The sequence below is a fragment of the Mus caroli genome, unplaced genomic scaffold (genome assembly GCF_978045245.1).
Source record: "Mus caroli unplaced genomic scaffold, Mus_caroli_1 scaffold_19, whole genome shotgun sequence".
In the NCBI taxonomy this organism is placed as follows: domain Eukaryota; kingdom Metazoa; phylum Chordata; class Mammalia; order Rodentia; family Muridae; genus Mus; species Mus caroli.
In genome coordinates, this window is record NW_028227274.1 from 56,663,545 (window position 1) to 56,735,633 (window position 72,089).

Consider the following 72,089-nt stretch of genomic DNA (forward strand, 5'->3'; position numbering starts at 1 on the left):
TAAAGAAAATCTAAAAAAGATGAAGCTAAAGTGCTAAGCCAGTTAGAATCCTAGAAGCCTAGAATACTTAGTAGGCAATTGGTTTAAAATCCAACAAATGCACAGATTTTATGCACACTGTGTTCCCTTGGATTTTTCTGTTTGTCCCAGCTCCTGAGACTATTTGTTCTTTAAAGCTTAAAAATCCAGTAGCACAAGGTTTGTGGGGAGGGCATCATGTGATCAATGTGACAGGGTTGGGGTGACTTCCTGAAAAGAAAAATGCTAGAGAGGCAGGATGCTCCCATCAATTTTTAATAAGCTTCAGTTTGGATTGAAAAAAATCTTGCCTATTTTATTCCTCCTTCTAAGGGAGATTCATGCATCCTCACTTAGACCTTCCTTCTTCGGGTCGGTGGAGTGTAGTGTGGGTATTCTTTTTTTGTTTGGTTGGGGTTTTTTTGTTTGTTTGTTTTTGTTTTTTGGTTAATATCCACTTATAAGTGAGTACATACCATGCATGACTTTGGGGGACTGGGTTACCTCACTCAGGATGATATTTTCAAGATCCATCTATTTGCCTGCAAAATTCATGATGTTTTTGTTTTTAATAGCTGAATATTACTCCATTGTGTAAATGTGCCACATTTTCTATATCCATTTCAGGTGTTTCCAGTTTCTGGCTATTACAAATAAAGCTTCTAAAAATAGTCCTGAGAGGAAGATGGAAGGAGGGAACTTGGTGAGAGACAGAATGGGGAGGAGAATGGGGGGGGGGGTCAGGATCAGGTGTGGGGAGGAACAGAAGAGATGCCCATATGCCCTCTATGAATGGAAATCTACAACTGAAAATGGTGAGGATGGGGCATCTTGATGACTTGCCACAGCCCTAAGATAGGGGAAGTACCCAGGAATTGATGGGGGTGACTTTAGCTGAGATTCACAACATTGGGAATCTGGAACCTGAAGAGGCCACTTCCTGTAGCCAGGCAGGAACCTTGGTTGAATGATAGGGACACTGACCTACCCACAAAACTTTTGACCCAAAATTTATCCTGTTTACAAGAAATGCAGGGATGGGGTGTGGGGGGTGAGAACTGAGAGAATGGCCAACCTGTAATAGGTCCAACTTGAGACCCATCTCAAGGGCAAGTCCCAATCCCTGATACTATTAATGATACTTACTCTGTTTGCTTGCAGACAGGAGTCTAGCATGGCTGTCCTCTGAAAGTCTCCACCCAACAGCTGACTCAGATAGATGCAAACACCCCCAGCAAAACAATGGTTGGAGATTGGGGACTCTTTCAGAAGGATGAGAGGGAAGGGGGAAAATTACAGCCCCAAATGGGATAGGAACTCTACAGGAAGACCAACAGAGTCAAGTAAACCTGGACCCTTAAGGGCTCTCAGAGACTTAACCACAACCAAAGATCATACACAGACTGGACCTAGACCTTCCTGCACATATGTAGCAGATGTGTTACAGTTTGGTCTTCATGTGGGTCCTGAACAACTAGAGTGGGGGCTATCCCAAAAGCTACTGCCTGTCTGTGGGATATGTTCGTCTAGCTGGGCTGCCCTGTCTGGCCTCAGTGAGAGAGGATGCACCAGACCCCAGAGTTGATGTACCAGGGTAGGGGCTACCCAGGGGATCTGCAGCTGCTCAGAGGAGAAGAGGAGGGAAAATGGGGGGAAGGAGGTAGGTACGGAGTGACTGGGAGGCGGGCAGTGAGCAAGATGTAAAGTGAATAAAAAACATCTTGTATATAAAGGTAGATGTTGGCATCAAAGACATAGTAACACCCAAACTTTATTTTGCAAAGTTTAAATCTAGAAAAGAAATGATCAGAAATCATTTAAACTCTTCATGGCTAAATTTTAACGTTTATAGGTGTGCAATTTCAAGATCTTAAGATAAATTTGGTAGACAATAGGGTTTTCCAGTTTAGGAAAGAGTTTATAAGTTGAATTTCATTTTTTCTTCCCATTCCAGGAGTCTATTTATTGAAAAATGAACCAGACTCCACGCTAGACAGAAACATCCTGATGCAATACATAGAAATGCTGAAACTCAAAACATAATAAATTATAAGCACTTTCTGTCTTCAATTGTTCAAGATTTAATGCATGTGATGGAATTAGCTATAAAGAGCATCCACAGAGACCAGGTAGGCACTAAACCGCCAATACTTACAAGTACCAGGATGAACATGTAACCTGCTTTTGGCTAATGATACATTAGGAATAGTTGGCAGAGAGGCTTGTGAAAATGATATTCTCCGTTCAATAAGAAATGCTCCTTTTGCATTTCCTTGCCTCCAAACATGGAGCACAATCATGTGATGCATGGAGCTTTAGTGGATGCTGTGGGGCTCAGAGAAAGAATCAGATGTAGTGGAAAACTACTGACCTGGGGTTACGACAGTGCTGAGTTGCTGTCCCCCTGCACGCTGAGGTCACCTATCTGCACTGGGCTTCTAATGAGAAGCAAAAGAGAAGATTTCTATCACCAGAAATTCTTTTTCTTACAAAGAAATGCATGGATAATTGATTAAAAAACAAACAACAGATTGTTAATAATATATGTTTACTTGGAGGATAGTTAAGATATAACTATATTACAATATTTTGTAGCACTAGATAGTATTCAAAATTCCTCAAACCAGACACTTAAAATATTTGAAAGAAAAATGAATTGACTTTACATATGAACTCCTTAGCTCAATGAGTGTTAGGTTCATACTGGCTAATAGGCATGGTGCTGCAGGGGATACTTGGATACAATCAATATCCAGTTCCATCCTGCCCTATGTACACATAACTAAACTCAGGAAAAAGTTGAGGAGTGGCAAGTGCTAAGAGAACATAAATATAATACTTTTCTATGAAAAGAATCTACTCCAAACAAGCCTGGAGGCTGAGAAGGGGCCTAGCATAAGAAAATATTGGGAGATGCCTTACTGGAAGAGGCTCTGGAATAGGGCATTTCTTCAGAAATCCACTGTGGCTTAGCACTACAAGTGAAGGAAAAGATGAGGAAGAGGAGGGAAAAGTGCAGCTGGACCTTAACACAATAAGAAGCAAAGGAATAAAGGCAGGACTTGACATAGAGACGTGGGGGAATGTTTTCAACAGCTCTTTCTGCTGTGTTGAGTGTGGATTAAAAGCCAGGGGTTCAAAGAGAAAACCACTTAGCAATAATCCAGAGAAGACAGATAAGTCTTGAGGACCGCAAGGGGTTAGAGAAAAACAATACCCACGGGATTGGTGGGAAAAATGTTAGGGATGTGAGAGTCATAAAGCAAGGTTGACTCAGCACCTTCTAGTTATATTATGTGTTATGGACGGCACTACTTGCTAATGTACAGGAAGACTTTGATGATAAACAGTCACAGCTCTACTCTGAACTTGGTGCATCTGGGGAGTTCTAGAGAGATCCAAGATAAGGGGAATGAGGAGGATGGTCTTTACGAGTCAGCAGTTCCAAAGGAGGTAATGTGGTTGTGGTAGCCAGTGAGTTATAGAGCTGGGTCGTGTCTTGGATTGCTAGTGATTGAAGAAAGAAAAGACTCATGGGTGCTGCCAATGTAGACATTTAAGGCAGACAATGGAAGTCCAGTGACGTAAAGAAGACAAGAAGATGGGTGAAAACAGTTGGGTGGAGACTCAGAAGGCTGCAGTGCCCTGGGAGCCAGGGTATGCCTGGTTGCAAAGTATGTAAGAACAACCATCAATGTGCTGAATCCCCGTGAGAACCCTAGGAAGCTGGGCACAGCGCTGGTGATCAACATGGGCATGACCGTGAGATTGGTAACTAAGCTGGCCACCAGTTACTGACATAGGTGGTGCGAGTGAACCATGCGTGCTAGCTGTGCCAGAGTCAGTTAAGCTGCAACTAGAAGAAGAAACTGAGTCACCTTTTTAAAGTTTTTCTTTGAGGAGCACAGAAATATGTAGAAAAAGAAGACAAGATGCATGACAACTCCTCTCATCTGGTACAAAGACTTCGCTTGAAAAGAGGATGCCTGGTGAGGAAAATCCAGTAAAGAATGAGACATTATGGGCAAAGGGTGAGTTGTAGAACAACGGCTGGAGAGGAGGGGGTGCTGCGGGTGTTTGTGGTGGTGGTGGTAGTGATGATGATGTTGATGGTGATGGGAATGCTGGTGGTGGTAGAGGTGTGTGGTAGTTGATGGTGATAGGGGCGGTAGTGATGGTGGTGATGATGGTAATAGTGGTGGTAGGGACCTTGGTGGTAGTAGTGGTGGGTGGTGGTGGGCATTTGTGATATTGGTGGAGGTGGTGGGGGTCTTGGGGGTGTTTGTGGTATTAGTGGTGGTGCTGGTGCTGCTGGTGATAAAGGTGTGTGGTGGTGGTTGGGGTGGGGGTGGTGGATCCATAGTTCAGATGGATTCTCTGATAGCACCAAGATTGTTCCTGTCAACTTCTCAGGAAGGGAGCCATGGATACTGAGTGCTGGGCTAACTTCAAAGGTTCTGCCAATCCCCTGTCAAAGAGTTCCAATCACAAATGGCATTTGCCGCAGGTGGCACACCCACCTACACTTGAGCAACAGTACAGTGACGAAGAATTGCACACAAGTAACAGGCTGAAGTAGCAAAAGGAAGGCAGAATAATGATTGAGTAGAGGTGTAGCCAAGCTTCCTGAAGGTGGGCAATTTCAAGATCTTAAGACAAATTTTGTAGACAATAGGATTTTCCAGTTTAGGAAAGAGTTTATAAGTTGGATTTCATTTTTTTCCTTCCCATTCCAGGAGTCTATTTATTGAAAAATGAACCAGACTCCACGCTAGACAGAAACATCCTGATGCAATACATAGAAATGACGAAATTCAAAACGTAATAAATTATAAACACTTTCTGTCCTCAAAGGATGATCGTGGAGAAGTGAATGTACTAAAATAGAAATGTGTCTCTGAAAGCAAATTCTTTGAAAAGAAAATATGACAGCTAGGAATAGCAGAGCAGGTCAGAATTACAGCTGCCTTAGACTCAGTGACAGATGAGTATACTACACAGAGACAAAAGAACAGGAGACATTTAAAAAGAGTGTATGGGAATGTGTCACAGAAAGATATGAACACTTAATCAACTCCTTTATTTTCTGATCTTAAACCAGTCACCTGCTTGTATCTTTATGCACATAAATTACTTTTCTTCCACTGTGATAAAATAGCCCTGAGAGATTACTCACTTGCAGACCTCCTCTGGGGACTAGCTAGCTCCTCCCCCAGTGCTGTACCCAATGAACACAAACACAGAGGTTCTAAGTTGCATTTATAGACACCATCTTATTCTAGCTTCACTGAACAGTGCCTGTGTGCCTGCCCCTTCTCATTCCTTCTCTGCCCTTAGACAGGGTTCCAGGATCCAAAAGGAGCAGGAGTCTGCACATATTGTTTGATCTTTTAACTGGTTTAATGACTGTGAAATAGAACACTGTGTGCATTTTATTTGTGCCTTCCTGACTTCTCAATGCACACACTTGTGTGCTTCTTGGACATTTATCTTTCTTCTGTCAAGTAATCTTTCATCCTCTTTCAACAGTATCCATTGTCTCTTACTGCTGGATTGCAGGAGTTAGCCATACATATACTCTGATTTTCTCTGGGTATGGCATGCTTTTTGCTGAGGGAGGTTTGTTCCGTTGCAATGTACTGTAATACTAAATTCTGTGCCTGAAGGTCTAGGTTTATGAGTGAATTCTCACAAATTTCAAGCTTTTGTTGTGCAAACCTTGTTCCTTAATTTAAAACTATTGGTTAAATAAAAATGCCTTACAGACAGTTACTGCAGGAATTAGAGGTAAGTGGGTTTTTGAGTTACCTGATTGGGGTGGAGAAGGAAGAGGAGACCGAGAGACCACAAGGCAAGGGAAGATAGCACTGAGGGGACTGAGACAGGCTAACCCCATGACAGGCTTCAAACTTGCAGGGCAGGAGTCTAGGCCTAAATTTCTGTTTCCCAGAACTGGACAAGTCCGGGCTAGTCAGTTACTGGGAAAAGCACAGGTGTGGGCAGCCAATCAGAAGCTGCGATGCCACCTGGTCTGAGACAAGAGCAGTGCATCAGCAACAGTTTCCAGGCTCCCCAGACCAGCAAAGGCCTAGCCAATCCCAAAGATCCCCACACCCCTAGAAATCAAGCCAGCCAATCACGATAAAGGTCATTTGCCCCTCCCAAGAATTCCCCTAAAGTGCTTTAAATTGGGCCTGCAAGCTCACGTGAGTGTCTCCATCTTGGTAAGTGGTAGACTCCAGCATGCTGAACTTCTGCAAAATAAAACACTCTTTGCTTTTGCATATTATTTGAGCACAGGGTATCATTCTTCAGCGAATCACCGACCCTTACAGCAGCACCATGAGAGGAGAGGTACCATTAACATAGGGGCAGGAGAAACAACAAGTGTTTGGGGTACACAGCTGGGGAGGTAGTAGCTAAGCAAGTACTTAGAAAATTAGATTAGGGGTTACCCCCTTGTAATTGTCAAAGCCAAATAAAATAACCATTGTGCAAGTCTCTTTTATTTATAAGCTAGTTGGCGATAAGCTTAACTAGGTTGTAACACACTTTCTGTAGTAGTTTCTCTTTGAGGAGCATGACTATGAAGTACAAAAGATTGTTGTGCTTTGTGCGCATTCCCAGGTGTTCATTCCCATGCCTCTATCACAGGTCTCTTTGGTTCTCCATCTGCTCTTGTGCCTCCCACCAGGTCTGATTCATTGGCCAAGCGATTCATCAGTGGCTCTGAATGTGTATTTCATAATCTCAGTACAGGAAGCCTTGCATATTGGGAGGAATACCTGTCGGTTCCTATTTCTTACAGAAAGATGCTGAGCCAATAAATTTGTAAACAATGTCACATGTTTCCCATCAACTGATAATAATGCACCCCTTTGGGACCTTAGGGAGGGATACTGATGAGACAGTAGTGGGTGACATGAGTGTCTAGAATACCTACTCATAGGCTACGTATGTTGTCTAATTTTCTCTGTGCTTGGTGTCAAGCATACCATTTCTAATTTTTTTTTTATCGACATCTTCAGGCCTGTTCAACTTCATGTCTTCTTAGTGTATCTGATGATGAAATCATCTCAGGATGGCCATTTGGCGGCCTATGAACACACTATACACACTCTCTGAAGACTGATGTGTTAAGCCTGCCGTAGATTTAATGCTGTCTTTTAGCATCACTGACTCCCAGATGGTCCATCTGATCTAGCAATACCACTCTTGGTTAAATACTGAAGAGATTAAAATCACACAGAGAGATCTGTACATCTATGACTATTGCTACACTATTCACAATAGCCTGAGCTATGGAACCAACCTGGATTTCTACCAAAAGATAAGTTAATAAAGAAGACTACACACACACAAACACACATACACACACACACACAATGGGATTTTATTTAGCTATTAAAAATTAAGTAGTGACATCTGTAAGAAAAAACATGGAACGTTCCATCATTATGTTAAGAGAAACGCACCATGCTCTGAAAGGCAATGAAGTATTTTCTCTTATTTGTGAAATCTAGAGTTAAGTATATATATACAAGTGTGTGTGTGTGTGTCTGTGTCTGTGTGTGTGTCTCTGTGTGTGTCTGTGTGTGTCTCTGTGTGTGTGTGTCTGTGTATGTGTCTGTGTGTGTGTGTGTGTGTCTCTGTGTGTGTGTGTCTGTGTATGTGTGTGTGTCTCTGTGTGTGTATGTGTGTGTGTGTGTGTGTGTGTGTAGCGATGAGAATACCAAAGAGACTATGGAGGAGATTCTAGTCTAAAGGATGGGGAGAACAATAGAGAAGAATGACAGATGGAATGTGAAAGAGTCGAGCTTGGAAACTGTCACTTAATTCCTTTATTCTTATAATTAACTTGCTCCACATTTTTTTTCAAATACTTAATATAGCTGCCATGACACTCATTTCCACTAACATGATCCTGGTCACCACTGGTAAAAGTCTGAGTGATGCTAGGGCTGCTGGTGTGCCATAGGAATTAGGAATTGGTAGCGGCGTTTATTATCAGCCTGTCGGTGGCTCACCTCATTCCAAACCTCCACTGCATGAACAACTGGCATGCAGAACTCTTACCAGGAAGCACTGCTTGACATTCAGACTACTTCTCTCTTGTGAATTCCAGGGGCAGGTGGAAAATTATTCCACACGGCCTCACCAATGACCCAAACTGCCCTTACACATGTTAACCCCTGCTCTCTACTTTAGATAATTTCTACTAGTTTTATACCATGTCATTGATTATTTTTCTGCAGCCTGTGACCTTATGTTCAGACTACTCAGGGGCATTTCATTCCTGACATGGGATGTTGAGCTTTAAAAATCTAGGTTTTTGTTGCTTTTATCATTCCTGTTTCTTTCTTGTAGATATTCCTTCCAATCTCCTACCTTTATTTGTAACTTCTTTAAAGTTCTGCTCTCGTAAATTCATCACCTGCATTCCTGTGTACTAGAAGATACTGACCAGTGCTGCATGCAAAGAAATGAAATGTGGTAACAGACTTAAACAAAGCCATACGAGTAAAATGATATCACCGCTTATGATGAATTAGCAACAGGAAAGAGATGAGGCTGGTGGATTGAGCTGGGCCAGGGGTGCTGACATGGATACAAAGTCTTGGGATTTGGAGCACAATGTCTCATTGATAGTTTAGGGAGAGGAGAAACAGGAGAACATTAAATTATAACTTACATACTCTGTGAAGAAAATGGAATCGCTATTTGATTGGCTGTAACAGGGGAGGCAAATGTTTTTGAAGAGTTAAAAATCAAGAGTTCTGCCTGTCATGTTCAATGTGAGCTATCCACTCAGTTCCCAACGCATGATATTTAAAAATACTTTCCCATTGAGTTGGCGATCAAGACTGGGGACATGCATGATACAGTTTGAAGTCAAGGTGTATGGATGATAAAGGAAGGGGTCTTAAGAATACATGTGAGCCTTTGTGCAGGTATACAGTTAGAGCAGTAGTTCTCAACCTGTGGGTCATGACCCCTTCAGGGTTGCCTATCAGATATTTACATTATGATTCACAACAGTAGCAAAATTACAGCTATAAGGCTGTAATGAAATAATTTTTTTTTAAAAAAAATTGTGGTTGGGGTCAGCCACAACATGAGTATCTGCTTTAAAGGGTCGAAGCACTAGGAAGATTGAGAACTACTGGGTTAGAGTTTGGTGCAATAAAGGGCACAATCAAAAAGTACTGAAACCTAAGAGTGTGGTACCTAAGAAATGGAGTGGAGATTATGGCTCCAAAGAAAAGAGTAATCAGTGTCAGTGTTGCTGATTAACAGGAAAAGCAAGAATCAATCATTCAACCTGTTAATCCACTGAGGGATTCCTTTCTGAAGCATATTAACATATTAATCAACACTGTATAATCAAATTTCTTGAGTGGCTCAGAATTTGAATTCTGAAAGTGCTTAGCTTCTAATTAGCTGTGTTCCTGAGAACCCTATTTAAGATCAGTGTGAGCATTTATCCGTAATAGTGATTTTTATCAGTTAGGATAATTGTATGCTATGTGTCACTTGATGTCCACTTGGGAGTCCCTATCCACTGGCTCCTTCCAATATCATCTATTTAAACGGATCCAATTTCTACTCTAACGATAGATTGTTGAGAAGGGTTCATCGGTGAAATGGACATTCGTGTTCTTTTTCTACTATAGTGAGGAACTGCTTGCCACAACTACACCTGACGGAATGAGAATGTACCAAGCAGACACTGTGTTATTTATGTTATTTGATACGCTATTGATACAGAAACAGGATGGCTATGGTAGGCTGCCAAAAGCCAGAGTCAACACATAGATATAAAAATTGCTTTCCCTTAAAAAATTATATATTTTATAAATGCATTTTATGCAATTTTTAAAATAAATGTACTTAAAGTTTCCTGAACAAACTGAACCATCAGTTCCAAATAGCAGTTGTAGCTGAAAAAAACTTGTCTAACAAAACCAAAAACATTATTGTATAAGAATATCTAATTTCGGGCTGGTGAGATGGCTCAGTGGGTAAGAGCACCGGACTGCTCTTCCGAAGGTCCGAAGTTCAAATCCCAGCAACCACATGGTGGCTTACAACCATCTGTAATGAGATCTGACACCCTCTTCTGGTGTGTCTGAAGACAGCTACAGTGTACTTACATATAATAAAAATAAATAAATCTTAAAAAAAAAGAATATCTAATTTCATGCTTATATCCATGAGCCCGTCATCTCTGGGATCTGACGTCAAAGATCTTGCTCTAATTCTTGTGAATTGCTACATCTTATAGTCGTTTCATTGCGAAGGTGATGCTCTGTACTTACTTTAACGAGGGGTGTGGGGAGGGGGAGAACCTTAAGTTTCAGTAAGTTTCGATTTTGCTCTTCAATTCCCAGTGCAAGCCTTCTCAGAAAACTAGCGCGAGATCAAGAAGGACCAGGTCTCGATCGCGGGTCGGAAGAAGGTGATTTGCAGCTTGGTCTGGTCCTCCGCGGAGGCCTGCGACTGCTGTCCCGTCTCCACCAGGCCGGGCCAGCTGCGGTCCCCGCGCGCTACGAGCCACAGGTGACCGTGTCGCCGTTGGCAGGCGCCCAGCCCGGGGACAGTGCGGGCGGGTCTCCGGCATCCAGGGCCCCGCCCCTCGGCCTGGCGCGCGGAGGCGGCGCGCACGCGCGGGGAACATGGCGGCGGCGGAGCCCTCGGTGGCCGCGCTGGCGGGCGGCGGTGTGGGCGCGGGGGCGCCGTCGGGCGGCGTGCCGGTGCTCTTCTGCTTCTCGGTGTTCGCGCGGCCCGCGTCGGTGCCCCACGGCGCGGGCTACGACGTGCTCATCCAGAAGTTCCTGAGCCTGTACGGCGATCAGCTCGACATGCACCGCAAATTCGTGGTGCAGCTCTTCGCCGAGGAGTGGGGTCAGTACGTGGACCTGCCCAAGGGCTTCGCGGTGAGCGAGCGCTGCAAGCTGCGCCTGGTACCGCTGCAGATCCAGGTGGGTCCCGCCCCCCGCCGAGCCGGGTCACCCACCCCAGCCCACCCCAGCCCCCGCGCGGGCCGCCCACGCCCCCACGTGTGTGGTCCCCGGTGCCCCGCGCCTTTGTGCCGCAGCCGCCTGCGTGGCCCCGCGGTCACCCCTGCTCTTATTTTCCCACGGGTGATGCAGATCGTGGGCAGTGTTAGCCTTAGGGCTTGTTCCAGGAGTTGTGGTAACTAACCAGTTGCAGAAATGCAAACTTCCCCGTGGCTCCCTTCTCCTTTCGTTTTGGTGACAGTCGGGGTGCCTACCTAGGAAGAGAGCTGCAGCAGCCACTTAAATAGTCGGTGTTGAAAGCCCCGTGAATCCTAGGCTGAGGAAGTTGTACCTAAGGATTGGAGTTTTTTAATTATTACATTGCTAAAAAGCCGTGGTGTGATACGAGGCAATTGCCTCCCCTTAAAATCTGAGGATTCTCTGGCGAATGCTTGGTTTTGGGAGGAAAGAAGATAGGTGTTAACTTAGGCACTACAACATCTATAGTTTGTTTGTTTCTCCCTACGTGCAGACCTGCTAAGCCTTTTCTCTGGAAGACAAACTGAAATGTGGTAGAGGGAATTTTCATATCCAAGTGCCATTTTGAGACGCTTATCCCCTAGATATGTTTTTTTATCATCTGTAGTTAAAGACAGACTGGATTGTGCTGCCCCACCCCCCCCCCGACCCCCCCCCACCCCCCGCATCTATGGCTCCAAAGGGAGTGCTTTAACTTGATTAAAGTTCATATGTTCAGAGGACAGAGTTCATGGGCTATCTGCCAGAGAGGCTGCAGGGGGTGGAGTGATCTGCCCTGCAGTCCAGATGGAGAGCTGCATTCTTTCCTGTTTAAGATTCTCCATTTTTTATCTCTTTAAGAGTTCTAGATGATGTCTCTCTGCAGCTTCCAAAGGTCCATTTAGATTACGGCTGCCAAAAAGCCAATATGTTAGATTCACCTTTGACAAATCCATTAGGAGACCAGACTCAAAATACCGAATCAAGTCTGGAGCTGCGTTGAAGATACAGACTTCTTTCAACCATTTCCTGTTACCCTTGGGAGGGAGAGGGGCTCCTACCTGTGACTAGGCTTTAGATTTCTAAGTTGGTATTTGATTTTCTGTGTGCTAGGGTAGGAGTTTTATATTTTGACAATGTCAAGATGTGATTCAACTCTTAAAAGATTCTGAAAAATCAACGTGTGTGTGTGTGTGTGTGTGAAACATACATGCTAAAAAAGCAGTATATAATTCAGGTGACTCTGTCTTTTGAAATACTTTATGTATAATCGATTTTTTTTGAAATCATGTTTAAAACAATCACTATATAATAGAAGTACTCTTTTCTAATTCCCAACAGATAGCTATTTTTTTCTCATTAAATAACCCAAGAATCCTTAAGCTTATTGGTTACATATGTCTGTATTTTGAAGTACTAGCAAATAATTTCATATTCTCATTTTACTAATTATTATTTTTCCCTCATTAAAATAATCATTACAATGATAGCATTACTCTTTCTATCCACTAAGAGATAATTTTTCTCACTAAATAACCCCAGAATCCTTAAGCTTACCAGTTATATATGTCTATATTTTGAAGAACTTACAAATACGTTCATATTCTCACTTTAGTAATTGTAATACTTAAAATCATGTGCCTCTCCCAGCAGGGCTGTAAATAATATGAAGGAATATATTACATAGTATATGTAATGATGTACACACAGGTATATATGTGTGGGGATCTATTTTCAGAAAAGGTAACTTATTTTCATTGTTACCCTATTTTCTGGAACCTGTCTGTATAACTCTACTAACATGGGTGATTTATGTCCCGGAGAGTTCATTCCACATAGAAGTGGTACCTGTGAGTGCATTGCACAGTAGATGCAGACCTGGATCCAGTTATTGGTGGAGATGGCAATGGCATTCATTTCTCTGAGGAGCCCAGCCTAGAGGTAGGAAGGTTAGGAGATTGCCCCGGATTCTATGGCTCTAATGGCAGAGCTGACAAAGCATGATCAAGTCCTCTGAATGTCTGAGCATCTCCTGTCACGTAATGTGACTGCTTTCTTTCCATGTTCGATGAGAAGAACATTGAGTAGTCTGGAAAGCAAGCCAGACTTAAACTTCTGTTTGTTTATTTCTGTTGAGCTGCTCCCTGCTGTTTTGACAAGGGACACCTGTCACTTAGGAAGACTCACGATGGCTTCTGGGGTGGTGGGAGGGATGGAGGTGAGAGGCCCCTTTCCCTCTGACCCAGGAGCAGAGGCTGAGCATTCTCTATGCAGCCCCTTGCTTGTATCATATCACCGCATCTCTCAAAATGCAGGCCCTGGAGCCTCCGAGGTCCTGGCTCACACACTCTTGCTCTAGAATGAACTCTTAATTTGCCTTCCTGTTTGCTGTAACTGCTTTAGGTAGTGACCTTGTGGTATAGTGGGAGGAGGGAGGGTTGTGCCACATTGCCCTCCCCCCTCCCCCCTCCACCCCACCCCCTGTGGTTGGCAGCAATTCTTCGAGAACGGATCTTGAAGATATCCTTTGTCAGTACTCATGTATGGGAACTTTTTAGGGAATCCATATATATATATATATATATATCCTCTGTCAGAGTGACTAAATGTCTGCTGACGGCTCAGGTAGCTAAAGATGGAGCTCATGTTTCATTCATGGCTTTGGGCACCTGGAGTCTGACAGATTGAGAGGCCTAGGTGGCAGAATGTGAATGAAGGGGTCCTGGAGTGGAAGTTTAGGTCATCTTAGGACTCTTATGTACTTTTTCTAATGGTGTTTTCCACGTCCACATGCCAGAGACACATAGTGCAGGAGACTCATGTCAAGGCAAGCCACTGTCACATACTTTGTCCAGAGCAGGTAGAGCCCAAGCAGAAGGCAGGCAGAAATGGATGCAGGCCAGACAAGCCAGAAGGCCTTGGCAACGTTTCGAGGGCAGGAGGTTTGAGCTTCCCTAGGCAGGTTATTTTTGACCTGTTCCAGGGATGGTTAAGTGGGAGAGGATTTGGACCCGATGTCCATGTTCTAGTAAGATTTTATGAGGCTGACGCGCAAACATTTTACTAGAAGAGACAGTTAAGTTCACAATCAGAAAGGAGAAAAGGCAGCTACACAAAGAAGAGAGAAAGGAATATGTTTTGCTTGTGGAATATGCTTTGCTGGTTGGAAGGTAGAGATTGGAGTTGCAGAACTACCTTAGTTGGGCTTTTACTGCTGTGAACAGACACCATGACCAAGGCAACTCTTATAAGGACAGCATTTAATTGGGGCTGGCTTACAGGTTCAGAGGTTCAGTCCATGATCATCAAGGTGGGAGTATGGCAACATCCAGGCAGACATGGTGCAGGAGGAGACCAGAGTTCTATAGCTTCATCTGAAGGCTGCCAGCAGAATACTGGCTTCTAGGTAGCTAGGATAAAGGTCTTAAAGCCCACAGCCACAGTGACACACCTAATAGTGTCACTCCCTGGGCCAAACATACACAAACCATCGAATTGCTTATAGGGATGCCCCAGGAAAAATACGTGGATAAGCTCAGGCCCAGACTGAGTAGAGACACTGGCACGGTGTATCTGGGGTGCAGAGGGCTTTAGGGGGTACTGAGGAGTTCGAGGTGCTGTCTTCAGACTGTTGATTTGATAGGCAGAGGACGTTATGGGATACTGTAGTTATAGAGGTATATGGGCCACTTCAAAACTTTGAATATTGCAGAGTAATTCCCCAAACCATGTGTCTGTTTGTTCCTTTCGTGTAAATTAGCTGCTACTTATAAATAAACTGTCTTGGAGTGGGAGCTGTGACCTGCATTTGAATACTTCCCCTTAGGTTTAGTTGGCCATGGGGAATCTTAATGTAGATGTAAATGTCACTGTGCTCTTGGCTCAGTTCAGTTTCACCTTCCTCCCAGCCTGAGGCGTCTGAAGAGATCCTTCGGGTCTCAGCTCTCAGTGCATAGGCACAGCTGGTCCTTCCTTGGGGAGTCTGGGAGTCCGGACTCTGGGTCGCAGGGGAAGTGTTATACCAGCGACATCGATGCCCATGTTGTGATAGCAAACGTGAAATATTCTCTTGCCATCTAAAGGAAAGGACTCAGAATCTGTTTTGCCAAAAATAAGTCATACGATGATGAGCCTTTTGGTGGTGTCTGGAAGAGCGCTTTTTGGATGAGTTTCTTAATTCTGCAGACGAAATTAGCACGGTGATGTTTCTAGAGAGATCTTAATGGTAAATTGCCTTTATCCTCGCTAGAGAGCTAACCAGCCTGTGCTGACTCAAATGTTTGTTTTGCTGGATTATCACCACAGCTGAAGAAAAATACTGTTTATCTTACTGTTTTAAAGATAAGGAAATTATATCGGAAGATGTCAGTGATTTGCCTAAATTTATGTCACTGAACACAGTGAAACTGAGATTTGGACTCAGGTTCTAATACCCACAAGCCGAGGCTGTGTCTAGAATCCTAGCAGGTTGTGCATGTGGGACATCAGTCTGTTTTAAATGAGTCGCTACTAGGTCAGGGCCTTACCGAAGCTATGTAATTGGGTTGGAAACACTTAGGACTTAAAATACTGGATGAAAATAAGAAATGAAAAGAAAGAACATGAATACTCCTAGATATGGTGGAGGAGAAATTTTATTGTAGATAAAAGGGAGAGTAGCTAGAGGTAGAGACATCTGGGAGAGTCCAGAGTGAAAGTAACCCAGATCTGCCCGGTGGGGAGGAGGGAGAGGGTAAAGGGGCGGGGAGGAGGAAGGGAGGAACCAATTGCAAGCTCAAAGAGGGGAAAGGGTTAAAAAAAAGGGTCTGGTAAACAAAATGGCTGGATTATATAGGGAAGTGGTTCTGGAGGAAGAGCAGCCTAGACCTGGGGCAACAAAGTTTGGAGAGCAGAAGGCAGGGTATGCCTTGGGACTGAGGGATGCTGGGAGAAGCTGGCTGCCAGAGCCGGTGCGGGTGCCAGGGTTTGAGACCTAAAGGTACCTAGATCCCCTTCTGAGTCTCACTCAAGTAGCTCGTGCTTCTCTTGTGATTATAATGGGCTACCTGTTTTAAAAGAAAAAAAGTCAGCCATCTTAAAACGTTCGCCATTCCTAAACACATACAGGCTCCTCACTATGGCCCAGGGGCTAGCACTAGCACTGCTGACTGAGCTGCTGAAACAACACAGACATTCTCATATTGCCAGAGGCTAGACCGAAGGGAGTGGGCAGGGACAGTTCCTTCTGAGGGCTGTGAGGAAGGATCTTTTCAGGATTCTCTGTACCTCACGTTTGTGGGAGTTTGCGGTTTATAGATACCATCACGCCAATCTCGGATTTCATGGTCAAGGCATTCTTGTGTATCGGTGAATTAGTTAATCCGCTCCATGCTCCTGTAGGTCGCGCTTCCAGCCACCCACCAGAGCCCTTCTGGATTCAAGAATGAAAGACACACGCACGCACGCAGGCATGCACGTATGTGTGCCAGCTTAATTTTGATATGCCTTGACAAGCTCAGTGGTTGAGCACTTCTAAAACTCCCTGCAGCCAGCAAACACTCCTCTCCAGCATTCCTGACTTAACACCTCCTAAATTTATATTTTATCTTTGCTGCCCCGGCTCCTTCTGGGAGGGCCCCTACCTTTGCTGTTTAAGACACTTCTTGGCAGCCCTTCTGGGTGCCGCTTTCCTTCTTGAACCAACATGTAGGCCTTTACTCCCCGCTGGTCCTTCCTATCCCTGTCTCATAGTAGACCTTTTCCTCCTTCGTTCTTACCCTCTCCCCATCCCGGGAAGCTAGAAGTCCCGCATCTTTCATCTTGCCCAGCCATTGGCTGTTGGCTCTTTATTGATCAGTCAAAAACCAACTGGGGACAGGGACCTTTAGCATTTGGACACACAGATTCCTGATTTGTGGAGCTGAATTAAAGCATTAGAACCAATTCCCAACATCCTTGTATGTCTGTCTGTCCATCTCTCTGTCTAAGCATCTCCTTTTCCATAGGGATACCAGTCATCTTCCGTGACGTACGGACCTTACTTAGTGGTAGTCTTGATCTTAAATCAGGTTGTCTGCAGTGACTCCAGCTTCACAGGTCTTTCTATAAGGCCCTGGGGTCAGGAATTTGAAGTTTGACTTTGTAAGGGGGAATGGGACACTGTTGAGATGTGTGATGCCATATCCTCCTTCTGTTCCAGGAAGTGGTAGGAACCATTAACCTAGGCTAGCCTCTTTTTGTTTTTCTGAGTGACCACCCAGTGGGCATTTTGTTAAGTGATCAGGGCACATGGCCAGAGTAATAGGAATATCAAAACTTCTCTGTGAAAAAGCCTTTAGGGATTCTATTCCATATGAAATCTCAGGTCAGTGCCACACTGTGGCAGGTCTAAAGGAAGTGAACAAAGAGTTTTGTACTTAAATTCTGTCTCTTAAACTCTTGTTTCGGGAAGTCACTGATTATAATAATCCTTTATATTTAAATGTGTATATTCATGCATATGCATATATATGTGTTTATGTATTTATGTATGTAACATGTTTCTTGTGTCTGCACTGATCATCTGATAAAACAAAATGATTAAAATGATAATTTTTTTTTGCTTTGGAAACAAATTATTTAGTCAAATTTGCTTTTGTCATGACCATATTGGTAATACTGCAGTTGTAACTTGTATATTTCGGTCAATTGGCAATACTTCTGGGTACCTACATTTTAGTTTTAACCAAAATTTGTGAGTCATTACATTTGAATGAAATATAATGGCATCTTGTTGGAATCTATGTGGTAGACAGGGTCAGGCAGATAACATGGTTAGAATTTTTTGGTTTTGGTTTTTCCCGTTTTGCTTTAAGCTTCCTTTTCTAGCTTGTTAGGTCTGAAGGTCATCTCTACAGACACAAAGTATCTCCAGCTACCAGACCCCAGGGAAGCCATTATTCTTATTTTAAGTAAGACTTGCGTTTTATAAGAGTTGCATAGATAATACAGATTTTCTAGTCCTCTGTCCCACTAGCTTCTCTGTTGTTAATATTGTACTTAGTTATGGTTTATCTATCACAACCAACCACCCAGCATGGTGCCCTACTATTAACTTAGCTGCACACTGGACTTTTTCTCATTGTTTCTATTACTTTTCTTTTCTTTTTTCCCAGTGTGTGTGTGTGTGTGTGTGTGTAAGTAAGTGAGAGAGAGAGAGAGAGAGAGAGAGAGAGAAAGAGAGAGAGAGAGAAGTTCAGAAAAGGGCATCAGATCACCTGGATCAGGAGTTAGAGGTGATTGTGGGCTGCCCACTGCATGCTGGGAACTAAACTTGAGTCCTCTGGAAGAGCAATGCATGAATTTAACCACAGAGCCATCTCTTCAGCCTCGGCACACTGGTTCTTACTATGTTTTTCCTTCCTGTCTTTTCTCTGTTTGGTATTTCAGATGACCTTATCCATGATCCAGTCCAGGATACAGTTAAAACCATTTGCAGTGGCTACCTTGGTTCCTCCTTGCTGTGGCACTGTCTGTGGTTTTGACCTTGACAGTATTGAGAAGCCCCAGCCAGATGTTTTGGCGGGATGTCCTAAGCTTTCACGTGTGGGGTGTGTTCCTTATGGGTAGACAGAGGTTGTGGGACTGAGGGTCTGTGCAGGACTTTCTCGTGTTAAGTACATGCAGTGTTTCTCCGTGAGTAGTGACCGAGGACCCTGTCGCTGGTTTGTTTGTCAGCCTTCCTTTGTGTCAGGTAGTCCTTGCCTTCACACTACCTCAGGCAGACTTTGCCAGATACAGCCGATCTCAAGGGTATGAGGAAGTGTCTGGGACTCACACAGTCAGGAATTCCATCTCTACAAGACGAGGAGTCACTCTGCACGTTAACATCTTTATTTACTGGAAGGGGTTTCTGTGGGGTGAGGGTGGTTTGAGAGCTGTTTCTCTCTTCTGCCTTCAGAACATAGAGCCAGATTTCTGACTAGGTAAGGACCTATTTACTCCTTTACATTTGACTTTGACCATTTTTATCTTGTGGTTCCTGTAAAGTAGTATATACTATTTGCTATATTCTTGCGTCTTCTACATATTCTTTATGAATATTAGAATGAGACTTTTCTAATTTAGAATATTGTGTTCCTACCTCATCAGATGCCTGTGGGTCTGAGTCTGGCTTGCTTTCTTGTATTTTGGATCTTCTTGTTCCAGCTCCCCTGTCAGTTCCTGCCGCTGCTAATTTGTCTACCTCTGGCACTAGGTTTCTAGTTGTTGGAAACTCTCCAACTGAACTTGCTGTGAGTTTAAGATGCAGACTGTCAGTCTGGTGTGGGACCATGTAGTTAGTGTTAGACCATGTAGACTGAGTTAGCATGTGAGAGTTGGGGCTGTGAGCACGTGTGGGCTGTGAGCATGTGTGAGCTGTGAGCATGTGTGAGCTGTGAGCATGTGTGAGCTGTGAGCATGTGTGAGCTGTGAGCTTGTGTGAACTGAGCATTTCAGGACTTGTCTACTAGCTCATTAATAACACTTGCCAGGTTTCCTGTGAAAACTTGCTGACGAGTGGAATGGCCAATCTGGCTGAGTTATATGACTAATTTCAAATAGTCCACTTGTAAGTAAATTGTTTATATCATTTACTCTAATCACAGTAGCACTGTGATACTGTTTAAATTTATGAAAGAAAAACATAGATTCTTAAGCATAGGTAGCTAAGACTTAATGGTTCCTGGGATTTTAAAATGCATAAGCCATAAAGCAGTGATTGCTTTAAGGAACAATATCCTGAATACACAAAAACTGGTCTTCCTGGCTTCTGTGTGCAGATTACATTCACTGCTTTGAAAATGCCTACACGGCAGGCGTTGGGCAGGTACTTTGGCTCCTCTGATTAAGGCACTGTGGCCAAGCCTGCTGACCTGACATCTAATCCCAGAGGTCATGTCATGGAACGAGAGACCAGACTCCCAGGACTTGTCCTCTGACCTCCTAGTATATATGAATCCTGGAGCTTGCACACACACAGACACACATACACTAAATAAATAACTGTAAAATAAAAAAAAAAAAAGGGTATCATTTAAAAACAGAGTGAGGAGACAGTCAGGGAGCTTGAGCACTTATTTGAATCTTGCTTTGTTGGTGAAGTTAGACTCTCTCTATAGTGTTAACTGGTAGGTAGGTGGCTCTCACCTTCTAGTGCAGTATGCTCTGGATTGCCCATGAGGAAGGAGCGTGTGTGCATGCTCTAGCTTCTGCTGCAGTGGGGGCTGAAAGTAGTAGAGGCCCCAACCCAACACAGACAAAAGCTGTCATAGAGCAGTTAGGATTAGCTGCAGCCGTGGGGATAAAAGATTTCTTTCAGTGGCTCCTTTAATCCAGGTAGGAACTGTCTCCCCTAGAGTCTGCTGCCTGCAGAGTTGGTAAGGCCGAGTCTAGGGCTGAGCTGCTGCAGAGTAAGCTGCTGCAGAGGCTACTACCATGTAATTGGGACACAGACATCTCCAGGATATTTTAAATAATTGATATCTGTGGGTGGTTTTAGGGGGTGCAAGACAGGAAGACAACCAGAGGGGGGTTAGTGGGTGACTAGGAAGAGGAAGGGCATTAGCTCCCTCCCCTCTGTTCTATGCAGAGCTTTCTTTAATTTGCAAGTGGGAAGTGAAGCACTTTGGGTGGCTAAGTATCCAGTGAAGTTAAATTCCTGTAGCCAGTGGGAATTTTACCGTGAGTAGGTCCTCACTGGGCCCAGACTGTTGGCACATGCTACATGTTATGTTTTGCAAAAGCTGTTATGTTTTGTGGTATAATGCAGTGTAGTTGCACCAGGGGGAGCCCCTTGGTGGGCCCAGGCTGAGGTGTTCCCCTGAACAATCATGCCATGCCATAGGCCTAGTGTAAAGGAGGGGGGTCCAGGAAAGGATAGAGGCAGAGAAAAAGGGAAAGAAGACTGGAGAGGGAGAGAGGGAGAGAAGGAGAGAGAGAGAGAGAGAGAGAGAGATGTTTTGAGTGTGTGTGTGTGTGTGTGTGTGTGTGTGTGTGTTTGAGTGTGTGTGTGTTTGAGTAGCCAAGCAGCCTCACACCTGGCAGGCTGCTAGCAAGCTGTTGCTAGGTTGCAGGTGGGAAGCTTGGAAATTTAACACTCAGTTTTCCTACTAATTCATTAGTTTTCCTGATAATGTTTAAGGATTCCCTCTTGTGTGTTCCTTTCCCATCACCTTTCCCTTTCCCTGTTCACTTGCTTCATTTACGGACCTCCTGAAGTCACCCTTGCCAGTGACGTCTTCAGATTTTTATCTCGATAGCAGTGATTTTGTATTGGCTGTGAATCTGCCTGACTTCTGTCCGTCTTTACTTCTGTGCCTCACAGTCTCTGCCACAGATTATTTTTTTTTAATTATTACTTTCCTTACATGAGTTCCTTTAAAATTTAATTTCTTCCTGTAATACCATCATCATATTTACATTTTTAATGCAAATATTTTTCTGATTTGAAGGTAACACATTCACAATGACATTAAACAAATACTTTTAAATACACCAAAAAAGAGCATAAAAATATTCAAATTATTCAGATGCCTACTTCTTTTTGATATTTTCTTTTTCTTTATATTTTTCTGCTGAAATGCTATTCAAGTGTGTTGTAAAAATTAACACTTTATGGTAACCGTTTCTCCTTAGATGAAAGAGATCTTTGAAACATATATACATATTTTTAATTCACTAAAATGCTTTCTCTCTGAAAGTATTAAAATTTGTTTTTGTATTGTTGGTCTTTGCATTATGTTCCCCCCTTTTCTACCAAATGCAGTTTGGAGCGTGTCTTTGTGAGTAATACCCTTTTTTTGGGGGGGGGTCTCAGTTTGGGTTTTATCCTGTGAACAGACTCCATGACCAAGACAATTCTTATAAGAACAACATTTAATTGGGGTTGGCTTACAGGTTTCAAGGTTCAATCCACTGTCATCAAGGTAGGAACATGGCAGTGTCTAGGCAGGCATGGTGCAGGAGGAACTGAGAGTTCTGCATCTTCATCTGAAGGCTACTAGCAGAAGACTGACTTCCAGGCAGCTTGGATGAGGGTCTTAAAGCCCACACCCACAGTGACACACCTACTCCAACAAGGCCGCACCTTCTAATGGTGCCACTCCCTTGGCTAACATGCAAACCATCACGGGGGCAGGGGCGGGGAGGTGGTAATTCACTTCATCTCTTGTAGTTGTATTAATTGTTTAAGCTTACTGACTGCGGCAAACAGTAGGAACATTTTTCTGTGTGCAGTGATATCCACTGGAAATAAATGTCATTGTAATACAAACACCAGATCATTTTTGTCTTCTTTATTTTCAGCTTACGACCCTGGGAAATCTCACACCTCCGAGCACTGTGTTTTTCTGCTGTGACATGCAGGAAAGGTTCCGTCCAGCCATCAAGTACTTTGGGGACATCATTAGTGTGGGACAGAGACTGGTAGGCTCCTGCCTTTGCTTGTTCCGATTGTCTGAAGCACGGAGTGCGCTCATATCTGTATGCAGCACAGTTATCTCTACCTAACAGGTTTTCTTATACTTTTGTCTGATGCTTTTCAGTTGCAAGGAGCTCGGATATTAGGGATTCCAGTTATCATAACGGAACAATACCCCAAAGGACTTGGCAGCACCGTTCAAGAAATCGACCTAACAGGTGTGAAACTGGTTCTTCCAAAGACCAAGTTTTCTATGGTGTTACCTGAAGTCGAAGCTGCGTTAGCTGAGATTCCTGGCGTCCGGAGTGTCGTGTTGTTTGGAGTAGAAGTAAGTTCCCTTTTGGGTTCGGACCGCGCCATTTGTGGGAAAACTCGGCATCCTCAGAACACGGTCTTGTTTGTAGGATGCTGCTGAGTGGTACTGAGGGAAAATGGCCGACACTTGTTAGGTGTTCTCCCCCTCAGGGCACTGGTTTAAATGCCCTGTGGCTGCGAACACCTTCAACCCTCACAACAACCTTGTGACTTATGGACGCCGTGACCCCTAGTACCACAGAGGAGAAACTAAGGCATAGAGGTATCATACCCGGCCCAAAGTCAGACAGCTTGTGAGTGAGTGGGGCTGCCTGTGAACCTCGGCCAGTCATCTTCGGCTGTTCCGAGAACCACCTGCTGCCTGCTTTGGAAGACATTTTCCCTAAAGGCATTACTTTTATTTCTGTGTGTCTGGACTTGATTGGGGGCACATTTTGTGCTGCACCTCACCTCTTGCAGCCCTCCGGTTGTAGAGTTCACTGTCCCTCAAGTAGGTGTGTCCACATGCCCTTACGAAGAAGGATGAAATTGGCATGGATTCCCCCCGTGCCAAATTCAGTTGATTTATTACATTTTATTTTATATAGTTTTTGAGATGTGACTTTGCTGGGCAGTGTGGGACTTACAATGTAGCATGGACTGACATGGAATTGAGAGCAATCCTGCTGCATCTGCCTCCTGAGTGCAGAAATGGCAGTGCCTTGCCACCGTACTCAGCTTCTTTCTGACTTCTAATACTGAAATTAAAAAACACTCTGAACAAATTATTCACTTAGTGCAATAAAATACCACTAATTTAATATGGTTATATTTTGGTAATGAGGTTGTTTATCGTAATAGGTTTTTGTAACAGAAAGATTTAAGTCTTTAGTAATTTTTACTTCAGTTGTGGAAGCCGAGAGGAAGCTCGGTTGTGGAACTCTGTCACACAGATTCACTGGCTCTTGCATACGCTTTTCATTCATCATAATTAGTTCCTAGAGGGTGTTTTTGCTTTGTTCCCTCTGCTGAGGCAGTGCCACAAGTCAGTGCCTGCAGCGATGGGGTCTGTGCAGTACTGTTGTTGGTAATGGACACTGTATAATCCCTGATCTTCAAATGAATAAGCCATAGCTAGAGAAGGCTGATTTATGCTTCAAACTATCTGGCTAACTAGAGCCTAAGCTAAATATGCAAAGGATTATTCGATTTCCAGTCCTGCCTGTTCTGACCTAATGTGTTTGTTAAATGCTTTGGGTTTTCGGCTCGCCTTGTAAATTGCCTCCCTTGACTGGCCTGTCTTTACTTCGGTATGGCTCAATTGCTCCAGTGCTTTCTCAGTGCTGAAGCCTTCTCTTTTGAGCTGCATACCTGATATGGATGCAGACGTAAACCCAAGTGCAGCTTTACCTGAGTGGTGACAGTGAGCTTTCTCGAGGCCACTCGGAGGGTGTAGGCGACCGTCATTAGACGCTTAACTGTATTCTGAGAGTGGGTTCAATGTGACCCTGTAAGACACACTGATAAAAGCCAGTTCTCCGCCCGTGGAGATGCTGACACCCTTGAGAGTCAGGACGATGCTGTTAAGCTTTGCATCGACAGATGACCTTGTTCTTACACGTGATGCTTTCCTCTCCCACGAGACGCACGTGTGTATCCAGCAAACTGCCCTGGAGCTGGTCGGCCGAGGCATCGAGGTTCACATCGTGGCGGACGCCACCTCCTCGAGAAGCATGATGGACAGGATGTTTGCTCTTGAGGTAGGCGCTCTCTCTACTTAAAAGTAACTTCTCCATGGAGCTTTCTGAGAAATTAGGAGGCTTGAATATTTAACAGCACCAAGCGAGAGACTGGCCCTTTAATCCTCAGCTTGGCTCAGCCCCCACCTGAGCACACAGGCACTGATGATAAATAGAATAGAAATGTAAAACCTTTGTAAAGAAATGGTGGAGGGTTTGCTGTTGTGAGATCATCCAGTGCTCTGGGTACAGACTGGCTTGTGCATTGTTCTTCATTGAGACTGCGTCAGCCCTGTAGCCTGAAGTGCCCTGCAGATGGCAAAAGGAAAGGACAGAAGATGCAAGGCCATGGGGAACCGGCCACCTTTCTCCCAATAGCAACAACTGGTTCAAGACATGGTGGGCTTCCCTTCTTGGTTTTTTCTGAAAGATTAGGACCTCTTTGGAGACTGTAGGTAGAAGCTTGCTCTTTGTTTATTTATTGCAATAGTTCTCTTAATCCCTGAGAATTTCATGCAATGCATTTTAGGCATGTTCAGCCCTCCTCCAACTCCTCCCCATACAACACCCTTATCATCTAAGTTTAAGATTACTTTTTTTTTTAAGTCCCTTCCCCATAAGTCCAATTTGTGTTGCCTGTCTGGTCTGGGGTTTGGACCCAAGCCCTGCCGTGTAGTTGGTTAGCTTATCAAGTCTCATAAAAAAGAAACTGACTCACCTTTGTCCCAGTAGCTATTAAATACCAATGCTCCTCAGCTAGATATGGAATTACCTGTCCACCGTCCACTCCCTGTGCTGGCATTTTGTCTGTCTGGAGCTTACAGGGGTCTTGTGTGGTGTTGAAATTGCTCTGAGTTCACGAAGCCATTTTCCCTGGTATGTCTAGAAAATCCTGCTTGCTGGAAACTCTCTACCACTTCCCACTCTTACCGTCTTTCTGTCCCCTTTTCCTCAAAGACTCTGGAGCCTTGGGGTAAGGACCATAAAATGATTGTCCAATAGGTAGGAGTTTATTCTTTTAAAATGTCCTCATGCCCATTGGAATTTTTTTTTTTTTGGTGGTGGGAGGGGGCGTCTAATAAATGGCGCCACTCCTCATCTCCGCAAGGATCTGTGAGCTGTTCTTAAGTCATGAGATCTTCGGAATCCACTTCACAAACCTTGCTCATTAACCAAGGTTTTACAGCCGTCAGGTCAGCCCCAATGAGGAGCTGTCTTCATGTATTTTTGTGTGGAAACTTTATTGCCATGGTAATACTCAGGTTTTGTAGTATTTGAAAGGAACCAAATGGTGGACAGCCACGCAAAGAGAAGAAATCTTGTTGGCTGTGAAGGTATTTCCAGGACTTTTCTCCCACATTCATATGGATTTGTTTTTTCCTGTTCTTTTCTCACAGATTACCTCTTGGCCAGAGTTTTCTCTCCCTCCACTCCTCTCAGTTCCACCTCCCACCTCCCCTCTTCCCCAGATCCACTGTTCCTCCGGTTCCCCTCAGAAAAGAGCAGGTCTCCCAATAAATCAGCTGAACACAGAATAATAACAAGTTACAAAAGGACTAGGCACAAACTCTCATCTGGTGGATGATGCAGTCCAGTAGGGGGAAGGGGTCCTAAGAGCAGGCAACAGAGTCAGAGGTACCCCCCACTCCCATTGTTAGGAGTCCCACAAAACACCCAACTGCACAACTGTATGCATATGCAGAGACCCTAGCTCTGATCCACACAGGCTCCATGGTTCCCACTTTAGTCTCTCTGAGCCCTGCTTAGTTGATTCTGTGGGCCCAGAGACATTCTAGGAAGGGACAGAGAGCCCCATCTTTTGCCTGGACACAGAAGTGTTTATGTAGGTGAAAGCATCAAGGTTGGAAGTGGGGAAGTGACCACAGCATGTCAGATAGTGGTGTGCAGCAGTGCCTGTAGGTGAGGTGATGGTGTGCAGTGTCTGCAGCTGAGGTCAGGTGATGGTGTGCAGTGCCTGCCAGGTTGTAGGCTGCCTATCTTTGTTGTATCTTGCTATAGAGATGATTCATTTTGTCCCTAAAGTTTTTGTGAAATACTTTTTAAAATATATGAACTGAACGTTAACAGCAATTTGGCCAGCTCCCTTTCTTCTTTATTCCCTATTCCCTCAGAGTGGAACTACTTCAAATAATCCGTATCCATATTGTCTGCTACATTTATTTCACTAGTGAGAAGTATAGTTAGCTAGCAAGCATGGACTTGTTGACTGGATGTGTCCCGATATGTACTTGCCATCTACTAGACTGTGTCACCTTGAGGTAATAATTGTCCAAAACTGTATCATAGATTGCCTGACTTTGTCTGCTCTCAGAAGAGTTACAGAATAGGTTGAGTAAATCTTATCTTGAACTTGATGTCCTTCTATTGATGGGCAGCCTTCAGTGCTGTTCGAATATGAAGTGGGTTAGGTACTTCATTGCTGACTTACCGTCTTAGGTTGAATATCAGGGAGCCAACCTTCCTCTTTCATTGGCGAAGTTGGACCGACTGCAGGTGTAAGGGCTGATGACTGTGATCAGGAAGTGCACAGAGCTCTAGAAGCTGTTGCTGTTGTCTGTCCAGCTTCCTCTCAGTTGGGGAGGGCAGGCTCTATGCAAACACCTAGAAACCTGTTCTAAAAGCTTTGCATTTTCTGTACCACATCTTCCTTCTCACATAGGTTCTTTGCTCAGTTATTTTTATACCCTCAGTCTTGAGATAAGTGGCCCTGTACACCCCAATGTGACCCAGCTTCCATCACCAGAGATTATTAGGGTAGATGGACAAGACTCTGATCCATGCAGCAGGAGAAGTCCCCACTGCTGGAGTCTCTCCCTGCCCACCCCTCTTGAACTTTCTCCTCTCTACTTTTCTCTTAGCTACACCCCCTCACACACACACACACACACAGACACACACACCTCCCATCCCCACCTCCTGGAGATATCTGTTGTAGTTCCTGTGTGGCTGCTGGAACAGCTGGCAACATCTCTCTGTTAGGAGCAGCCCCGTTAGGAAGCTTTACAGTTTTCCATCTTATAACCCTTGTTTAGTCATTCTAAAAATGTGTATAGTGGCAGAAGATGTGGTAGTTCCGATTTTACCCTGGGGCAGATTCCCAGCCCTCACTTGAGACCTTGGCTTCTGCCAATCATTCCTAGACCAGAGCTCTAATCATGAGAAGTTCTCGGGTGCTCTTTTGGAGTCAGAAAACGCGACTTTAAGAACCTATTTTCTTAATGCAATTGAGCATCTATTTTATATAATTGGATAGCAAACTAGTAATAAAAGAGTCTGGATAACTATAATTATACCCATATTACAGATTTTTTTAAAAATAAATAGGTACTCAATGGCAGTTACACCAGGCAAAAGTATTAACATCTCATGATCTCCTGTTTTGATTGTACTGCACACGGTAAATTCTAACATGGTGCCTCTTTTACTTTTTTTGTGATATAAATAAAAACACAAGTTTATCAAAACTTGAAGCCCAAAGGACCCCCCATTTGAGAGAGTGAAATGAGAGGCAAAGCGGTATAGCTCCGAGAAGTGTGCACCCGCAGAGGACTAGTACCCTAGTTTGGTATCTGTTGCTGTGATAAACACCAGGACCCAAAGTGACTTGGGGAGGAGAGGGCTTATTTCATCTGAGCTCTCATGTCACAGCTGATCAATCACTGAGTGAATTCAGGTCAAGATCTCAAGGCAGAAAGCCAGAGGCAGGGACTGAGAGGCTACTGAGGGATTCTGCTTACTGGCTTGCTCACCTTGTTTTGTACATAACCTGGGATCGCCGTATCATGGTGGTTGCACCGCCCAAAGGTGGGCTGGCTCTCCAATATCAATCATTAATCTAGAAATTGCCAGCAGACTTGCCTAGAGGCCAATCACATGGAGGCACTTTCTTAAGTTTTCCTCTTCCCAGAAGATTGTCCCAGCTTGAGTGTCAAGTAGGTGAAAATTGATTGACACAGGTGGGGTCTACCACTGGATTCTCTTTGCTCATGTTTTACGGGGACTAGCCTGGTAACCTGCCACCTACAGATCACCACTTCCTGTTTCCCTTTACTTGTTTCTAGCCCATTAATAATACCAAGAAATACTCATGATACGGCTGGTTTTGAAACTTTCCTCTATCCCTGAATTTATGTCTATGGCTGAGGCCCCACAGCTGGAGGTGAAGGTCCTAATTGTTGTCCTGGCTCACTTCCGCTGTTTCTCCATAATCTCCATTTTCTAGCTCACCTCTTGTCTGTGTTTCTCTTTTTTTCTAGCGTCTCGCTCGCACTGGGATCATCGTGACCACTAGTGAGGCTGTCCTCCTACAGCTGGTGGCTGACAAAGACCACCCGAAGTTCAAGGAAATTCAGAACCTAATTAAGGCGAGTGCCCCGGAGTCCGGTCTGCTTTCTAAAGTATAGGAGACATGAAGGATCAGGGTCTTCCTTCCCTCCAGGCAATGGGACTGCGAACCACACAAGCCCTGTCTCCACTAGAACTACCATGTTAAGTCAACAGCTCCTCCTTTGCGGCTCTTAGTAACCCTTACCTGGCTAGACCGTCGTGTACAAGCGTTTAGTTCCAATGTCGAGGCTTGAGGTGCTGCTTCTCTTCTCTGTTTTCCTAACGAGCTTTTAGTTATTAAGACAAATTACCATGGAGGTGCCTGTCTCGTCTATACTGTATACTCTGACCATATCTTTCCAAAGTGCACCCTCTGGTGAAGTATTCTTAAATTGTGCACTTTAATGGGAAAAAAAAAGAAAAAAAAACAAAAACAAAAACCACGTACCACAATGATTTGACTTTTCTATTGTTGTGACACATCCCTTGTCATGTCAGTGTATACCCAGTGATTTCCCTTCCCAGGCTGACTGGCCAATGACTCCTGGATGAGAACTGAGAACCAGGACTCTGGCTTGTGTATCTACTCCTCTCACAGTGTTGGAGTCGCTGACTGAGTGAGGTGCATTGACTTAAGGAGAGCAAATTATCTCAAATATTGTGTATCTGTCTTGATTGCATTAATTTTCTTATTCCTGTTACTGTCTTTGTGGATGCTCTTCCTATGAATAGCGGTCTATGTTAACATTTTTCTTCCACTGAATGTTTTCCTTGCTCCTTGGTTATTTTAAACTTGTAAACAGATGGGAGTGGTTTGCAGTGCTGGGTCATTGACAGAGGTATGCCCTAACATACAGTCTTTTTGAGTGCATCTTTTACTATACACAGGAGTTGGTGGAGAAAGAAACACTAGGTAAAATGTAGTTTCAAATGCCCGTATTCCCCTCCAAACATTGTTATGGCTGACATCATCAACCAGACTCATAGGGGTAATACTGTGGTCATTGTTAACCAATCAATAAACTTATTTCCATTTCATACTGATAATTACTCAAACATCTTTTTAATGTATGTTGTGATATGTGGAACATTACTCTTTGTATAAAATTAAAGAAAATGTATTATGTGGGTGAAATTGTTTTGTTTTCCATGACTCCATTAGTATTAGTCAATGAATTGTAATGAGTTTTCAGAGGTAACAGATTTGCTGATTATAAGCTTAAAATCATTGGAACATTCAAAGGAGGGGAATCCTCTGCAGGCCCAGACTGATAGCGTTCCTGCAGGGTTTTCCTGTTAGCACTGTAGGAATATTTGAGCCTTGGTAAGGCATCATTGCCTAGTGTTCTTCTTGGTGTGCTCAGTTCTCAGCCTCTGGGCTGTGACCACAGATATATCACATATAAAATGTATCACATATCAGATATTTGCATTAAGATTCATGACAGTAGCAAAATTACAGTTATGAAGTAGCAACAAAAATAATTTTATGGTTAGGGAGTCACCACAACACGAGGAACAGAATTAAAGGGTTGCAGCATTAGGAAGGTGGAGAGCTACTGCTTAGAAGATGAGTCCAGAAAGAAGCATCATGTTGTTATCCACAATTTAAAATAATTTCTAATAAATGTAAGCTAGTGTTTTTCAAACTTTTATTATCTGGAGTGCTTGCTAAAATATTGGTTCTAGCTTCTTCCTCTCCCTTCATTAAAAATAAAAAGGTATTACCACTGGCAATGCAAGGAATTAATGTAGGAAGGTTTCCCTCCTTTGTACCCATGCCTCTTCCACAGCTGAAGCCATCTCTGGCCTCAGATTAGTGTCTTCTGGCTGCCCGAACAAAACTCCTTAGACACCATGTCTCAAGACAACAGACTGTTTCATCTCAATTCTGTAGGGTTCTAGGGCTTTCTGTGCTGAGATCAAAGCTTGTATTGCAAGGCTATGATCTTTTCTGGGGCCCTGTATAAGGGATGACTTATATCCTGCAGTTCTCTGGTTCTAGAATCTGCTCCTGTGGGACTTTTTGTTTGTTTGGTTTTGGTTTATTTGTTTGTTTTGTCCCATTACTTCCATCTTCTCAGGCAACAAGTGCGGGTCCTTAGGTCTCTTCTGACACCCGTCTTCTGCCTGGCCTAAGATCTCATGTGATTTAAGGTTTCTAATTAGCAACCGTATTCCACCTGCAGCCTTAACACCCTTTGGCCATGTATCTCTGTTCCAGGATCTAGGGATTAAGGCATGGGCATCTTCACACAGACACTAGCTAGTAAGTGTGAATTGAATTAAATTGTATCAGGTCCAGGAATGTAAATACATGGATGCTCAGAATAATTGTGAACTCTGCCTTCTTTTTTCTGTTTTGTGAACCATGGCAAGAAGGTGGCAAGGCTTTTACGCTATGATTATTGGAAAACTGAACTGATTGTAATACTTTGAAGTGGAAGTGTCCGTGACTTTATAGGATAATGAAATTCCTTTCGTTGACATAAATAAAGAACTTCAGAATGTAAACAAGAAGGGTCCTGTGTATTGAATCTCAACGGGGCTGGGGCTGGAAGCAGCAGGAGGCTCCTAACAGAAATGCTCAGCATCTGTGCAAACTTAATCTAAAGTTAAACTGATAACTTACTCCAGCCAGGGAACTGATAGTTTATTATGTCCATTGAAATGGCATATTTCTCGACTTCAATGGATTGATTTTACTCTTTCAAAATTATTTGGGCAAGTATGACTTTACAGCTGGGGAGAGAGAGAGAAAGGCCCCAGTCATAGGTTCGTTTTGGTTCTGTAACTTTGGACTTTAGAGATGCAGTGTTTAGGGAACAGAGATGCCTTTCCTAAAGTCATACAGTAAGAGAACCTGACTCCATGCTCCGTACTTTTCACTTCGTCACTGACACTGGAAGCCATTACTCAGCAATGCTAGAGGTGATCAGAGGGTGGAGAACAACAGACATGGAGTGGGGATTTTGCTTTCTTTACGAAAGCACAGAAATAAGAATGCGCTTTCATTCCAATCCCAGGTGTGAGGACATAAGACTGCTTTACACTGCCCGAAGCAGCTGACTATGATTTGCCTGGTGCCCTAGCAGAGACATGATATTGCCAGCTGCAGATAGTTTCTGCAATTGTGTGATGTTTGGAATTCTGGAGACTTTTTAGGAAGTATATAAATGCTAGGGCCCCAAGAGGTAGCGTGGGTTATTGATTGATTGGTGATCACAGTGTGTTAAGTAGCCATGCACAAAGAAGAAAGAAGAAGAAGTTAAATATAATGACAGTGAAGATCAAACTGGCCCCAAGGAATCTGGTGCCCCTGATCAGCCAGAAGTTGTCCAATGATAATGTCAACCCCTTTCCAACCTCTGACTTTATCCAGGGATCTCTTTCCTTTCCTCTCTATCCTTTTTTTTTTCTCTTCTATCTAGTGTTAGGGTAGAAGAATAGAGTGGAAAGGGGTAGAAAAAAGAAGAACCCAGAAAGTAGCAAAAGACCTGCTACATAGATAAGCTCAGAAAAGGCCATGCTTATCCATGTAACCTTGTTCTGTTTTGATGAGCGAAGCTCCTGTGATAGGCTTGCCCTCTGTGATGGTTTGTGTATGCTTGGCCCAGGGAATGGCACTATTTGGGGGTGTGGCCTTGTTGGAGTAGGTGTGTGGGAGTGGCACACACGCCTTTAATCTCAGCACTTGGGAGGTAGAGACAGGTGGATTTCTGAGTTTGAGGCCAGCCTGATCTACGACAGAGTGAGTTCCAGGACAGCCAGGGCTACACAGAGAAACCCTGTCTTGAAAACAAAACCAAATAAATAAATAAATAAATAAATAAAAGACCCTCATCATAGCTTCCTGGAAGTCAGTAATAAATAAATAAATAAATAAAAGACCCTCATCATAGCTTCCTGGAAGTCAGTATTCTGCCAGCAGCCTGCAGATGAAGATCTCTTCCTCTTCTTCAGTGGTTCTCTACCTTATTCTTGTAGGCAGAGCCCCTCAGTTATACCCATACCTCATTGATTGGGCTGTTCTAGGTAGCCAGCTTACTCCTGGGATCCCACTGCATTTCAGGAGATGAAGTTACAGGCAAGCCACCATGTCCACCAAGAGTTTTCTCAGCCTTCAAGGCAAGCACTTTACCCACTGAACCATTTCCTCAAATCTGATAATCAATAAGTTAAAAGTTTTATGGTTTTATTTTACAGTATATACATTGATTGTGTGTGTGGGGGGGCATCAAATATATCCTGCCTCTATTTGTGGAAAAAAAAACTGCATGCATTTAGAATTTATATTCTGAAAGATTCTTTTGATTTGCAGTGTGTCTTAGTCAGGGTTTCTATTCCTGCACAAACATCATGACCAAGAAGCAGTTGGGGAGGAAAGAGTTTATTCGGCTTACACTTCCATACTGCTGTTCATCACCAAGGAAATCGGGACTGGAACACAAGCAGGTCGGTCAGGAAGCAGGAGCTGATGCAGAGGCCATGGAGGGATGTTACTTACTGGCTTGCTTCCCCTGGCTTGCTCAGCCTGCTGTCTTATAGAACCTAAGACTACCAGCCCAGGGATGGTCCCACCCACAAGGGGACCTCCTCCCTTGAACACTAATTGAGAAAATGCCTTACAGCTGAATCTCATGGAGGCACTTTTCCAGCTGAAACTCCTTTCTTGGTGATAATGCCAGCCTGTGTCAAGTTGACACATAAAACTAGCCAGTACACAGTGTATAACTGACCGGCGACAAAGATAATATAGCCCTTTAAAATTTGTACTTTCTGGGGCTGGAGAGATGGCTTAGTGGTTAACAGCACTAACTGTTTTTTCTGAAGGTCCTGAGTTCAAATCCCAGCAACCACATGGTGGCTCACAACCATCCATAGAGATCTGATGCCCTCTTCTGGAGTGTCTGAAGACAGCTACAGTGTACTTACATATAATAAATAAATCTTTAAAAAAAATCTACTTCCTGCTGTGTAAGAACTTTCTCTCTACTGTCAATCTAGGTTATTAAATACAGCTCTGGGAAATGTTTGCTGTGGCCATTATGTTCTCAAAGCAGTTTTAATGTATGGACTCTGCCTTGGTGGTGCTCACCTGACCCAGTGAGACTTTGTTTTTAAATAGAGGCTGGCTGATCCTGCACATTCATCTCTGGGAATTAGCCCTGTGAGTCTACCTGCCATTCCCTCCATGTACTCTCCCAACCCACCAGATCAATTCCAGACCCACATCCAGTGTTCCCACCTAATCTGGATACCCTTGTCTGCGCCACAGCCAACCTCTAGCACTCTGCTAAGAGCCACCCTGACTGTCCTGACCTACAGGCCCTTCCCATATCAAAAAGTTCTCTGCCTACACTCCAGGCTTGGAGCAGAACAAATATCCTGCACAGCGGCTTAGTCCCCTCTGTCCACCTGACTTGACTTTATTCAACCTAAGCCATATCCAGTCTCTAAACCTAAGCCATGTACACATCCTCTCATCTGCTCCAAGCTCCTCTGTCCATACCACACACACAACTAAGAAGTTTGAATGCCCAAACCTCATTGCAAAACTACAAACAATATGAAAGAGCACAGCAGTATCTCCTCTCCAAAACCTACCAGTTCTGTAGAAAGGTTTGCCAACGAGAACTGCCTAGCTTATAACATCCATAAACGTCATCAAAGAATTTATGAAGTTTAAAGAAAACACAAAGGGCTCATGGAAATAAGGGGAAAGAACTTAAGGAGTATAAATACCTGAGTGATATCAAGAAAACAGGGCTATAATGCTGATCAACGTGAAGACAATCTAGAACTTGAAAGCAGAATTTAAGAAAAAGACAGAAACATTGAAGAACTCAAGCTGAAATGAAGATGAAATAAAAAACCATTAACCCAGGAAGAAAAGTCAAGGCAAAGTCTTACAATTAGAATGAATTAAGGAGAAGCAAGAATATCAAGACTCGTAGACAAAGCAAAGGGTCTAGACAGAGTAAGGAAGGAATAGGAGACGTTTAAGAAAACAAGAAAGGAACATAAAAGAAAGGTGAACACCATGAAAAGACCAAATTATATATGAATTATAGTCATAAGGAGAAAAATCCTAAGTTGGTGGTATAGACTAGATATTCAACAAGATCATGGGGATAAGGGGAGGGTGAACAGAAAAGAAAGATAAGAAGCACACAAAATACCAAACAGACAAGACCAGAAAACAAAATCCCAAAGGCATATTATAGTCAAAACACTTAAGTACATATAATCAAGAAAGTGTGTTAAAAGCTGAAAAAAAAAAAAAAAGCATGTCACAAATAAGGAAAACCTACCAGAATAACAGCTGACTTCTCAAAAGAATCTTAGAATACCAGCCTACAGTAATGTATGCAGTGAAACAATTCACCATAGTTGAAGGAGAAAGAAAAACTTCCATGATATAAAAAGCCCAAATAAATTTATATCCAACAAACCAAACATAAAGAAAATACAGGAGGTAATATATTAGGCTAAAGAGAGGCATGAACAGTCACGAGACTGGAAAGAAACATGGAACCAATCATAATTACTAAAACAGAAAGGACTCCTGAGAACATAAACAACACCAAAACTCAACAACATAATGACCACAATTAACACACACGTTTCAGTAATAACTTTAAATGTTAATGGCCTCAAGTCTCCAGCCAAAGGACACATGGGCTGACTGAAGAGATCAAGAAACAAAATCCATCTGTGCAGTCTCTACAATAAACGCAGCATTAAAGATAGGGCAATGTCGCAGAAGACAAAAGTACTCCAATCAAATAGGAACAGAAAGCAAGCAGACATCAATTCCAATATGTAACAAAATAGTCTTCAAGCTGAAATAATCAGAAGAGCTAAAGAGGGAAATTTCATTCTACTCAAGGGAACAGTTAACCAAGAAGACATTACTGTCCTGAACATATATGCATCAGATTCTGTTGTACCATTTCATAAAAAGTATGTTACTGAATTTAAAGACAGGTGGCTTCAATACTCCACTTTCCAATATACAGGTTAGCTGTATGAGAGAGAGAGAGGGAGAGGAAGAAACTTTAGAATTAAATGACATTATATATCAAATATAGCTAACAGATATTTATATCATATCCCACCCAAACACTGAGTAATTCTACTCAGCATGTATATATATATATATATATATATATATATATATATATACACAAGCTCCTCTAAAATAGACCACATCCTGATACACAAATCTTTACAAATTAAAAATTTGAAATAACTGGCTTATTCAATGTAATAAAACTTAAAATCAACATCACAAATTCATGGAAACTGGTTCTTTACTGTATGATGAATGGATCAAAGAGGAAATCAAGAAAGAAATAAAAAGTTTCCTATAATTGAATGGAAAAGATACAACAAAACCTGAGACTTACTGAAAGCATTTATGCCTCTAAGTGATTAAAAATCAGAAAGAGCACAGCTAAGTGACTTAATAATGCAACACAAAAACTTGGAAACCAATCCAAATCCAATCCCAGTTAATACCAGGAAATAATAAAATCAAAACACAAAATAATAAAATAGGAAAATACCAAAAACAAAAAAAAAAATCAATGAGTCTAAGTGTGTGTTCTATGAGAGGACAAAGATTGTTCACAGACTGGTGGCTTAACTAAGCAAAAGAGAGGACCCAAATGAACAGATTCACAAATCAACAGGAAACACTACATTAGACACCAGGGAAATTCAGAACATTTTAAAGGAATAGAGTATGAACCCATACTCCATTAAGTTGAAAAACCTAAAAAAAAAAAAAAAAAAAAAATAGGTTCATCAAAAGTAAACCAAGAAGAGATCAACAACCTAAACAGCTCAATAAATAGTAAGATTGAAATAGTAATAGAATGTCTTCAAAAGCCCAGGTCAGATGGACTCAGCAAAATTAAGATTTTCTAAGAAGAGCCACAGCCAATCTTTATTAAACTATTCCAAAGCAATATGAGAAACACAGAACTCTTTCTATGAAGTTATTATTACTCTAATACCAAAATCAGGTAATGACACATATAAAAGAAAACTACAGGTCAATATCATTATGGGCATAGATTCAAAATTGATCAATAAAATATGTACATAGGATACAAACATACATCAAACGGATTATACACCAAGACAGAGTTGGCCTCATCCTCATATGCAGGGGTGCTTCACGATGCACAAGTCAGTAAATGTAATAAACATGATTGAATTTAAAGACATATGTGAACGTAAAGGCAAAATCACATAATCGTCTCAATAGATGCAGAAGAGGCCTTTGACAAAATCCAACATTTTTCCTCATCAAGAAAACTTCCCTTTGCAATGGGTGGAAATTATTACAGAAAACCACAACCTATCAAAATGCTGAATTGCAGAGCACAACCTCAGTGGATCCAGTACAACTCCCAAACCTAAGTCGAGGATACCTGGGGAAAGAAGTGTCTTAGGGTTTCCTTTGCTGTGAAGGGACACCATGACCAAGACAACTCTTATCAAGGAAAACATTTCATTTGGGGCGGCTTACAATTTCCGAGGTTTAGTCTATTATTATCATGCTGGGAAGCATGGCAGCAGACATGATGTGGAGGAGCTGAGACTTATACATCTTGATCCACAGGTATCTGAGAGAGGCATCTGCAGACAGCTAGGAGGAAGCTCTAATTCCACACAGGGCGGAGCCTGAGCATAGGAGGCCTCAAAGCCCACCTACACAGTGATGCACTTCCTCCCACAAGATCACACCAATAAGGATGATGGAGGAGGACGAATAAAACTGTGGCTGCTGGGTCTCGTGACCCATGTCTTTAATCTTAGCATAAATAGGTGGATGTCTGAGTTTAAGGCCAACCTGATCTACATAGTGAGTTCTAGGGTAAGGAAAATGTGGGTGATTGTCCGCTTAAAGGGTTGGCAGCCTTCTGGCGAATAACCCGTAAGGAAGCTAGGACTTTTTTTTTTTTTAATATTTTTTATTAGGTATTTTCCTCGTTTACATTTCCAATGCTATCCCAAAAGTCCCCCCCCCATACCCTCCCCCCTACTCCCCTACCCACCCACTCCCACTTTTTGGCCCTGGCATTCCCCTGTACTGGAGCATATAAAGTTTGCATGTCCAATGGGCCTGTCTTTCCAGTGATGGCTGACTAGGCCATCTTTTGCTACATATGCAGCTAGAGTCAAGAGCTCCGGGGTACTGGTTAGTTCATAATGTTGTTCCACCTATAAGGTCGCAGATCCCTTTAGCTCCTTGGGTACTTTCTCTAGCTCCTCCATTGGGGGCCCTGTGATCCATCCAATAGCTGACTGTGAGCATCCACTTCTGTGTTTGCTAGGCCCCGGCATAGTCTCACACGAGACAGCTATATCAGGATCCTTTCAGCAAAATCTTGCTAGTGTATGCAATGGTGTCAGTGTTTGGAGACTGATTATGGGATGGATCTCTGGATATGGCAGTCTCTAGATGGTCCATCATTTTGTCTCAGCTTCAAACTTTGTCTCTGTAACTCCTTCCATGGGTGTTTTGTTCCCAATTTTAAGAAGGGGCAAAGTGTCCACACTTTGGTCTTAGTTCTTGAGTTTCATGTGTTTCGCAAATTGTATCTTATATCTTGGGTATTCTACGTTTCTGGACTAATATCCACTTATCAGTGAGTACATATCATTTGAGTTCTTTTGTGATTGGGTTACCTCACTCAGGATGATGCCCTCCAGGTCCAACCATTTGCCTAGGAATTTCATAAATTCATTCTTTTTAATAGCTGAGTAGTACTTCATTGTGTAAATGTAACACATTTTTTGTATCCATTCCTCTGTTGAGGGGCATCTGGGTTCTTTTCAGCTTCTGGCTATTATAAATAAGGCTGGTATGAACATAGTGGAGCATGTGTCTTTCTTACCAGTTGGAACATCTTCTGGATATATGCCCAGGAGAGGTATTGCGGGATCCTCCAGTAGTACTATGTCCAATTTTCTGAGGAACTGCCAGACTGATTTCCAGAGTGGTTGTACAAGCTTGCAATCCCACCAACAATGGAGGAGTGTTCCTCTTTCTCCACATCCTCGCCAGCATCTGCTGTCACCTAAATTTTTGATCTTAGCCATTCTGACTGGTGTGAGATGGAATCTCAGGGCTGTTTTGATTTGCATTTCCCTGATGATTAAGGATGCTGAACATTTTTCCAGGTGGAAGCTAGGACTTCTGTTGAGCTCTACACATCTTTACTTACCTGAACTCAGAAGGAAGTTCATCCTTGGGAGCTAGAAAGAGGAGGCATATCTGCTTTATACATTGATTCATTTTGGGAGCCTGGGAAGATTTGCGATTATCCTTGAGCCAACCTTTACACTCTAGCCCCTCTCTGAGGCCTTGTATAATGAAGGTGTGGTGGAATACAGCAGGCAATAGAAAGGGGATAGAGGCTAGGAAAGACTAAGGGAGGGGACTTTTCTATGTGGTTTCAGGGTAACCCTGTTAGGAAAAGGTTTTCCAGGTGTAGCCTGTCAGAGGAAAGGTGTGTCCACACTCCTTTAAAAACATTACCTCCGTTCAGGCATAAGGTATTGTGCATTGTGTAAAGATTATCTTTGCAGTAATCAAATGCTGATTTCTGTGCCCCCATATATGGTTACACAACTCCTCCCCAATTATTCCCTGATTGGTCAATTAAAAAGCTGACCAACCAATGCCTGAGCAGGGGAGAGAATAGGGCTAGATTTCCTCCTAGTCAGGGGAATGGAGAAAGAGGATAAGAGGAAGTTGGGATTCCCCTTGGGGAGAAAGACCAGCAGATGCTGTGAGAAAACAGCTTCCAGAGAACCAGATCAGATCAGTACTAAATGCATCTGTCATAGGGATTTTGACTGGGAGGTAGCCAGATTAGCATAGAAGATTAAAATAGAGTGATACTGCTCAGTTGTTGTGCCTTTAAAACTTGCTAAATAAATATAGTAGTCCTGCCTCAATTATTTGGGAGCTAGCTGGAGTAAGAGGAAAACTGCGATAAATATGTATAAATTGCGCTAACACCTGTGCTCTATAAGAAGGCCCAATAAAGTCATTGGTTCTCCAAAGTGAACTTTGGGTAGAGTTGTGCTTCTTCAGTTTGTCATTGGAAGTTTAGGAAGATGAGTAGATACTGTTTAGTTTCCCTTTAAAAAGGAATTTGACAACAGTGGGTATGTGCACATTGGTGGGCTGGTGCCAGGGTGTTCAAAATGGGGGTGAAGGGGTGGGTAATCCTTGGGGTTGGTTCCAGGAGAACATAATCTGCTTGGTAAGGAAACCTACGGTCCTCTGTAAGAGCATATCATGCTCTTAACCACTGCACCATCTCCAGCCTCTTGAAAGGAAAGTTTTGTAGTTCTAGTTTTTCTTCAAGTATCTGTATACATTGATTTGGATTTCCTCTTAGGTTTTTTTTTTCTTTAACCTCATGTCTTTTTTACCAGTCAGATTTATTAAGCCCATTAAACTCATGCATTCTTGGTTTATTCTGTGCCAGCAATGTCTGCATTATTCTAAGACCATCTGCCCTGTTAGTCATGGAATCATGAGCATTGAAGAAAAGCAGAGAGTGTGATAACAGTGTCACTTCGATGTTTTTATTAGGATGCTCCTCCAACAGTGAAGGAAAGGAAGAATAAGATGAAAAGCAGGGGGTCGGCAGATGAAGAAAATAAGCCCATATCATCTCAGCTAACTACTACTTTGTTTCTAGGAGTCCTACACCCCACTCGGTTAATAATAAAGCACGACTCCCTGTTAAACTAGCTTTCTGTAGGTTTCATTGCACAGAACAGTCACTTTGGAGCACACCTGTCATAGATGAAGCTTTGTGACTTGATGTAATTGTTAGTTGCACTGTACATTTTGCTAGCTTCAGATTTGTCCATTGTTCTTGCAGCTGTTTCCTTGCTGAACTGTTCCTCCCACCTCAAACAATGACTGTAAGAAATGAGGTAATGTGCTTTAGACCCTATAGTTAATAAACGGGCATCCATTGCTAGCATGTATTGAATGCATATAGCTTTGAATTGAACCAAAAAAAATTGTTTTAGAAATACAAATATTTTTTAGCAGCTCCCACTGAAAATATGGATTGCTTATAGGTTAAAAGATTGGAAATCTGGAGGCTTTGTCTCTAAAAATGAAGACTCTAGATACAGGAGATCAATGACTGAAAGATGGAAACATTTTTGCTAGTATTCAAATTTTAGTATCTGATACACTGTATGTGTAAGTCTTTAATCCTTCTAGATAATTTGGTAAAATACAAGTACTCTTTGCTCTGTGAAGTAAGCAATTTATTCTTCCAGCTAGACAGGGTTGATTTAAATAGAATATTGAATAACAAATAAGAATATATTTCAAAAGGTTAGTGACACCCTTTGTCTCCAAAAATCAACAATAGGGTCACTGAAAGAGTTGATAGAGAAGAAAAAGAGATTAACCTTTGCATGCTGGAGGAAATGCCAGTGGTCATTTGAAGGACTTTTTCATTGAAAACATTAAAATTACTTATCATTTTTGATAGCTTTTAACACTTGGAAATTTTTTTTCCATTGAAAACAGATTCCCTCCCTCCCCACCCCCCCACCCCCCGCAATGTATTCCAAATAGTTTCCCATCCCCCAACTCCCTATCAGCTCTATCTTGATTCAAATTCCTACCCACCCACGTAAATCTACACTCTTTCATTCTCTCTCATTGGAATACAAACAAATATCTAAAACAATGATAATAAAATAAGATAAAATAAAAACAAACCAGAATATGAAAAAGCAAACAAACTACCAGGAGACAAAGATCCAAAGAAAACACACACACGCACACACACACATACACACAAACTCCACATAGACAGAGACACTGACATTCGCACAAACTGAAATCTCATAACACTAGAAACCATATTATATACACAACAGAAGGGTGAGGGGAAATATAAGTAAATATAATGCCCAGACAAAGCCTTAGGTGACAAGGAACATCCAAAAATACCACTGAGTTTGTTTTATGTTGCCCATCCACTGCTGAGCAGGGGACCTACCTTTAGGTGTGGTTTGTATACTCAGTGAGTCTCAGTTGGAAACTTTTTTCCTTTGGAAGTACTAATCCATTGGAAACAGCTTCTGAGTTAGGAATAGAGGCTTGTGTGTCCACTTCCCCTCTCAGCACTGGGATCCCCATCTGGCTTGAACATGTCCATTTTGCCACAGTCTCCATGATTCCTATGTGTGTCCATGCTATTGTGTTTGGAAGGCCTTGTTTCCTAGGCATCCTCCATCCCCGAGTGACTGGCTCTTACTATCTTTGCACTGCCTCTTCTGTAGGGTTCTCTGAGCTCCGGGGGCAAGGATTTGATGGAAACATTCCATTTAGGTCTCAGTGTGTGGCACTTGGAATTTTTATCCTCAAGGTGAAGAGAGAAGATTAAATTCTGTTGTGATTCTTATTCACATGCATCAAATTATAAACAATAAAATTTGATTTAACAAATGTCTGACAAATGACTCTCAGATTAAGAAATGTCCTTTGGGTATCTGGCACTTAGTAAAACAAGAAAGTGAGCTGGGTGTGGTGGTGCACGCCTTTAATACCAGCACTCGGGAGGCAGAGGCAGGAGGATTTCTGAGTACGAGGCCAGCCTGGTCTACAAAGTGAGTTCCAGGACAGCCAGGGCTATATAGAGAAACCCTGTCTCCAAAAACCAAACCAAACCAAAACAAAACAAAACAAGAAAGTGAATAGAAAACCTGCCCAAAATCTACTAGCTGCCTGGTAGTGGAAAGGTTAAAATTCTCTGGATTTTTCAGCTGGGCTTGAGAAAGCAGGGCTACAGCTGTTATTCCAGGATAGTATTCCTCTCCCTGCCAACCTGGGAGCCACACAGCCTGTCAGATGTTAGGAAAACCCTTGGGTAAGTCTTGAAGGGACTAGAAGCAGTATAACTTGGGGGTGCACTACTTCCCATATTTTTCTTATTATACTGGGCGACCCTTTCTGTAATTTCAGATATATCATAGCTTGATTGCTCTCTCAAGACTTACATATTACATTCTTTCTTTAGCAAATTCATCGAGAAACTGGCAAAATGCTAAATGCCGAGTGTGCCACTCATTTAAAACTTTCTATTCTTTGCCATTTTTTAAAAGAAAGAATTGCATTCAAACCTGCAATTATATTTTTAGCACAAAACAATTGCTTCAACTAATCCAAACTCTGACTTCAAGTCTTTCAGCTGTAGAAGCTCATTTTATCTGTTTTGAATAGTCACTGGCTTTGACAAATTACTTTATACATATTTTATCTTTTAATAGCCCCATGCTTATCTAAAACTGAAAGCCTTTAGTTCTTTGGAGTATCTGAATATATTATATATTAGCTTTAACGTCAGTGAGATTATTCAGTGACATGCATAGTTTTGAGCAAACCTGGAATGGGTTTTTCGATTGAACAGCAGTGGGGGTGCCCACTATTCTCCTTGCTTGGTTTCTTCTCTTACAAAGTAGTGTGATTTGTTTTGAGTAATGAAAATAAGATCAGTTTCTGTAATGATATACTCTATGAATTTTCAAGCTAAAATTAGACAGTCCTATCTGGGATTTGATTTCACTTTGTAGGAACTCATCACCTAGCCTACCACTGTTCTGTGGAAGCTGACAGTAGACATGGCATTTCTGGATCAGAAACAGAACCTGGCTACTCATGTCTCTGCAAGCAGAATGGGCAGCTCTCTGCTCATTCGCTTTGCTCTTACACTCCCTAGGGTGATGTTGCTTGCCAGGTGGATGCCCTTTAAAGAATAGGTTAACACTGAGTTTTTCTACCAAGCAATTAGCAAGCTTTCTCTGTGCCCAAAGGTGCTGTTATCTCAACTATCAAAGCTACCTGATCAACCCTGAGAAACTGCCTGAGTACAAAGTCTTCATAGTTTTAACTTCGTGTTAAAACTCTCTTCTTATCAAGAGCAGCAGTAAGACAAGGGTTACAGAGGAATGTCTTCCAGCAGATAGGCATGGTACCCCAAACAGGCAGGGTGGCACCTGGCAGGGTTTTGATTCCAACTCATGCTACAGTAACCTTCCTGGGGATGCACCAGCTTTTTCCATGGAGTGTGGATGAGTTGACAAATACCTCCCTTCACCTAAAAACGCTGGTGGAATGTTCTTTGGAAAACCTTACTTAGGGCTGATGATTTGACCCCAGAATTTTCATATAACTAAGCAATACAACACCACAGGGGCTGGTTACCCTCGGGGTAATGGTGTCTGAGAAGGAAAACTGGGTTACTGTCATTATTAAGTGAACCCTTCATATTGTTAACAGGATCCGTGGTTCCAAGTTCCACTTCCTCCCTCAGGATGTTCAGGCACCTCTGCACACTGGGCTGGAAGGATGGGGTGGGGGTAGGGATGGGAGTTGGGGTGAGAGTGAGGGTTCTTCAAGGATTTTAGTGTTACAGCTCTTTTAGATGGTATTCCAATGAGACAGCTCTCTTAGACAATCTTTGTGAACCAGCTTGTGCTCATTCAGTTTATTTGTCTAGTTAGTTTATTTGGGGTGGACATGTGCTATATATGAACCTTGAAGAGTAGAAAGGAGTATTCAAGGTAAATGTAAGTCACTGACTATAGTTGAAACCTCTGTGAATGCCTCATTTGTTTGGAGAGGCATTCCAGGAATCTCAGGGTTCTGGGCGGGTTCTTATTGGGAAAGAGGACTTTGAACTTGTAGGTGTGCCAAGGACTACCTAGCCTTCCTCAGGTAGAGGGTGTCAGGGTGGGGCTCCCCAGATGTCAGAGAAGGAGAAGCTCTGCTGGAAATAGGCATCCACCATTTTGAGCCAAGCTCAGAGGAGCAATCTCATGATGGACTGTGACCTTAAGTAGCAGGGTTTCTCAACAAGAATCAGTGTAGCGAACACAGTCACAATGGTAGATGTGTTGCTGAGGAGGGCAGACTTCGCATTTCACTTTGCTTAGCAAAAATTATCACACACTGGGTGGTATAAAAGTTACATATTTGGAGTATCTTTTTTCTAATTTAGGGCATTTTAGATAGGCTGCATGCTCTGAGATCATTCCCTTGCTATGAACTGAAAAACACACGATCGTTCCTTCTTAAAGCATATTTTATAAATTAAAAACAGAAATTGTAATTTCTTTGAAGACATAAATTATTCTATGTGTATGTTCATGTCTCTCAAAGTAGTTTTATCATTTCCTATCCAAACCTTAAAATGTCAGCTATATTGAAAAACTTAATAAAAAAATAAGTAAAGGAGGCCTGGGTAGGGAAAGTATCTTGTAGCTAGAATAAAGACTACAGTTGAGATTAAAAAGAAAAAGAAAAAAAAGAGAGAGAGAAAGAAAGGAGAGAAGAAAAAAAGAAAGGAAGGAAGGAAGAGAGAGAGAGAGAGAGAGAGAGAGAAAAGAGAAGAGAAGAGAAGAGAAGAGAAGAGAAGAGAAAAAGAAATTCAATAACCTTGTCATTATTTGATCAATTTGGCTCTACAAAGTAGGTTTTAAAAGATTTTAAAGGCTGGGACGATGGCTCAGCAGTTAAGAGGTTGTCTCACTTTTCCAGAAGACCCAGAGTGTAGGGTGCTGTGTTTGCTCATCAACAGCCCACAACACCCTCCCACAGACACATAAATAATGATGAAGAATTTTAGGTCATAAGGGATAAAATCCAAACAGCTACCGAGGGTTCTTTGCAATCACTGTATAGTGTCTGCGAGTTTGCTCACTCATTTCCTCAAGTTTGCTTTACTGATTGCCTATATAATGAAAGCCCCTCTCCTGGGGACAGTTAAAGAAGAACTCCTCTTTCTGAAGCAATTCAGTCTAGAGGTAGAATGTAAGCAGAGTGAGTAGTCTGTGTCAAGATGCAGAACTGTGCTCAGGGATTGCTAGTATTATCAGGGTTTTGTATTTGTGTTCATTGGCTTTCTGCTAATGTAACAAAATACCTGATATTGTCACCTTAAAATAGGGAAGGTTTCCTTCCTTCCTTCCTTCCTTCCTTCCTTCCTTCCTTCCCTCTTCCTCTTCCTCTTCCTCTCCCTCTACCTACCTCCCTTCCCTCCTTCCTTTCTTCCTTTTTTCCCTTCTTTCTTTATTGTCTCTGGTTTCAGTCTGTGGTTAAATGGCTCCATTGCTTTTGGTCCCATTGTGAGGCTGTAAATCATGGCAGGAGTGTGTGGTAAAGGGAAGTATCCACCTCATAGCCATGATGTAGAAGATGCTGCTATCCTGACTACCTTTGTGAGATTATGCCCCAAATGACCTCTTACTTCTTACTAGGTCCCAGTAATGAAATTCAGATGAACAAGACTTCAACACATGAGCTTTTGAAGGCCATACCACATAACAACTGTACAAGGCTTACTTAGTCCGGCACATCTTTATTATATTTGTTTGAATGTGTTAGCTTAATATATTAAGCATTTCTTATTACTTTTTTAAAATAGGATAGAAACTTTACTCCAATATCATAGTTGTTTATCATACCTATTTATTTTCTTTGTGCCTATGTGGATGTTCACATGTGTGTGCACATGTGTGGGAACACACACAATGGAGAACATGAGGAGGTCAAAAGACAACTTGTCCGAATTGGCTTTCTCCTTCCACCATGTAGGTTCTAGGGATCAAACTCCCGTCCTCGGGACAAGTGACAAGTGCTTGGTGACAAGTGCCTTTACCCACTGAGCTTCTGTTTTGCTGGCTTCATGGTCGTAATTTTGAAGGAGTTTATAGTACAGTTACATGAAGAGCTATTACATCTGCACTGGGAATGCCAAGGTAGGTATGAAGTGTCCATAAATGATATGAACCCAACACCTGACTGTAAATCAGAAACATTTGACAAGTGTTCTCTCTTTTTTATCTGATTCATAGCCAGTCAGATAGTATTTTATCCTCTGACTCAGGCATTAAGTACCTGGCATTCTCTATGTGCTGGAACTTGCAATATATAAATTCTGTTTAATGGGCTGTCAGACTTAATGTAGGGCCCTGAACATCCCTCTTAGTTGTGAAAGGATCACCTTTAGTACCTATACCAGAGAAGTATCTACATATCTAATTGGAAGGCTAATTATTTGTTTCAGGTACAATTATTTTTGATGAATGATAACAGTGTTTATCATGCTAAGTGATCTGGAGTTACTGTGCTGTTGGGCACTGCTGAACCTAGAACCCATAGGGCAAAGCAGAAACATAAATACATGAACAGGTCTACACAGCATGGGGAACATTCTCCTACCTTTTAATGATCAGTCAGGTACCACGTGGCTCCCCTGGGTGCCACGGGAAAAATGCAGAATCATTTGGAACTCTAGGTCCAAAGTAAATGAAAATCCTGTCTGGCAGGTCTGTGGTCCACAAGCCTACTCTGTAGATCCATTTATCAGCCAGAAAGGAGGTTTTATTCTCCGTGAGACACATTCTTTTCTACTAAGGCCAGACAAAGCAGCACAGCTAGAAGAACATATCCCATGTACAGGCAACAGCTTTTAGGATAGAACCTGTGCCAGTTGTTCAAGACTCACATGAAGACCAAGCTGCTCATCTGCTACATATGTGTGGATGTGCCAGGGTAGGAGTATATTTGTCAGGGCTGGGGGGGAGGCATCCACACAGAGGAGAAGGGGCGGAGGGATGGGGGAAGGATTGTGGGAGGGAGTGGCCAGGAAGGGGGCAGTGAGTGGGATGTAAAGTGAATAAATAAAATAATAATAATAACAGATAAAGAAGTTTTATTCTAATTCTTCCCCAATTATAGTTTGCCAGCTGATCGTCAGTATTTGACCCTCTAAGCTCTCAGAGACAATAGCCTTTCTTTCTTTCTTTCTTCCTTTCTTTCTTTCTTTCTTTTTTTTTTTTTAGAATTACCCAGAGAAAGTTTTAAAATTTTAAAGCCCCAGCCTCTACATGTATAAAGCCCAGATCTCCTTGACTGAGACCAAGATATGTTTGGTTTATGTTTATGATATGCTTTGTGAATCTCAAGCCTTACCCCTGGCTGACCAGGGCAGAGGAAGACTCTTGGCTCTGGATTGTAAGCCATGCTAGCACTGGAGTTATGATAACAAGTTTTCTTAATTATATAACGGAAAGGCGCGCATCACTTTGAAAGTGAAGCACAAACGTGCTGGAGTTTAAGTTTAAGTTTAAGTCTTAGATGGTTGCCATGCTTGAGAAGGACTACTTAATTCTGGAGTGAGAGGGATACTCAGTCCTGAACCTAAGGATGGGACTACTGGTGCTCGCAGCTGTTATACACATGTGAATGTATACCACTTGTGTGAATGTCTGTGGGGGTCAGAAGAAGGCACTGGATTCCCTGGAGCAGGAGTTATAGGCAACTGGGGACTGCAAGATATGGTTTCTGGGAAGCCACTTCAGGTTCTTGGGAAGAGCAGCAAGTGCCCTTAAACACTGAGCCATCTCTCCAGTCTAGAGCAGCGGTTCTTAGCCACTGTTATACATTAGTGTCATCAGTGTTGGTATTCTGTCTAAACTCCACCCCCCCACACACAGTTTCTGGCAGAAGCCAGGTATGCTCCTCCCCACAGATACCTGGTAACAGCCAGGTAGGCTTGGCTCAGTGTAAAAGGAGCTGCTTGGTCCCCCTCTCTCTCTTACTCTCTTGCCTCTCTCTTTCCTCTTGACCCCTTGTGCCCTCTCTCTCCCCATTCCTTTTCCTTCTCTCTCCACATGGTCATGGCCGGCCACCACTCATCTATTCTCTCCTTCTCTCTGCCTTTCTCTGCCTCTACTACTCTCTTAACTCCCTTCTCCATGCCCTAAATAAACTCTATTCTATACTATACCGGTGTGTGTGTGTGTCTGGTCCCTCAGGGGGAAGGGATGCTTCAGCATGGGCCCACCGGGGCACCCCCTTCCCCTACACTCTGCCAAACATATTCTTATAGCTCTTTCTCTTCTTTATGATCACAACAATCAATGTGTCCATACCTAACCCAGAAGATCCTGACCTAATTGTGGCTTGTCCTTGACATGCATGTTTAAAAGAACTGCCCCAGGGGAAGGCTAGTATGCAGCCAGGATGAAAATCAATGATCACTGTTGGCTCAGGTTTTCCCCATTCTGTATTCTATGAACCTGTCTTCATGTAATAAAGCTTTCACCTGTTGAGTCATCTGGGCATTGTTTCATATTGGAAAAACTCACTGGAGGCTTTCTGCCTGTCAGAAAACATGCTAGATCTTATGTTTTCTGATATATATGTGATGTTTTCTGATCTGTTTTCATTCACCCCGGCTATAACTCTTTAAGGTGTACTTACAAGTTAGTCAGTACTTATCTTTAAGCAGGTAATCCTTCAATCTGGCTTTCAAATTAGCTACACTATAGATCACCTGCAGTCCTCTTTTTAAAATAAGGTCAGGATGCAGACACCCACACTGACTGAACTTTCAGAAGCTAAGAGACAAGTGAAGGGACCCATGGCTCCTCCCTGCAGAGGATTACAGTAATGCCTCTATCAATCAAGGGTCTTACAGACCTCATCTGAGCCTAGGGACCTTAGATTAAAGGCAGCAGGAATCACACTTCATAAATTAGTTCTACAGCTCCAGTTTCTTCTGTCTCTTCTACCATTCTTTGTGAGATGAGTCCACAGAAAGTTTATGAAATATTGAGAACTGTACCTGTTCTCTGTCAACAGCCTAATCTTAGAAGGTAAAACTTACCCCAGGGGAAGACAGTCATTTCACGTGGTGTTTGCCAAAGGTTCAGCTTCCTTCTCTCCAAATCTAAGCAAATTGCAAAGATTTGCTTTTGCTTTTCTTTTCAGTCATATACATGAAGGAAAAAGAAAGGAAGGAAGGAAGGAAGGAAGGAAGGAAGGAAGGAAAAAGAGAGGGAGGGGAGGGGGAGAGAATGAGGGAGAGGGAGAGGAAGGGAAGAAGAGAAAGGTAGAGGGAGGGGGAGAGGGAGAGAGGGGGAGGGGGAGAGGGAGGGGGAGGGGGAGGGGGAGGGGGAGGGGGAGGGGGAGGGGGAGGGGGAGGGAGAGGGAGAGGGAGAGGGAGAGGGAGAGGGAGAGGGAGAGGGAGAGGGAGAGGGAGAGGGAGAGGGAGAGGGAGAGGGAGAGGGAGAGGGAGAGGGAGAGGGAGAGGGAGAGGGAGAGGGAGAGGGAGAGGGAGAGGGAGAGGGAGAGGGAGAGGGAGAGGGAGAGGGAGAGGGAGAGGGAGAGGGAGAGGGAGAGGGAGAGGGAGAGGGAGAGGGAGAGGGAGAGGGAGAGGGAGAGGGAGAAGACCCCTGTGAAAGTTAGCCTGCATAAATAAGAACCAGAAGGTCCTCTCTCCATATAAACCCAGTGATCCCTACCATTAGGAGAGTTAACATTGTTTCTCTTCCCAATAGCTGTATTCTTCTATCACATCTCTGTGACACATGCCAGAAAGATAGCTAGTGTGCTCTACCGCTCCTAGTAGATTCATGTGCATGTTCATTGGTCAAAGAAGCCAAAATGTTGCATCCATCCCTCAAGTCTTACAGGTGTATTTGGTGTTATATGATACACGTAATTTCTACCCTCTCTCGCTGTGGCAGAGGTTAAAAGGTAAAGCTAACTGTGGAATATTCTCTGCGATAAACATAAGCAGGTCACAGAGAGTTCCAATGTCTGCTGCCCAGAAAGATCAGTGTCTCCGTATAATCACGAGTATCCAGATGTACTTACTGCCTACTACAGCTGTCAGTGCTGCGAGCTCTACAGCGCCCCCTCTGGGCGTGCTGTGAGAATAAGACTCTCATGCTGCCTTCATACATAGCACCTCCTGTTTGTCTTTAAGCAACCCCATAGAAAACTTAAATATAACTATAGGGTCTACTATGATAATTTGATGCTGGTTTATGTTTTAAAATCTTTCATATAAACCTTTACTTGCAGAGAAGTTCCTTCCCATATGGCACTTACATTTTGGTAGGATCCAGCTCGCACCTTACAAAAATAGATTGGAGGTCTTAGGAGCCATTTGAAAAGAATGAAAACACTCCTTCTCCCATGACTAAAGAACTTCTGCCATCTGGAATCTATTTACTATAGATCCTTAGGAGTAGTTATTCCAAGTTTTCTATTATTCCTCTGTTTCTAGGTTTCTTACAGTAAACATTAGATACTGAGAGATATTGTACATGCTTAATTAGAAATCCACACAAAACTTCCCTGCTGAATGCAGCCTCTTAAGTTACCATCTCATTTGTTTTATCAAGGTATAGAGTTAAAGATTTAGTCTTCTTGTCTGGAGGTAATTCAGCTGGCCTTAGTGTCTAGCTGACTAGAGTCAAAGCTTTTCTGATTCTTCTCAGGTGGTGAGATAATAACATTTGGTAACGGTAGTGGCTATTCCTGGTTGCCAACTTGACTATATGTGGAATGGACTACAATCCAGAATTGGAAGGCTCACCAGTGACCCTAATCTGGAGGCTGGGAGATAGAAGTTACTAACCTGGATCTTGGTATGGAGATCTTGAGGCATAGTGCCTATGGATTCCAGGAGATTAAGACAGGAATCTCTAAATTCGAGGTCATCTGGGATTAAAGGTGTGGTGGCTGCTGGGCGTGGTGGTGCACACCTTTAAACCTAGCACTCGGGAGGCAGAGGCAGGCGGAATTTTGAGTTCGAGGCCAACCTGGTCTACAAAGTGAGTTCCAGGACAGCCAAGGCTATACAGAGAAACCCTGTCTTGACCACCCCCGCCAAAAAAAAAAGAAAAAGAAAAAAAAAAAGGTGTGGTGGCACACACCTTTAATCTTGGCTACACCATTCACAGCTACTACTGACCATAGTTGGTCTGCAGACTGTAAGTCATCAATAAACTCCTTTACTATATAGAGACTATCCATAAGTTCTGTGACTCTAGAGAACCCTGACTAATACAGTAACAGACTATGTAAAATCTCACGCAATCCCCATCAAAATTCCAACTCAATTCTTCAATGAATTAGAAAGTGCAATCTGCAAATTCATCTGGAATAACAAAAAACCTAGGATAGCAAAAACTCTTCTCAAGGATAAAAGAACCTCTGGTGGAATCACCATGCCGGACCTAAAGCTCTACTACAGAGCAATTGTGATAAAAACTGCATGGTACTGGTATAGTGACAGACAAATAGACCAATGGAATAGAATTGAAGACCCAGAAATGAACCCACACACCTATGGTCACTTGATCTTCGACAAGGGAGCTAAAAACATCCAGTGGAAGAAAGACAGCATTTTCAACAAATGGTGCTGGCACAACTGGTTGTTAACATGTAGAAGAATGCGAATCGATCCATTCCTATCTCCTTGTACTAAGGTCAAGTCTAAGTGGATCAAGGAACTTCACATAAAACCAGAGACACTGAAACTTATAGAGGAGAAAGTGGGGAAAAGCCTTGAAGATATGGGCACAGGGGAAAAATTCCTGAATAGAACAGTAATGGCTTGTGCTGTAAGATCGAGAATTGACAAGTGGGACCTCATGAAACTACAAAGCTTCTGCAAGGCTAAAGACACCATCAATAAGACAAAAAACCACCAACAGATTGGGAAAGGATCTTCACCTATCCTAAATCAGATAAGGGACTAATATCCAATATATATAAAGAACTCAAGAAGGTGGACTCCAGAAAGTCAAATAACCCCATTAAAAAATGGGGCTCAGAACTGAACAAAGAATTCTCACCTGAGGAATACCGAATGGCAGAGAAGCACCTGAAAAAATGTTCAACATCCTTAATCATCAGGGAAATGCAAATCAAAACAACCCTGAGATTCCACCTCACACCAGTCAGAATGGCTAAGATAAAAAATTCAGGTGACAGCAGATGCTGGCGAGGATGTGGAGAAAGAGGAACACTCCTCCATTGTTGGTGGGATTGCAAGCTTGTACAACCACTCTGGAAATCAGTCTGGCGGTTCCTCAGAAAATTGGACATAGTACTACCGGAGGATCCAGCAATACCTCTCCTGGGCATATATCCAGAAGATGTCCTAACCGGTAAAAAGGACACATGCTCCACTATGTTCATAGCAGCCCTATTTATAATAGCCAGAAGCTGGAAAGAACCCAGATGTCCCTCAACAGAGGAATGGATACAGAAATTATGGTACATTTACACAATGGAGTACTACTCAGCTATTAAAAAGAATGAATTTATGAAATTCCTAGCCAAATGGATGGACCTGGAGGGCATCATCTTGAGTGAAGTAACACAATCACAAAAGAACTCACACAATATGTATTCATTGATAAGTGGATATTAGCCCAAAACTTAGGATACCCAAGATATAAGATACAATTTGATAAACGCATGAAACTCAAGAAGAATGAAGACCAAAGTGTGGACACTGTGCACCTTCTTAGAATTGGGAACAAAACACCCAGGGAAGGAGTTACAGAGACAAAGTTCGTAGCTGTGATGAAAGGATGGACCATTTAGAGACTGCTGTATCCAGGGATCCGTCCCATAATCAGCTTCTAAACGCTGACACCATTGCATACACTAGCAAGATTTTGCTGAAAGGACCCAAATATAGCTGTCTCTTGTGAGACGATGCCGGGGCCTAGCAAACACAGGAGTGGATGTTCACAGTCAGCTATTGGATGTATCACAGGGCTCCCAATGGAGAAGCTAGAGAAAGTACCCAAGGAGCTAAAGGGATCTGCAACCCTATTGTTGGAACAACATGATGTACTAACCAGAACCCTGGAGCTCTTGTCTCTAGCTGCATATGTATCGAAAGATGGCCTAGTCGGCCATCAATGGAAAGAGAGGCCCATTGGACTTGCAAACTTTATATGCCCCAATATAGGGGAATGCCAGGGCCAAAAGAATGGGAATGGGTGGGTAGGGAAGTGGGGGGCGCTATGGGGGACTTTTGGGATAGTATTGGAAATGTAATTGAGGAAAATATGTAATAAAAATATTAAAAAAAAAAAATCTCACAACCTGTATAGAAAAGAGCTAGGACAACACAGGAAATGAAGATTTGTTATTCTGAAAGACTCCTAGAGGAGCCCCTCGCTGAGGCCTCAGGACAATAGCAGACATCCAAGAACTCACGATAGATCGAGCTTGTTGCAAACCACATGAGGCTTTATTCAGGGAAAGCCAGAGCTCTGGGGATGACTCATATCCCACGGAGGGGTAGAAGAGTCGACCTCGAGAGGAAAGAGGTCCCAGTTTTTATAGGCCCTCAGGGGAGAAAGGAGAAGGGGGGGGGGAGTAGGGGATTTCCAGATCTAAACAATGTCTATTCTCAAGAAATGGGTATGGGAGAGGTACAAGGAAAGAGTCTGATGCAGGTGTAGCAACTCAGGATTGGCCGGGCTGTGGTTGCTGGGGAGATTTTCTGACTCTTTCTCAGCAACCAATATCACAAACACCTGGCAACGGGCTTCATCAGTGGGCACACACATGGGTCAAGGAACGGTCAAAACACTGGCAGACACACAGGTTCAAGGAGTGGCCAGAGCATTGTGCACCTCTATTTTTCTAAATCAGTGAAGCTAGTTCTGCTAACACTGACATCTATCTTGCCAATTTCAGGGCTTCTGTGTCCTTTTACATTCTGTCAGGATCTTTCAATTCTTTATAAGAATGTATATTTTGATTAGAATTATTTATAGATTTTCTAATAGAAAAAAGTTTTTGTACAGTATATTCTGATCACACTTGCCCCTCTTTTAGCTCCTCATAAATCCTTCCATTTTCTCACCTGTCCAACTTTCCGCAAACATAAAACCCCAAACAACAAAGAAACAAAGAACAAAAAACAAAGAAAAAAAATAGCACGCGTGCACGTGCACAGGCACATGCATGCACACACACACACAACTCACAGAAACACAAATTCAGAAACTATAATATATATGCAAAAGCCCAACAAGACAAAAAAAAGTGCCCAAACAACAGAATATGAGATAAAAATCTACAAAAAAACACCCTTGAGTTCATTTTGTCCTGGTCATCTACTGCTAGGCATGGGCCCTTCTGTTAAGTGTGGTTATTACACTAGAGAGATTCCATTGGGGAAAACTAATTTCCCCTTTGCAGGTCGGTGCCTATGGCAGATGTCTTCTTGGTTAGTGGTGAGAGAGCCTGGCTACTTCACCTTCTCAGCACTGGGACTCCATTTGGCTTAAACCTTTACAGGCCCTGTGTCCTGCCACAGTTTCTATGAATTTAATATGTGTATCAGTTCTGTTGTGCCTGGAAGACATTCATCACATCTTGCTCTTAAAGTTTTTCAGCCTCCTCTTCCTTATAGCTTCATGATCGCTGAAGGGAGGGGTTTGGGGACGTCCCATTTAGGGCTGAGTGTTTCAAAATCTGTCAGTCTCTGCACATTTTCCAGTTGTGGGTCTCTGTGTTGGCTCATAAGAGGAAGTTTCTCTGATGAAAGTTGAACGAGGCACTGATCTATGGGTATAGCAGGAGAGTGTTAGGAGTCATTTCATTGCTGTGTTCCTTTGTTTCCCCCTAGGCCCATGACTTATCCAGTCTCAGGTTTCTGGCCACCTGAATAGTGGCAGATGTGAATTGCCTCTCATGGGAGACCTCTAATCAAATCAGAGAGGCTGGTCACTCCCACAATATTTGTGACACAGAGATGTGGCAGTACATCCTGCAGGCAGGTTTCTGTTATAGTTCACAAGGTTTATAGCTGAGTTGACAGTTATCTTTCTCCTCTGGAAGCATGCAGAATACCTTCTATTATTAAGGGCACAAATTAGGAGGTGTGAAGGCTCTAGCTAGGTACCAGCTCAATGAGATATGTGTTATCTCCAGCCAAAGGCCTTACCTTTAGTTTGTGGAGAGCTAGCTGAGATGTTTGGGGATTCCCAAGGGGCCCTGTCCTAGTTAGAGTTTTACTGCTGTGGACAGACACCAGAACCAAGACAACTCTTCTAAGGACAACATTTAATTGGGACTGGCTTACAGGTTCAGAGGTTCAGTGCATTATTATTAAGGCAGGAACAAGGTGGCATCTAGGCAGGCATGGTACAGGAGGAGGTGAGAGTTCTACATCTTTATCTAAAGGTTGCTAGCAGAAGACTGCCTATCAGGCCGATAGGATGAGGGTCTTGAAGCTCACACCTACTCTACAAAGGCCACACCTACTCCAACAGGGCCACACCTTTTAATAGTGCTACTCCCTGGGCCAAACACATACAACTATTACAGGTCCCTTTGACCAATGATTCAACTAGATTTAACCCATGCCTGGCACTGGAGGCTTTGCTCTGTGGTAAAAGATACCGAACTGAAACATTATTTTCCCCCATTTTTTCAGTGACTCCATTTAGATTTTTTCATATATATATATTTTTTTCATATTCTAGGAAGTTGCCACAGTAGGTTCCCACATGGCCCCTCAAATGGCCCTTAGAGTTAGTTGTCCCTCCCAAAATTCTCTCCTTTACCCATCTTTTCTATTTCCCTCCTCATTTTAACCCTCTTCCCTCTTAACTCCCTTCTCCCCTTGTCTCCCCATAATTATATATTCTATTTCTCCTTTCTGGATAAATAGTCCCCTCCCTCCTAGTCCCTTACTAGATATATAATCTCTGCAGTTATATGGGTATACCAAAAGCTTAAAAAGGAACCCTGATAAGGCATCCCCCCTTTTAAGACTGAGAATATTTTCTTCTATGGTTTTGTTAAAAATATCTTCTTTGTCTTTGATCTGGGTTTCCTCTCCTTCTTTCTATTATTCTTAGATTTTTTTTTATATAGTCTCAGGTTTCCTAGATTTTGTGCCTGAATTCTTTTAGACTTAACATTTTCTTTGACTGCGTTCTTCATTGCTTCTACGTTGTCTCCATGATCGACTCAGACTTCTTGAGGTCTAGGCCCCCTACTGTCAAAACTTCACTTTTGCCACATTCTGTTTGCCAAAGCAATTTATATGCCCAAATTAATGTGTCAGAAGTGACAAAGGGTCTTATATGCTAAGGATCATCTCTGCGCTCTTCGTTTGACTTCCTGAGTGTTTCTTTTCCAGTTGTGCTTCCGTTTGGGTTTACTTTGGTGATTTTGCTCTTTTTTTTAAAGAACTGTAGTTTAATGTCTTGAATTGCGTTCATTTTGTTGTTGTTGTTCGACTGTTTGTGATTTCATGATCTTCCCGGAGGTGTTCCTCTATAATTTCTTTAAGACCTTTGAACGTATTCATAATCACTACTCAATGTCCTTGTCTTGTGCTTCGTTCAGTTAAGCTGCTTTCCTCAGAACCTTTTACAAAAGGGTGGCTTACTTCTGGAGGAGGTGTATAGCCTTTGCCTGTCATGTTTGTGTTTCCCCTGGGACCTAAGCAACTGGAGTTACAAGAGTCGCTTGGTTTAGATATCTGGCCCCATCTTTCTTGCATGGGTGTTCCATTCTTTGCTTACCATTTCCCTCTCTGACTCCCAGTCAAGTATGGTACACATGGGATGCCTGGTAGAAAGCAATTCTGAGACGCAGCCAAGTGTTGTGGGAGTGAAGTCCCTGGTAAGAGCTGTGGTGCAGGTTGTCAGGGAGTCACAAAGGAAAAAAAAAAAAAAAGATGAGCTAAAAGAATTTGCTGAGAGATGCAGCTGGAAAAGCTAGATAGTCTTTGAATCAAACCAAGAGGCTGAGTTCCTAGAGGATGGGGGTGGGCTATAAGAAGGACTCCTGCTGGTAGTCCACAGATAGACTGTGTTAATGTTAAATCTGGAGAAAACAGAGTGAAGGACAGGTAGGAGAATGAAGGAACTTTACCTGAGTCCCAAACTCATGTGGCAGCGATGGGTCCTTGGTAGAGAGAAGCTCTACAGGTCAGTGGAGTTATGGAGGATTGGAGATGGGCTAGAAGGAAGTAGTACACGTGCCGTTGGTACCTAGACAGTGGGGATGGGTTGGGAGCAGGGAAGCAGGCAGGTGAGCTGAAGCAGAACTAAGAATAAGTCTACCACATGATTCTATGAACACAGGCTTAGAGATTATTGACTTGCAGTATTGGTTGATTCAAATATACTATCATATTGTATATTTAGAAATTAGTAAGATGTCTTCTTGGATATAGACAGTTTAGAAAGTAAACAAAATTCTCAAGGGGGAGGGAAATAAATGTTCAGACGATTAATCTAATAAGATTCATATGGCAGTTTCAAAAGTCTTTGCAATTAGATACAATACACACAAGAACAATTCGAAATGTGGATGGTGAGTATAGTTGCAATGATGAATTTTATTGAATAGTAGTTTGATATTTTAGGATCTGTTATAATATGGATTATTGGAAAACTTACCAGCAGGTGGTAGCACCAGTTAACAAATACGCCTACAGTTCACAAAGCAAAGCATTCTCAGTGGACCACTGGCTGCAAGATCAGTAACATTCTACTCTGTCAGAATATTGAATTAAAACAGGCTGGATCCCTGCCCCCAGCTGTGTCACATTATAGTCCCCATTACTTCAGAAAAAGAATTTACTCATGTGGTGCTTAGATGTAAGTAAGCTTTTCACAGTAACTCTTTTGGCCTGCATTGCTTTAAGAACAGAAGAGCAAACTGTTGGTAGAGAATATGAGAAAAGGATGTGCCGCCTAGGCCTAACCATTCCTCTCTCTTCTCATTCTTTCTCCAGCCTATTTACTTTATTTTTACACATATTTTTTCATACATATTCCCATTAGAGACAATGTGAGCACCATGTTGCCTTTTAAGGAGAATACTTAGAAATGTCAAACGGTTTCCTATCGCTCATGTATTAACATTTTAACATATTGTTCAAGTCTGTTTCTTTTCCATATGTCTCAAGCTGTTAAGAACTCAAGTTTGATTTTGTCTGAGGAAAAGTAGCTCCATGCTCTAAGTGCTTCACGCTGTAACCAACTTGTACATATATGTATACTAAAGTGGAAAGTCTTTAGTATGTAGGAGGAGAGTTCCAATACTCTTGCTAGGGTATTTTGCAGAAGAAAACATCTTTGTACACCACAGTGTCTGGAGTACAGGAATACAATGAGCTACAGACTAAAAGTTACTGAAAATTTACTCAGTGAAAAGAGCCACTTAGTGACTGGTCAGAGTATTAAAAATCAAAACCAACCAACCAAACAAAAACAAAACAAAACAAAAAAACCCAAAAACAAACCAATACCAGGGAGTCCTAAAAACAAGGGACATTTTTCTTGACTCAGCAGATCCTATACAGTATATCAGGCACTGTGCTAAGAATACAAGTTGGGCAACACACACACAATTTTGAAAGTTGAACTTTTTCTGATAATCCATAAGCATAATAAATAAATGTGAATAAAACATCAGGCCAGAAAAGGGAGTCTTGAGAGAGAATGTACAAAGACGTAGTTATTTGGATTATACCCCAGCTGGAAGAGATCAACAGTGAGTAGTGGAGAGGAAAAGAGAATCTCTAGTCAAAGAACCTCACTGGAAGAGCTGACATTTGTAGTTGTGGTAAGAGGGCAGAGTGCCGCATCACAACTGACCCAGTTTCTTTGGTTTGTTTCACTTCTTGGTTGCCTGATTCAGGCAATGAAAATGATGGTGATCTAGGTAAATGAAGTTCAGCACACAACAAACTCTTACAGAAGGCAAGAGCAAGCTGATCTTCCCAAGATATCTGAGAAACGTAGGAGAGCTGTTTTAGGACACAGCAGTTCAGATGTTGAGTGTTAGATTTATTATAATAGGAATGGGAAGCACAGATCCTCACGGAGAGGTGTCAGGAAAAAAGATACACCAGTGAGTGATGTCTCTGCAGCTGTTCCCTGGCTGTTTCAAAACAGAGTGAACGGAGTCAGGAGAAGGGAGCTATCTCCAGAGTACAGATATGAGGTAATGTGAGCTTGCACTTGGGTAAGGGATTTGGAAAGACTTGACTATAAACTGGATGGGAATGAGAGGGAGAAAAGATTACACGAACTAAGAGGGGAGGTTGTACCTTTGTCAAAAGGTTTTTGTTTTGTTTTTGTTGTTGTTGCTGGTGGTAGTGTTCTTATTTTTAATATGTCTGGGGAAAGCAAATGCATATATTTTATAGGGAAATGCCAGGAAGAAGACACAATGCATCAGGCAGAAGGGTCCAAGATCAAGGCTGAACATTTCTGTTTGGATAATCTGTTGCCTTTCAAAATGTTCATTGAAACCAGCTGCTCCTACTAAAGGTAGCAGGGAAAAGTGGAACATTAAAATAAAGGAAAAAAAAAAACATATAAAAGGATTCTGAGAAAAAAGAGCCCGAGGGCTGATGGGAACATTTGGACAGTGAAACACTTCCAAGTGTCACAGTAAGCCAAACTCTGCGTACATGAACTTGGAAGAGCAACTTCCTCTTCCTGTACAGGGATTTATTTCCCCCACATTTTTAAAGCCCCATCTTTATTTAACAGCGTCATGGGTGGAGTCAAAAGGCAATTTCGATTGCCAGCATGTAATAATTTAATATCTGGCTGAAAAGATGCAGAGTAATGGCACCAGCAGGCACCCCGCTTTCTGTTAAATGAGGCTTGCCATATAAAATATGTGAACTCTCTCTCTCTCTCTCTCTCTCTCTCTCTCTCTCTCTCTCTCTCTCTCTCTCCAGAACAAGTTGACCACCCATAAAACACAGGGAAACAAGGATTGGAAATCCCTTTCTGGGCCTCCTGGAAGACTTCCTGAGATCTGTGAGGTCCAATGTTTGGGCAATATGTCACACTTATTTCTATCACATGTATGCAGCATCATATTATCATATTTTCAAATCTGGCTGTGATTCTTAAATTCTTTAACAACAATCATTTTAAAGGCAGCATTACCAGCATCTAAAGAACATGTAAAAATTACCAATTTATTCAATTTATTTCTTCTAATAAGCACTGTGGTCATGCTATAGAACACCTCCGTGCCTATAAAACATTGCCCACATTGCTCCTTTGCCCCCCATCAGCTCTTCCTTCTTCTCTGGTCTCTGGCAATCACAATCATCTTCTCATTGAACTAAATTAAACTTCTCTAGAACTTCATATTGATAGAATTATGCAGCTCTGTGCCTGACTTGTTTTGTCTTCTGTATCTGCTTTTAAAATTCACCCAATGTGTAGCCCAGTGTAGAGTGAGGCAGAAGTTTTGAGAACAGGCTAGACTGCATAGTAAGTCAAGGCCAGTTTGGTTCACTTAGGGAGACTCACTAAAAAATTAAACTAAAATTCACCTGCAATGCATATTTAAGCAGTCTTATTCCCACTTTCCATTTTTATTAATCATTCTACTTTATTCAGAATTTTAGGACATCCCTGATATCTTTGTCCATGTTTCATTCTAAACTGCTGCACTATGTTTTGTTATGTTGATTGAAGATAAAGAGTTCTTTTTAGAGTACTTTTTATAACTACAGGATCTAAGCTAACTAGTCTTTTTATCACTAGATTCAAGATACCCAAGTCTGCTTAGGTATGAGGTATGAGGACTTGTTTTAGCTCCTGGTTTCATTGGCATCAACCTTTATTTTCTTGGTCCTATGAACTTGGGTAGAGTATCGTGACTATGGGAGTATGTAGCCAACATTCTCACATCATAGCATATGGAAAATAATGAGAGATACAGGAGGAGGACTGGGAACAAGACAGCCCCCAGTAACCTCAATCCCAGTGATGTACTTTGAAAAATATGTCTCACTTCCTAAAGTTTCCAGGGCTCAGTAGAGCCCTCAGTAGGAGACCAAGCACTGCATATACAAACTTGTGAAGAACAGTTCCTACACAAGGAGCATCATCATCCCTTGTCCCACAGTGGCTCATGGCTGTCTAACACTGAAAACTGCATGTAGTTCAAGAGTTCCCAAAGCCAACATTTCTAGTATTTTTCAAAAGCTCAAATTCAAAGTCTCTTCTGAAGTTCACGGCACACTTGCTTGGGAGTCCCTGTAAAATCCCCAAGTCACACACATCCAAGACAGAAGTACACAGTGTAAATATGCTTTATAATCTGTCTAGATTACTTTCCTGTGTGGTCTTGGAAATGATATGTCTTCTGTAGCTGTTTAAGGGAAAGTTATGCCATGCCTGTTAGGTCAAAGGAGTCCACTGTACAGTTTAACTCTGCTAGTGACTATAGGTGATTTTCCCATTGCTGAACGTAGGATGATGAAGTTCCCAACTATGGCTGCATTGAGGCTTATATCCCACTCCATGTTTATCTATACTTTATATATTTGGGCACTCCAATAGTGTGTACATACAAACTTAGAATTGCTTATTCTTGACATCTTTTCATTATATTAATGTCTTCCCTGTCTCTTTTGTAGTTCATTTTATGCTGTGTTTCACAGTCTCCCTTTGGGATTATTGTCTGTATCCTTATGTTTTGATCACTTGCCTTTTGGTTTGAAAAATGTGTGCTGGTGTTTTGCCCACATGTATGTCTGAGCACCAAGATGGCATCAGAGTTCCTGGAACTGGAGTTACAAACAGTTGTGAACTGACATATATAGTTCAGGGCACCAAACCTGAGTCCTCTGGAAGAGCAGACAGTACTCTCAACTACTAAACCATCTCTCCCAACCTCTTTTATGATTTTTGATGCATGCCTTATGGATGCTTTATAGATACCACTGACTTTGTGAAAGAGACCTTCTAATTTTGAGAAGCTATTTTCAATAGCAGCAATTTCACACTTATTATAAAGGTAAAGTAGGAAGTTTACAGGAAGTATTGATAAAACCACTCTATAGATACAGTCTATTCCCTCTCTTGTTTTGACTTTTGTGTTCTTTCACATATGTTTGTTAAGTATATTCTATTATTATTATATTTTAGAGTTTTTATAGTTACATGAAGGATATAAGTGGCTACAGAACATTTTAATTTTTGAAATCTTTTGAATTTCTATAGTTACAACTGAGTCTATAGAGCATATTTTTCATCTTTTATAAATAATGCTTTTATTCAAGCCAGGCGTGGTGATGCATACCTTTAAACCTAGCACTCGGGAGGCAGAGGCAGGAGGATTTCTGAGTTCGAGGCCAACCTGGTCCACAAAGTGAGTTCCAGGACAGCGAGGGCTATGCAGAGAAACCCTGTCTCAAAAAACAAAACAAAACAAAACAAAAATTGGTTTTATTCATTGAGAATTTCATGTACTGTATTTGAACATATTCACCTTCCTCCCCAAGTACTTCAACCATGTCCTCGTACCCCCTCCTTTATTTCCAACCCACCTTTGGTTTGCAGTCTCCCAACAACTATCAAATGTCCATTGCTCTTCAGTTAGTGATGTGATTTCATGCCTATGACCAGTGATCTGTGCCTAGTTTGAGCATTCATGAATCTTGGGCATGTTGTCACAATCATTGTGAGTTTGTATGGGCAACTGCCTCATTATATCCAGAAAACACTGTTTTCTTCATGGCAACCACCACCTCTGGTACTTGCAATCATTCTCACATTATTATACCAGTGAGTATATCTTATCAGGCCAGGTTTTATAATTTGCAGAGTTCACAGTTGGATGAGAATATGGATTGCATTACTCTTTCAGTGGTGTGTAAAGCAGTTTCTGGCACCATAAAAGCTAGCCAGTGGAGATGACATTTCCAAGTCAGTTTCAGCTTGATTTCTCCATGTTCCGTGACTCAAATATATTCTGTCTTCAGCAATATGATCTTGCTGTCAAGTTCTGGAGGGTAACTAAAGTACTGGCAATAGATTGTAATGCTTATGTAGATGGGACCTCACATCTCAAAAAGAGGTAACCTATTTCTGGTACTGGGAATTTGGGCAGGGTCCATGAAGAATTGAGCCAACTCCTGAGCTTGACCCTGGAGAAAGGTGTGTACGATATGGCTGGATAGAGAAGTTGGATCTGGGAAGGGCCTATGGCCATTGAGGGGCAGCATGGATCCTGGGGAAAGCCTAGAAATTGGTTTCAGCACAAGAAGATATAGCCAGAGTAAACTAGAGAACTGGATGCAGGAACTGGTTAGATCTGAGAGTTTCAAGAGATATGTTGAGGGACGGTGATGAGGCAGATTCAAAAGACTAGATTCTGGAGAAGAGTCTACTGGACCTGGCTGGTTAGAAAGGTAGGACATGGTATAGATACATTTCTTATTTAAAGCGTTATTTTAATAAGCTGGGTTTCTAGAAAACAAAGCTCTTTTATGTTGTGGTAGATGATTGCCATTGTGTAAATTCTTCCACTATGGCTGTCCTCAGCTTGATGCTCTCATGGCTTGTGATCGTCAGTCCTTATGAATCTTCAAGACATGACTTGCTCACCTTGAGACAGACATTTTGACATTCAAACCTGGGTGCTGGGTGAAGCACCTCCATCTATCCCCAGGATGGTAGGCTTAAGAAACTCTTTGATTTGATTAGCATCATCAGCTGACACATTGCACAACAACTATTGCATACTCTGCCTTTGACTACATAATTTGGTAAGTATTTTTGGAGATTTGATTATTTAGGTCTTCATAAGGGCATTTTTGATGATATTAGAGTAAATATATCATAACATAAAATCTAAAAGTTTTGAGTTTGCAGTTTAGTGGCATTGTTTACAAAACAAATGAATATTTTAATTAATATTTTGGGAATAGGCAAAACATAAAATTAAACTTCCTCCTCACTGCTCATCCCTAAGATAAGCACTGTTCATTATGTAGTGTCCTCAAATTTACATTTTCTTCCCAAAGCTTGTCAAAGTAGATTGTTAATCCCAAAAGTACCTCCAGTATGACTAAATATGCTTATCATTTCTGAGAGCCCTTATCAAAAGGGAGGAATAAAAAAACACATCTTCTTGGCTCCTCCCTTACCAGAGGCCATGGGTAGATGAGGTAAGGTTAATAATGTCATTGGTCAGCTTCATGTAACAGACCTGTGTTCACCACTGGCTGTGATGGCTTTGAGATTAGTCTAGATTAATATGGACCCTGCAAAGCATCCAGTTAATATACTCATGGTATAGAAGTCTCATCTTAGTGTGGAGTGGATGATGACCCTCTCAAGCTCACAGGAATAATCAGTAGCAAGACTAGTACTGCCTCCAGGCTCTGCTTCATTTCTGATTCTATAACTGGTCACTTTCTGTATCATGGTGCTATGTAGAACCACTCCTTATTGTGACACACAGGACATCAATCCCTTGGCCTTGATCTACAGACCCCCCTACCTTTCCCTCCCATTTGCTGGGACAACAGATCTGTATCACCTCACCAGTAGTATCTCATACAGAGAGATGTGACTCTGTGTGTGTGGGTGTGTGTGTGTGTATGTATGTATGTATGTTTCTATATTTTATACTGAGATATTAGCTTTCACAGGTTTTATCATTAGTTATGTTTTAAAATTTCCATATTTCTCTGAATTTTATAGATTTTTCCTTATGTTTTGCAATTGCTTTCCAGGATGAGTACATAATTTGTTGAGGCTCTGTCCACCTGACTATTTGATGATTTCAGTTAGATTGCCTTCATACAGGTATGTAGTTTAGGAAGCTTCTACTGTATTGGGTTTCCATTCTACCTCTCTAATGGCAGTTAATTTTATCTGTCCCTCCTTGTATCATCACCCCCAGAACTGGCCATCTCTTGTTACCAGTTGAAGCTTTCAGTACCAGGATTGGGTTACATCTAATTGAGTTGTTGGCCAAAGAAGTGCCATGGGAATCCCCAGTCAACCCAAGCTGTTGCCAAGGCTGTAGGTTGCTCCCCACAAATTGATGATGAAGCTCCATTGCCAAAGATAATACCTACATGGAGAAGTTGAGCTGGTGCCTACATAGAGCCTTCACACCTCTGTTCTAGCGCCTTCACACCTCTGTTCTAGCATCTTTGGTAGAGAAAGGAACTCTGAAAGCTACCAAAAAGGATACAAACACCAAACCAGCCACAAACCCTTTGATCTACAGTAGTGTCCTTCCAGTAATATAGTCTAGGGCAATTGTGGCAAGAAGCTTGTGGGAATAACCAACCAATATTTGATTTGACTTAAGGCCCAGTCTATGAAATGGAATCTATACCCCAAACTGCTTAGGTGACCAGGAATCTGAGGCTAGATAACCCAGGGTCCTAAGATAAAACCAAATACTACAGTTACTGACAGAACATAGCAACAACAACAAAAAATAATTCCCAATGATACTGCTCTCTTTGTAGATCAAGACCTTGCTCAGTCATCATCAGGGAAGCTTCCTCCTGCAACAAATGGGAACAAATCCATAGGCTCACATCCAGACATTATGCAGAGAAGGAGAAGCCCTACATGGGATATCTCCATGAAAACCCACCCTTCAGGGATCAAAGAACTCTGCATAGGAAGAGGCAGATAGAGTATAAGAGCCAGAGGGGATGGAGGACACCCAGAGAACAAGACTCTCTAAGTCAACACTATCAATGTTCATATGAACTCACAGAGACTGAGGCAAATGCCCAGGGTCTGCACATGTGTGTACCAGGTTCTTTGCATATATTCTATGACTTCTGGCTTAGTGTTTTTATGGGATCTCGAAAGAGTGTGTGATTGAGTGGCTCTCTTTTTCTTATGTCTTCTCCTGGGCTCTTTTCCTTCTTCCTGTTTTGTCCAATTCCAATGTGTTCATTTTTTGCTTTATCTTTTATATTTTATTTCATTATTATCCCTTAGAAGGCTGTTTGTTTACTAATGAGAGACAGAAAGGGAGGGGATCTGGGTAGGAAGGCAGCTGGAAAGAAACTGGGAGGAGCAGAGGAAGGGAAACTGGAATCAGGATATATTATGTGAGAACAAATCTATTTTCATAAAAGGTAAAATACATCTTGTCTGAATCCTTATTTTATTTTATTTTTGTTTTATGTGTATGGGTGTTTTGTCTGCAAGTATGCCATGTACCACATCTGAAAAATGCTTGCAAAGGCCAGAAGAGGATGCCAGGTCCCCTAGACCTAGAGTTTCAGGTGATTGTAAGATGCCATGTAGATGCTAGGATTTAAACCTGTCTTCCCTGAAAGAGTAGCTAGTGCTCTTAAGTATTGAGCCACCTCTCCAGCCCAATTTGAATTTTTATTTTGTATTATTTCATATCTGGGGCACTTGAAAAATACCTATAATTTAGTTTCCTACCCTGTAAAGAGAGACTAAAGGGATTAATATTGGTTAATAGTTATAAAGACATTGAATATGTCTTACCATATAATATGTATGTTCTAGTTACCTGTCAGCATTTCTCATTATTTGCTTTTATATTTCCAATAAAATGTAATGCATTTAAATCAACTGATTATCTGTCTTTGAAGTATGTATGCATATAAACATGTGTGTTTATGTTCATAAATATTCTCTATCACACACATATATTTTGTTTATGTTTGTATGAACATGCTCAGACATGAGTATGCATGTATATTTGTGGTGGTCAGTGCATAACTTGCAGAAGTCAGTTCTATTTCCACTATGGTAAACAGGTCGCTAGACTAGACAGTAAATGCCTTTACCTGCTGAGCCATCTCCCTGACCCTAATTTTTTTTCAAGATTTATTTATTTTATGTATATGAGTACATTGTAGTTGTCTTCAGACACACCAGAAGAGGGCATCAGATCCCATAGCAGATGGTTATGAACTACCAGGTGGTTGCCAGGAATTGAACTCAGAACTCCTGAAAAAGCAGTCAGTGCTCTTAACCACTGAGTCATTTCTCCAACCTCCTCACCCCCCAATTTTTAAGCAGCCTTTTTATGCTATAATCTATATAATACAAAGTTCACCAGTATAAGTGCACAATTTAGTCTACTTAGAGTTGTACATCCTTCCCCAGATATATCTGATTTTAGAACATTAGTATCACTCTGAAAAGAAGCCTTGTACTACAGAGGAGTGGCTTTGCCTTTTCCCCTCTTCACTTAGCCCAGATACCTAGAGCTTTCTCTTTCTATAAATAAGATGTTCCACTCTATCCAGAAAGCAACAAAGCAGCTCTTCTGGATATTTCTACAAACGATTGCCTATTATATGTGATTTGGGTGTGTTTGTGACTGGGCATCTTTTGTTTAGCATATTTCAAAATTCATCCATATAGCATATATCAACAGACGATTCTAAATTGAGTACAAAAATAGTCCAGTGCATATGGATACCATAGTTCATTTACTCAGTCTTCAGCTGATGGGACTGGAAGTTGTGTATGACTTTGGGCTATTATGAATAACACTGTCATTAATATTTGTGTACAAGTCTTTGTGTGGATATGCTTTTAATTCTATTTGATTGGCATATGTGGGAATTAAATAGTTTATATGTATCTTCTTGAAAGACTTTCCACTGTTTTTCAAACTGTTTGTAACACTTTATATTCTGAGCAGCAATGGATATAAGTTCCTTTTTTTTTTTTTCAGGTTTGCTAACATCTTGCCATTCTGGCGGGCATGGTGTCTCCTTGTTTTGAATAAATTTCCTGGTGACCAATCATATAAAACATTTTTATGTCCTTATTGGCCATCTGTATATTCTCTTTAGAGAAAAACATGTTTATAATCCTTTGTCTTTCTTTAAATTGGATGTTTGCCGTTTTATTATTGGGTTTTGTATTTTATATGCTTGGGATACAGGTTCCTTCAGGCATACATATTATAAATAATGTCTGCTGTTTCCTGGGTTCTTTCTTCCCTCTGTTGATGATGTCTATTTAGGCATAAACGCTTTTCAATTGGGCAGAGTCCAATTTATTCACGTTCTCTCTTTCACTTGTCACCTCAGTGTCATACCTAAGAAATCATGGCCCAACCCAAGGTCATGGTGGCTTATCTCTACCTTTCTTCTAAATATAGTTTAATAGTTTCAGCTAATCAGCAAGCGTAGAGTCCTGATCCCTTGGAGTTATTTCTGAGTGCATTGTGAGGCAGAATGCCAGCTTCTTTTGCTGTCCTTTGAGAAGACTAGTTCCAGATTGGATTACCCCAATCACTGTGCTGAAAATGAATGCAATATTTCAATTAATGTTGATTCCTGGTTAACTAACCCATTTTTAATCATGAGTTAGTAACAAGTAGACACTTACTCAGAATGACTCTTCTGTTGTTGGACAAATGGCAGCAGAGATATTATTAAAATTCATGGCTATAGAATCAAAAGCCCAGAACTTTCCCATTATCTCATAGTCTCCTTAAAAGGAATATACATCCACTTACATTTTATAATATGTCTTCTTTCCTATCATCCTGCAAAGGCAATGTTTGTCTTCACAATGTTGCCTGTAAACATGGTGGCGCCTTACCATGTCTGTCTGGACTATTTCTCTTTATTCACCTACTTCTGGGCAGTTAATGCTCCCTGTGACTTTCCAATAAAAATATTCAATGTTTGTAGATAAATATCTTTGCAAGATGGGAAAGAAATTGTAGCTTGAGTAATACAGAATTTAAAAGTATCTCCACACATGTCTGTTAGTAGTTTTATAAAACAAAATAGAAAACAGAAAAATTTCCAGGCCAAAATGCCTAACTCAAAGTTCCTGCTTTTAAAAACAATATTTTATTGTTCGCGTGTGTGTGTGTGTGTGTGTGTGTGTGTGTGTGTGTGTGTGTGTGTATGTGTATACCAGAGGCCAGGCATATGATGTTGGTAACTGAACTCAGTTTCTTTGCAGGAGCAGTACATGCTCTTAACATCTGAGTCACCCCTTTATCTTCTCATAGTCACCACTTACAAGGAACTCAAGAAACATAATTCAGGACCAAAATTATCTTTATGGATTCAAAGGAACTGAAAGCTGAATCCTGCAGAACTGATGCACTGAAGTGAGAAATACAGAGCTCTCCTGGGCATGCAGAGCCTTAGGCTGCAGCCACACCTTTCATCCTCCCTCTGCCTCACTCTCCCACCTTCTCTGCCTGAATTCTTCAACTAGAAGCACACAAGAAACTCACCTAGGTCTTCTACACAATGAGTATGTAAGCTCAACACTCTTGTTCAGAAGTCTCTGAGTTCTAAAGCCTGTAGGACCATGGTCACTTTTGCTCAAGGCTCTAAGGATAAACAAAAATGTTTCTCAGTGAGCCACCAAAGACCTTCTCCATGCAAGAAAACGACCTTTCCCACAACAAAAGGCTGCACGCCACTCTTCATTGTTAGCTTTTCCAGGTTGGAGACCTGTCATTTACAATTCTGCCTCCAGCTCCTCTGGTTTTGGGTTTTCTGGGTCCTCCTAGGAACACATATTCTTCCAGGGCATGAGCTGAGCTTGTAGCATTTGCTGGATGTTTCTCTTTGGGGACAGGGCCTGCACTATTCCCTTTATCTCCAGAAGCCAGCTGATCTCCAAGAAACTCTGGAGAGTTCCAGGAAGGAACACACCCAGCCACCCATTCAATGACAGCCCTGGCTCCTGTGACCTGCTCTTTCTTTGCAACTGCTAGAGAAAGGTTTCTTTTCCAGAGACTGCTCAGCCAGATGGGATCAGCCACACGTAACAACTTCTATTTGTGGTTTTGAAGGTGACCACAGGAAATTTGTGCAGCCACCGTAGAATGAGTGATGGAGGTTCCTTCAAACTAAACATAGAACTCTCATAGGATCCAACTATGCCACTCCTGAGAATAGATCAGACAGACTCGGAGTCACCAGACAACAGGGGGCCTTGCACATACATATTTATTGAAGTGTCATTTACAAGAGCCAAGTTTTGGAACCAGCCTAGATGCCTGTGAAATGATGAGTAAAGAAAATGGGTATATATACATCCACAAGGTGCTTTATCTAGTCATGAAGAATGAAATGATATCGTTTTCAGGAAAATGGGCAGAACTGGAGATCAAGTTCAGTGAAGTAAGAAAGGCTGAGAAAGACAATTATCACATGTTTTCTCTCATATGGTAAATCTAGATTTAAATGCTATGCATACAAACACGACACAAAACACATAACACTAAAACACACACAAATGCTCTATGGGTAAGCATAGGGGGCACTATTTGAGATGATGAAGGTGGCCAGTGGGAAGGAAAAGGAAAAGGTGAGGGTTACACTTGGTGACCCATCAGTCATGACTCTAGGTCCTACACCAGTCCTGATGTCCTTTGTCATTAGAAGGCAGTGAGTCTATGCAACTTGAAAGTTTCCACCAGAATTCTCAAATTATCATCAGTTTATTCAACTTCAGGACAATATAGTATGTAACTCAAACCTCCCCAATGCAAGTTGGATACTCAATATTAAATTGTGTCACCCAAATGCCAACTGGACTTGCTGTAATCAGACTAGGGCACAGCGTTTGCTGAGCACATTTGGTGTCATATTTTTCCTGGTCCTTCCCTTGCTATGGAGAGTCTAGAAATAGTCACTGATTAGTAAAGAAAAACATGTCACGGAAGGAAGTGGGTTATTAGGTGCTGCCCTTGTCTATTCTCTGTTTACAAATGGTTTCATCATGTCAACAAGGCTGACACTACAACTACTTGTTAATTAGCATAAGGGGAGGTCCTAACAGCATTTTTGCCCTCTGTGTCAAACAAAATCTCAGTTGTTAAACTCAAATGGTTGAACATGTTTTATGTGCTTTTATTTTATTTATGATCACAACAGAACAAAGGGTGCGTGAGAAGATGGTTGGTTTGCACAGGAAGTACTAAGATAATGGCGATCAAACAGAAGAGCACAGCATGTCTGCGTTTAAGGAGAGATGGAGCCAGCAGTTCCCATGAATAAGACTATTAGGGCCTTGAATGACTTTTATCCTCTGATCTCTGCCCTCTTTTCTCCCCTTCGATGAAAAGTTGCCTGAGATTTTGGGAAAAATTAGAGGCACTAATGCTCTTGTTGGTCACCTTTCTGCTACTGTGACACCTGAGAAAATCCCTTACAGAAGAAAAAGACTCATTTTGCCTAGAGGCATGAGGGAGTGCAGTCCATGGTCAGCTGGCTCCATTGCCATGGGCTTGGGGTTAGGCAGAGTATCATGGCAGCTAGAGAATGTGGCCACACAGTAACCTCTATGTCCCCATATAAGACCCTTTGTCACTTCTGACACATTAACTTGGGCATATAAATTGCTTTGGCAAATAGGATGTGGCAAAAGTGAAGTTTTGACAGTAGGGAGCCTAGACCTCAAGAAGTGTGAGCATTTCTGCTTCTCTGTGGTTCTTATTGGAACATGGCTGAATTATAGGCCTTCTCCGAGAGGCCACCTGAGCAGACCTGGGTCATTCCAGCTATGGTAGACTACCCAGCTTCTAACTCCCAGGCCATCTCACCACACTGACATGAT

At 42.1% G+C, this 72,089-nt stretch overlaps 1 protein-coding gene across 1 annotated transcript; it reads left to right on the plus strand.

The window, feature by feature from the left end:
• Positions 1–10,672: 10,672 nt before the first annotated feature.
• Positions 10,673–31,355, plus strand: Isoc1 (isochorismatase domain containing 1). Its single transcript, XM_021150992.2, has 5 exons — positions 10,673–11,000; positions 22,341–22,460; positions 22,580–22,783; positions 24,393–24,509; positions 28,766–31,355. The coding sequence occupies exons 1-5, from the start codon at positions 10,695–10,697 to the stop codon at positions 28,910–28,912; spliced, it is 894 nt and encodes a 297-aa protein (XP_021006651.1). The 5' UTR covers positions 10,673–10,694; the 3' UTR covers positions 28,913–31,355.
• Positions 31,356–72,089: the final 40,734 nt, after the last annotated feature.

Bases quoted from the DNA above. Each gene is read 5' to 3' on its own strand.
- Isoc1 (XM_021150992.2), top strand. From the start codon at position 10,695: ATGGCGGCGGCGGAGCCCTCGGTGGCCGCGCTGGCGGGCGGCGGTGTG. The intron at 22,784-24,392 runs GTAAGTTCCCTT...CTCTCCCACGAG, and splicing joins TCGTGTTGTTTGGAGTAGAA to ACGCACGTGTGTATCCAGCA. The intron at 24,510-28,765 runs GTAGGCGCTCTC...CTTTTTTTCTAG, and splicing joins ACAGGATGTTTGCTCTTGAG to CGTCTCGCTCGCACTGGGAT.